The 60,948-nt window shown below is 37.9% G+C and overlaps 2 protein-coding genes across 2 annotated transcripts; both read left to right on the top strand.

Moving 5' to 3' along the window:
• Positions 1-8,714: 8,714 nt before the first annotated feature.
• Positions 8,715-60,327, top strand: LOC110384322 (limbic system-associated membrane protein). Its single transcript, XM_064038990.1, has 10 exons — positions 8,715-8,909; positions 9,487-9,800; positions 17,110-17,237; positions 29,414-29,621; positions 45,050-45,223; positions 52,739-52,867; positions 55,818-55,956; positions 57,386-57,534; positions 57,829-57,885; positions 60,126-60,327. Exons 2-10 carry the CDS (start codon positions 9,728-9,730, stop codon positions 60,224-60,226), a joined length of 1,158 nt encoding a protein of 385 aa, XP_063895060.1. The 5' UTR covers positions 8,715-8,909; positions 9,487-9,727; the 3' UTR covers positions 60,227-60,327.
• On the top strand, positions 24,104-24,961 carry LOC135118060 (uncharacterized). The gene has a single exon (XM_064039009.1). It carries the CDS (start codon positions 24,168-24,170, stop codon positions 24,915-24,917), a length of 750 nt encoding a protein of 249 aa, XP_063895079.1. The 5' UTR covers positions 24,104-24,167; the 3' UTR covers positions 24,918-24,961.
• Positions 60,328-60,948: the final 621 nt, after the last annotated feature.

Here is a 60,948-nt window from a genome sequence, read left to right on the forward strand (position 1 = left end):
GGGCAAGGGGGGCACATTCCCCGGGCGGCAGCTTTTAGGGGGCGGCAAAATTTACCCAATAAAAAAAAATGTTCGCAACTAGTATCTGCGCCGCTACAAAAAACTGTCTAACAATAACAAAACATTAAACAAGTTGAAACTTTTTAAACTTAAAACACACGTGACACTACATTTAACGTAATTTTGGTTTGAGTCTTAAATAAAAAATAATTAAAATTTCGCGCTCGCTTCGCTCGCGTATTCAGAAACTGTATGCGCTTGGTTTTGCATTTGTCAACAAACAAAAAGTTAAGTACGTTTGGGCTAAATTTTACATAATATTTGGTTTAACTCCCATAAAAATTTCGCGCTCGCTTCGCTCGCGTATTCAGAAACTATATTATGGCCCTTATTTTTGCATTTGTCAACAAACAAAATGTTACGTACGTTTGGGCTAAATTTTACGTAATTTTTGTTTTAAGGCCGATAAAAATTTCCCGCTCGCTTCGCTCGCGTATTTGGAATTTTAAAACCTTCCAGAAATCAAGTAACAAAGATATAAAAGAAAAATCTACTTGAGAACCTCCCCCTTCTGCCGGGGCTGCGGGTTGTTCGAAAGAGTTACCATAAAACATAAAAGGCCTTCGACAGAACACGACGGTTTTTTATCAGTAAGAGTCTGACACTCCCTCACTGCTGCTAACCCACAGCGGGAAGGGTCATTTGATGATTTTTAACGTCGATACAAAAAAAAAACCTTTTTTTGAAGTCGGTTAAAAATGACAAACGGCCAGTAACACTTGTTAAAAAAAAATACACGGGAAGGGGCGGCAAAATCGACAACTGCCCCGGGCGGCAGATACCCACGCTACGCCACTGTATCCATAACATTTATGCTAAGCCATTTTCTAATTCATCAAATAAATTGAACTCAAAAATTGAATATAGGTAGAGAATATCAAGTCCCTTTTTAAGGCTTAAAAAATTTTCTTAGGTACGTAGGAATTAAGGCAAAACACATTTCTTACCTGTCCACTGAATAACGGCACTATACATGACAGTCATTTACACAAACGCGGCTTATAATGAAATGCGTAGTCTTTATTTCAAACTATTAATTCAGTAGCATAAAAACTCTATTTATAAAAAATCCAAAAAAAGAAACAAAAAATACTCCCAGAAACAAGCATAAAAATAATGTCAACACCTATACATGTAAAACCAGTCTTAACAAAGATTAATTTGCAAGCAACCTCCAAAAAAAAAAAACCTCCTTATATAAAACCGAGATAAGTCTCCGATCCTCTTGTACTTCATACCGACAGATATCTCATCAAAGAGCGTGTACAAATGAGATCGTTTCCCTACAAAATTCTTCCCCCCGATCCATCAATTGGTAGCAACAAAAATTGATCAAATAAAAAACTGGGGAAGTGCAATACAGACTTGGTTACGAAGGGTTCCGTACTTATCTAAAAGGTGAAAGAATGGGAGCGCCTTAATCTATAGAACGATCAAAAATATTACGTTTGTGTATACCAGCAACCCGCACGACTGCGCACGGGTGCAATGGTGATACATAATTATTCCATTATTTTATGGATGTTTTTTACATATAAACCTTCCTCTTCAATTACTCTATCTATTAAAAACCGCATCAAAATCCGTTGAGTAGTTTTAAAGATACAAGCATACAGATATAGGGACAGAGAAAGCTACGTTTTTTTATACTATGTAGTCGTGTGTCTATAATATTTATTTTATTCTAGTTTTTAGTATTTTTGTTATAGCATTTTAAATACATAATCTATGAAAATTTCAACAGTCTAACTATCACGGTTCGTAAGATACAGTCGTCACAGACCACAGACTAACAGTCAGAAAGACGGACAAGGAATTCTTAGTAACAGGGTACCGTTTTATCCTTTCCTATATGGAACCCTAAAAATATGAATATTTTTTGGCAGTTCCCTTTGAATATTTTCTCTTTGTTTCAGAATTTTGGTGTAAATAAGGTTATAGTCAATCAGCGGTTGAATGTTGAAGGTTTGATGGTAACGATTGATGCTGTAGGTTTTTGGATCAACGATGAATTTTATAATCTTTGGAATTGACTACCGTCAATTTGATGGTAGATTCCGGGTAATTTTGGAATCATATTTCTGCCATGCCAAAAATCCTGTGAATTTACAAATCGACCTGAAAATTCATGTAAAGGCAAACGTTTTTATTATACCTATGTGGAAAAAATAAAAAAATAGTATATTAAATTATTTTATTTGAAAAATTGAAAAAATAAATTTTTTGACGTAAAGATCAAAAAGTGTATGTGTCAATTTTCTCTCATAAAAGTTATTGTTATTTGATGTTTGTCGAAATATTTTTGTAAATAATAGCCCACAAAATTTTACAATATATGTTACATTGCTACTTAGTTGACAAAGAAGGACCACAGGACCATATATGATACAAAAGGCTCCAATGAAACTTGTTTTGACATATAATAGCCGAAAGTTTGGTAGTTAGCACGCCTAGACATTTGTTGTGTGGTCCAAGTGATAAGCTTGTGTTTGTAAGAATAGCAGTTCATATTAAAGTAAGTCTAAGATTTTAATTTAATGTTGTGTTTATTACAGTATGATATTACGAATTTCAAAATCGATTTTCATTCTATTGTAATAATACTTTTGGAAGAATACAAAAAAGTAGATTCATTAATAATACGTTAACTTTTCAGACTTGATTCAAATATGTAAAATGTCGGGGAAAGGAGATTTTGGGTAATAAAAATGTAATTTTTACAGTGTCTATCTATCAGAATAGCACATAAAAAAACTTTAAACGACAATAAAAATCCCTACTTCCGATATAAGTCTTCTATAATTAACTAAGGTTTATGTAGTTATGTCTTCGTTACATCGAATAAAATATTTTCATATTTAAAAATGTAGAATTTGTTGTCTCTGCTTCCTAAAATCTTCACACTTAAACCGCTTTTAACTTACCCCCCACCTTACGGTCCCACCTGCCCACTGTATGTAGATATAACAGTCTCAAAGCACTTACACCGGCCTTGTTCTAATGACCAAAGTTTTCAGCGGCAACTTAATATATACAAAATTACCATACCTACCTATAACATTGTGGTGTAATGGCCCTCGGATAAAACGACATTAGTATCAAATTGGCTTTCGAGATTATTGCGTTGTTTGTGCAGGTTTTAGGTTATCGGTAATGGTTTATCTGTTTTGGAGATGTTAATTTTGTGATTTAAGATGTAATGGAGCGATTCCACCATGTGGCTTAAGTAAACCTGTGAGGAACGATTGATCATAAGGTTAAGCAACGCTTGGCGCGCTCGGTCCATGAATGGGTGACCGTCTTGTCATAACGAGTTTTTCCGTTTTTTGGATGGCACAATAGGTACTGTATGTCCCGAATGTGATTTGAACATCTTTCGCAGTCGTTATGGGTAGTCAGAAGCTAGTAAGTCTGACAACCAGCTTTACCTAGGCGTATTAGGATGCCCGGGAAACTGGGTTGGGGAGGTTAGATAGGCAGTCGCTCCTTGTAAAGCTCTCATTGATCTCAGATGCATCCGGTAAGTCGAACCCAACACAGTTGGGAAAAGTTTACAAACCATTCCACAAAAATTGGTTACACACATTTGTTTGAGAATAAAATTTGTGTTCGGTGCGAGTCCACTGGCAGCATGTTCGCGCATAGAGGTTGCAACCGCTGACATTCGAGAAATGTTCGCACGCAGTTTTTTATTGTTTGCTAGAGCAGTAGACTAAAATAAACATTTGTGTTCGCCGCACACTGATGGAATCCCGCCTTAAGACTTTGTAGGTGTGAAATCGTGGAAATTTTCCAACTTTGTTAATACGTGTTTAATGTCACGAATTTATACTTCCAAAGATTACATTTAGAAGCGATTGCTTTAGAATTAAAGGTTATTTATATACAAGGGAATATATTCTTATGGAAATCAAAATCATTTATAGCTAATCATCTTTGCAAAAATAAATATCAAGGGCTGATAAAGAGAATTTGACCACCGAAGACCAATTTATTACATTATTATTTGTACTTCACGTCTCAAAGCTTATTGCGATACCTTATCTGTAATTTTAAAAATGCAACAATATATATTCAAACATCACCGTTATTATGATTAACTCCTGTACGTCAATTGTATATTTTACTTAAGTGAGTTAGGCTATCAACAAAGTAAAATAATTCATACCTATTACTCACGAGCTATTTATATTAATTGAGAGCAATAATAAACTAGACTTAGCTTACAAAATAATAGTAGTCAAACACGTACAGTAATTTTTTGCCGCGAGAATTGCTCGAGCAACTATTTTCGGTTTCAGACCATGACCGTGAATTTTGTGTAGTTTTGTTAATATGAAAATGTGAAAATGTGAATGAAATAAATATCGTAGGCAATTTTATGAATAAAGAACTTAAATTAACATAATAAGATTTCTAAGTGATTAGTCCAAAGCGGATGAAATATTCGGTGTGAGACAGATTTTTTTTGCAGCTTTGCCTGTGTAACTTAAATGCTTTTTACATTTTACCTAAACCAGGAACCTTATTCTAAACGAATTCTTCTAACTTAAAACAGACATACAGAAAGTATTTGATATGAATTGCCATGCATACGTCTGTAGACGTAACAACTTTGTAGCAATCAGTATTTTGCCCGTCACAGACACCTTAATTATGGTATCTTCACCTAAAAATAATCCTCAATCCTATGGGTTGACAAAGGCCTCTTTCAAATTGCAGGTTAATGAAACTTTTTATGGAATTCGACCCATCCAGTTGAGTCTATAATAATACTATTTATTTATTCACAGGGCACACCACCTTATTAACAAATTCGTATACAGATGCACATTCAGAATTATCCTGTGTAAATAAATCAGTTACAGTCATGCACACACTCATAGAGTGAAGTGTGTGTCATGTAAATGGTTTTTGAAATTAAATATTGATTGCATTAAATTACACTATAATCTAAGGTAATCCCACCATGCATCAGAAACCACACTAGCCTTCCACATTCAATCAAAATGACATCATACCGTTCTTAAGGCTTGATACACACAAGCGTCTTCGACTATAACTCAAACGCACCGCAACGCCAGCAAATCCTGCTCATTAGTTGTGTCGACCCCCTAATGTGTACTCGTCCTAAGTGATGGCTTACTAGCGTAGTGTACGATTTTGTTCTGAGCTTAATCTTATGTTAAGGACTTGATTAATTGATAAATTTATTGTTACAGAATTTAGAAAACTGGTTTGCTGAAAAGTATTTGGAGTGACCACAGGCACATATGTAGATGTTACATATAGACTTAAAATGCCATTGGGTATTCTTTTAAGACCAGTTTTCTTAATATATTACCATTTGACAATCTTGAAGTTGCAAATATTCTCTAAAAACTAACTTGCTGTGCCCGACAGGGTCCATAATTGTTCCTCTTTAATTTTACTGACCAGTTTGTAAATATTATGGGACGCATCATTTGTACCTTTACTGTATACATTTTTAGGGTATTTTCTGAGATAGAAATAAAACACTTAAAAGAAGAAAAAGACTGAAAGAAAGAAGAGATTTTTTTATTTAATACATCTCAGATCTAAAAGTACATCATAAGGCTCAGAACACAACTTATACCAGGAAAACATAACCTCTAAGAAATACAGCATACATTCAAACACAAAAAAATATTTACCCAGTAATTTATACACGGACATAAACTATGACGTCACATAGGTAATATTGCGTACAAAATAAATATTTTCCAAGGTAGCAAACATTTCCATCCATCATTGTATTGGCCCAAATCTTCGGGTGAGTTTTCCTCGACATATCTATAAATGATAACCGGGTTCACATTTTAGTGTACAGACAGCATTTTTATATATTTCTATGTTTTTCCTCGTTATTTGTGTGGTATGTTGAAATTCGGTATCTTACAGTTTTTTGATGGTATTTGATTTACCTGCTGTATTTTGGACGAATAAGAATGGTAAAAAATATCCTATAGAGGTATAATATGTTTCGCAAAATACCTCTACAAAGCCTGATACAATTTTTTTCACTATTTTACTGTGAATACTAGATAATAATTGACGAGGACCGTTACAGAATAGAGCTTGTGAGCTTTCTTTTTGTATGCGGCCGATCATAGTATCATTTAACTGGTCTTACCTAAGGGTAATAGGTAGCCTGGGTAACAGGTTGAGGAGGTCAGATATGCAGTCGCTCCTTGTAAAACACTGGTACTCAGCTTCATCCCGTTAGACTGTAAGCCGACCCCAAGATAGTTGTGAAAAAGGCTAATCAGAAGTGGTTTTCGTAAACTTCATTTCCTATTTACAGATGAATACATGTATGTATGTAACCAATAGGTGTCGTGCATATTTTCTAGCTTATAACATTGATTATAAATTAAACCACGTCTTTATATTTGACATTTTACTTTGACATTCAAAAAAGGAGGAAAATTGATAATAATTACTCAGTTCCACGTGTACCGTTTTCTTAGATTCTTAGTTATTAATAATTGTTTCTTTATTGACTTATTTACTGTTTCAATAAGCAGTAGCCTCTTCAACTTTGTGGCTTTTGACTACCTCTACTAACTGGTTAAAACGTCAGAATTGTTTGGCTGTCAGAACATCACAACAGCCAGGACCTATCTTCCTATGTGATTTTCGAGTCATAAAGACACTTGCATGACATTAAGTAGATGGTGACCCATCCTTAGCTACACGTTAGCTTGACCTTCAATTGATAGGCTAGTGATCTACGAGTATTAAAAATAATTATTTGTTACTCTGTCAGACTGTTTTTGACGAAAAAAAGTTGATCAGCTTCTTATAAAATTGGTACAGCCAATGGTCAAACCACTTAGGAAGTACTTTTTTACGTTTAATACCAAGATGATCATCACGTTTTTGCCACTAATCGCTATTTCATGATAATGTGGTCGCAGATAGAGCACGGTTACCTAGGAAAAACCAATTCATTCTTGACTTAAAAACTCCTAGGTACAACCACAAACACAGACTATCAAATAAAATATTTCCCTGCTTATAGTTGAGGAATAGATTAAGACAAAACCAACCGCAAATAAGCTTGTTTAACAACACTATTACTATTGCCACACAACTGTGGCAAGTCACAGATCATTAGTGCGTGCTCTCAGAGCTTTGTGACGCAACTGTGACGCCAGTTCGTCAAGTGTGATTGCAGTTGTGTTCGCGGAGACTAGAGGAAGTCTTCTCAGAGGGGCTTTGTATATTTATGTTTAGAAATTAACTTAAGAACACAGTTTCACCCGCGTATCGAGGAAGCTATATTAAATACATAGGGTAAAAAGTAGCGTTTTTGTTGTTCTTATGTATTTATAAGTTATATTACTGCTGAGTTTCATTAAAAACTATTCATGCAATTAAAAATATCTATGCATCCATCCATATACACAAACTTTCGTGCTTTTGCATTTACCTCTATAATATTTCTTTTTGACAATTATACTTCTTTTCTAAACTAAAATAAATACTATGTTTTCAAGATCTAAAAAAATATAAAAATCTCATTTTATTACGAAAAGAAAACAGAAATACGACCAATTTTTTAAACTCAGTATTTTAGATTTTGACAAATAAATTTACAAGTCAAGCAATTTTAACAGATTTTGCTAACATCAAAATTTATTTCTTTACACAGTCCACAGTAACGCTTAGAATATGAAATCAGTATGAAAAGTTTCACGTACATGCTTCAACTGTTTTTGAACTTCGGACCTTTGCTTCAAAACCTTTGACCCTAACAAAATATAGGGTATGTTTGAGTTCTTATCAAAGATTCATAGCAATACGCACAACAAGTACTTTTATAGGCGATAAAATATGGGTACTTACTGAACTAATCGACTTTTGTCACAAGCAATTTTCAACCTTATTCCTTTTAGCTAAAGTTCAATTTTTGTCGTTGCGAAATTTTAAGACCTACTTCAATATACTGAAATATTTGTCGCTGTATTATCAAAATGTCAGGATAGCATACATTCTGTTCGTGTTTGACTTTGTTGATTATTCTAAATATCAAGTTGTAATGTTTCTAAGAAACTGTTGTGTCGTTTTAATTGGGGTGTAGGTTGTATGTGTGTTATTCTTCAACATGAAAATCTTTCTTGTACGTAAAACTTTCCCTGCTATAGGTACTTCAACATGACCAACTTTAAAACATTGATTAGCAGGTAACGATTACATTTATTTAAAATGCATAATTGGCTAATAATCATGTCTCCATTAATCATTTCCAAGGCATTAAAAAAATTAAAATATGATCCGCTCTTTCCTCAAATAAGTCCTATTACAATTTATCACCCTGCTTAACGTTAACAACTCCCACTTACCACAACATATTCCCCACCTACTTATTACAACCTTACAAAGATAAGTCTTTAAAACTTCAACGACTGCCATAACACAACAAAATTGCAGAACCTTATTCGTCATTCCTTTGTACGTAGATACTTTTACTGCATCCCATTCAAATCCACGCAAGAAATCTAAACATACTTTGAGTGAAACGAAACAGACATGACACATTCCCATTCCTATTGAGGCAAAAGGCGCAATGTATAAGGGCTTGAACGATAACCTTTTCATGACGTAGACTACGCCGTAGCTGTGTGCTACGCGCTACGCTCCAGTTTGCTACGAGATCCGGAGCGGGTCGGTCGCGTTTGGGTTCGTTTTCGTAGCTCGATGCGAAGTCCGTGGGAATAAGTTGTGCCGGATTTTTTGATCGAATATTTTTGTTCGTTGCAACTGTTTTGTTTTTTGAGTGTCGAGTGAACAGTGGATTTTTTATTTTTATTTGTAACGTTAGTGTGAGTAATAGTTAAAAAAATTCGTGTTTTTTTTTTAAATCTTGTGTGATTTTCTCGCTAACAAAGATGTAAAGTTCATTGCTTTAGTGGAACATCTGCTACATCTACAGTCGGGGACCGGTCTTATTTTCAGATTAAGTTACTTGTGGGTTCAAACGCAATCTAACTTTTTGGGGTACTGTGGGATTCATTGTTAGTAGTTCTGACTTAGTCTAGAGTTTGTCTTTAAGCTCGATAAGGGTTGAACAATATTGTTAAATAAATATTTGAATAGTTTTCCTGGTAATATATTCAAAGGTTTTCTGAGAAATGCCCTAAATTATGATACAATAGATTTATTGTTCTAAGCTTACTAATTGAGGAAAACTCCTATCCTCTGAGTAAACAACCTTCGTTCTAGAAATGGGTTATTATATTGTCTAAATAAAAGTCCATTGTTTTATTCATCAATTGAAATATTTCTATATTGTTACTGGTACTTGTAAGGCAATAAAACATTTAGAAAATAATTGAAGTTTCTGTCCTATAGAACACTTAACTACAATAAAACAGTTGATGATTTATTGTGCCCATAAAGGTTAATCTTTGCACACTCACAATACTGAAATAAAATCATCAGATTTAAAAGCGAAAAAAGAAACTAAACACACGAGCATCACACATGTCAACGTATTCTCAAAAACTAAATGAACAACGACCAGATTTAAATGAACCGTGACTCGAATTAAATGAACATTTAAATGAAGAACAAACAAGTGACTGCTAGTGTAAAATGTACTGTTTTGGATGATATCTCGTGAATTGTTTATGAAAACGGAATGAAGAACGAGAAGACATATTTTTGGTCGATGCTGCACGCACTGGCGCTTTTACCGACTATGGCTTTAAAAGGTAAGGACTTGAATTAATTATTGCTTTATGAGGAATACGGAAATTAAATATCATTGAAGAAGTACGAAAAATTACGGTTATTAATAAAAGTAATTTTGGGCTAATGATGTAAAATATACTTATTTTTAAACGTCTGTTATATTTCCATGTATGTAACCGTTATATTATTAAGTTCAATTTGTTCTTAACAGCCTTACAATCACGTGTCTATGTCAAAGTTATACATATCATACACTATTTTCTTAGTACAATCATTGTCTACACCTGATTACGAAATATGAGTTCGTGAATCGTTACCAATAAATAAACGAACAAACTCACGTACTTATCATTATAGATAGGAATCTAAATAATATATCGTACACTATCTCAAAAATAGTAAAATACCTACCACTTCCATTACACAATGCTTGCAAAACTAAAGCAAGACGTTGGTTCCATACTATATTTTAACTAAGAAATACCATTTCCTCTTACCTAAACAGTAACATACTCGCAGCCAAGTAATATAGCCGGCATATCCCCGAGCAAAACCGCGGCTTAAAGCCGGGTTTTCACTATGGGATATAATATTATACATATTGCATCCAGAGATATAATATTTTATGAACACTGTGCATATTACATCCCAAACTATAAATATTTTTTCAAAATGTGTGACGAGCGATAAATTATTATATCTCAGGATGTAATAATATATTAAGCTTCTGCCAGCGGTTTCACCCGCATCCCGTGGGAACTACTTCCCGTACCGGGATAAAAAGCCTATAGCCTTCCTCGATAAATGGGCTATTTAACACTGAAAGAAATTTTCAAATCGGACCAGTAGTTCCTGAGATTAGCGCGTTCAAACAAACAAAGAAACTCTTCAGCTTTATAATATTAGTATAGATGTGTGTATTATATCCCATAGTGAAAATCGCGGCTTAAGCCAATGTAACGTAAACTAAACTTATTCATTACCGCTAAGCTTTTGGGCAGGCAGTTAAAATTCATATCTTATTAACTTAGCTAAGCACCACTTACCAACTTACTTATAACTTAGTGAATCTTAATTAGTAGATAAACCGCAAGCGTTATAAGTACCGTATAAATTCCTTGATTTTATGAAAATGGTTATGATTATTAGGGCAATGGATAGTCAGTTAATATTAGTAAAGTGTCTTATAAAAATTCATTCTTATAGCGTACTTTTATTTGAGTACTGAATGAAGTCCTCGTAAAGTTTCAAAACGTTTTTAAGAGCAAAATTCTTTCTCAAATGACAATCGTTTGAATGTTGGTTCGATTTCAGATTAAGTTAAGAGCATACTAAGTTTAATGTCCATTCTACTCTTTGGGCCAAAAACTGCGGCTATCTATAAAGTATCAGGACATTTTAAAACGCAAAACATTCGCAACCGCACACTACAAAACAAGAAATATATAAACAAAACAGACACCAAGATTTTCAAATATTTACCCATTTACGGGGGAGCGTACAAAAAAATATTATTCCACTTCAGCCAGTGTTTACCCAATAAATGTAAGCGTGGGTACCTATCAACAATGCACGCTGGTACTCGCAGTTAGGCGGTAAAACGCCTGACGGAATCGAACGAGCAAATAGTACGCCGGAATAAATCGCGCTAACCATTGCGAAATGTAACTGTAGTTGGGAAACGTTTAGATTGACCGAGCTTTTGAATTTGTTGTTAATTTTAGGGAAAACAACTGGGAAGTTTGTGTTGCATTTAATTTTCTTGTTTTCACTGACTATATATTACGACGAATCCTTATTATATTCTATCGTTCAATGTGAGTAACATATGCGTCACCGGAAAATAACAAGACTAGTAAGTTGTTCAATTTTCTAGGTCAACTCTCGGAAAATAATAAACGGCATTTAAAATTTACTATTTAACGCATTGAACTTTAGCTAATTGGTCAACTTACGGTACCAAGCTTATGCATCAGATCACCTACGAGTTTTGTCCACGTTGTAGATATTTCAGATATTATATTTTCATATGTATCTGAACTTGTTACTTGGCGTACAGTGATAAAACTCCAAGATCCTTAAAACAAATGCCATCTTAATTGGTTAGCCTTTTAAAAAGAATGTACTCAATACGTATTACCCTTATTAACAAACATAGAGTAAAGGTATTCCAAGTTTAAAACCTATAGAAATGTATGGTTATTCTTTTGTTTTTCCTAGTGTTTAATCCGTGTTTATTAATAAGGCCCCTACAAGTATTTTCTTTCGTCATTCATTTGTTTGTACTCAAAAGAACAAACAACATTACAAAATTGCTTTAACGAAACAGCAAAGCAATACTTTAAGGCACGCATCGACTGCCACACAAAGGCAACGTTTAGCATTGCTTAAACACAATTACTGGTTCCGCAGGAATTTGTTCAAAGCACACCGAAATCTGTTGTTTACCGTACCAATGGATGCGCACCTTTTACTGCAGATGTGAAGATCAATGAACGGTAACTAACGGAACTTAGGACTTATTAACTGTACTGAAAACGTACTATACTAATATGTTGTGATAGTAGTCAATTTAAATGATAGAAATTCACTAGAACCCTGGTAGGTATTCATACCTAAATCTGGTCATTCCTTATACACACGAAAAGTTTTAATCAAATAAGCTGAAGGAAAGTCACCATAGCCAGAGTTCGGTGTCTATCTGTGTCCTCTCAATCCTACTTATAGCTTTCTTACATTCATTAGCTTAAGTTTTATGCTGGATGTTTGTATGTAACTTTGTTTCTCTTTCCCGTAAAAACTACTGGATGGATTTTGATAAAACTTGTCAGTAATACAGCCTATATATCAGTTTATAATACAGGCTACTTTTTATCTCTGTGCGCAAAGCAATTCTCTTGAGACACGGGTGAAATCGCAGGCGGAAGCTAGTACCGAAGCTAGTAATAGTGCAAGTGACAAGCAATGATACTTATTGCTTTATCAGAACGTGAAAGCCTTATAAATGTGTGCTTCTACGTGTTTTCCTTAATCGTTTTATTGTGCTAGCTACCTTTGTTAACATGTGTGCAGGTCCTTAGAAATTAATGTTGGTGGTTTGGGTGAAATGTGTGTGGTTTTCGGGTTCTATAGGCATAAATATGTTATGTAAATATTTGAATGTTGGAAGGCCTTAAAATTATGCTCAATATTGTCGAAGATGTGACTCTTCATCGTGTATTTAATAGGTTTTAGTAAGCATTTAAAATTATTCATCTTATATCTTATAAGGTATGTCATCATTTCATTAAAGTTATGATACTCTTCATGATCATTTAATGTGATTGAGACTCGATCGCAACTGGTAGTAAGATTTTCTCACTGTTGCATAACTTTTGACTTTGCCTTAATTTTACGCAGAAATACTCCTTTGAATTGACATACATAGTTACAGGATGATGGTGAAATGGGAGAGATGAGCGTTGACAACGTACAAACAACCTTAGTCACAACAGCACCTAACCAAAATTTTCACCTATTTTCGAACCTACCATCTCCCTAAAAAGAAAGCAAGGCGTTTTTGTGTGAAACCCCATGCATTAGCATTTGGTGACAGGTGCGAACTGCCGCGAAGCCGTCACAACGGCCTTGCCCATTTTACGTACTTTTATATACGGCGTTTTATTGTTCTTTTTAGAGCTTTTTTCTATATCGGTCACATTTATAAACGCCTATGTTCGAGTATCGTAAATTGTACTATCATTTGGTTATGTGTGTCAACTATTTTTGGTTTTAGAAAGTTTTTTTTTGTTTGTTTGTGTTTTTTGGTTGTAAAAAGTTTTGTGATAAAATAGTGATTTATTGGAATAACTTTTTGAGTGTGAGGGTATTTGGCTTGATACTGATAAAATTGATAATTGTTTTGACGTTTAAACTATGATAGAAAAATTAAGATGTATTTGTAGGAACAGCTTGAATTTACTGGGCACTCCTCATAAGTGGTATAGTAGTATCTTATAACTAGGAAGTATATACATAGGTAGTCTCCATGTGTACAATAATTTATACCATGTATACCGTCCATAACAGATTTAACTTTGTAACGCCAAAAAAATAAACAAACCGACAACATATCATAAACCTGCACGTCACCATAAACTCCTAATCTTTAAACTGTAAACGTTTCCCTGTTTTTCCAGCAAAAATCGTCCATTATCGTCGTTTTTAAAGCTAAGCCCCTAATCTGACTGTAAAGGGTTGACCAAGGGTCTATGTTAAACAAAATGGACGCGATACCCAAGAGAATAATAAACTAAGGAAAGAACACCGTTATTATTTATTTATCTGAACACAATTGCGGAATGTTTTGTGCCTGAATTTTTTACTAGGTGAAAAAAAGAGGTAAAATATAAATGTATCTGGATGTCTGATTGTGGTGAAGTAATTTTCAGAGGGAACTGTTGTATGATGTGGGTAAATAATTGTATGATTGGTATGGTTTTTAGAAAAAATATGAAATTCCGTTTTTAAAGTGCCCGCACACTGCAAACTTTTTAGTCGGCCTACAAATGATGGGGCGCTTGATAAGTACAGGAGATGTAGGTATGTAGGTATAGGATTGCGCACATAACAGTGATCAGTTACCTAGCCGGGTATCAAATCAACTGAAATTTTGATTAGAATCAACATATTCTTAGGTAAAATGACTACCATCGGGCCAACTGTCAGCCGACTTTTATTTAATTTGCATTATGCGAATACTCTTACGTTTCAAATGTTACGAGTTGTTTAAAATAATACATCAATATCAATAATACATCGCAACTGTTACTGCCATGTCCTAACACAGCTAGAAAAACTGAACGAACAGTCATTAGAAATGTTCTAAATTCCATTTCATTTCCAGTCATTGGATTACAAAAAAACCAACAAAAACAGACCGTTCATTTGCTAACTACCTGTGAATAATATCGAACTTTCAAAACTAGGTTAGCAATAACAAAGAGAGTTTTGGTACTAAGTCGCTTCATCAAAGATAGGTTATTGATAACCGAATTCCAACTCTATCGTCAAATCTATAAGGTTGAATATTGATTGAAGGGGTTACGGAGTTAATTATTGAATATTTCGATGCTTCACAGGTTGACAATGATATTGACTGCGAAGAAACTTAAAAGTAAATGACAAAAGCTTTTAAGAAATTAGTTTTAAAGTTATTTTGAGTGAAAACTTTGATTTGGTCTATTTTGAGAAACTTACACTATCGATTGAAATGGTGACAAAGCATTATTCGCATCCACTATTCGTGCAATAAAATGAAGCCTTGATATCACTTGTTTTATATCAAAGATAAACCACCATATAAATTGCAAGTCATACTGCGTTCATTTCTTCAATAAATCGATAAAAAAGCTTGACCAAGTAAGTTAACCTTCCACATTATCAATTTAATGTATCGCATAATAAATCAGGAATATAAATATGTATGTATACCTGTATAACAAAATGTTCAAACCCATCCAAAAACTGGCCTTGGTAAACATAGCTTAACCTCACAGACTTATACTATCCACGTGCTCTACTAAGTTCCAAGTACTCATAAGAACTAAACGGAACTCAGTACATACAGACTCAAACTTTACAGTGATCTATGTAAATGAGAGTACTCTGAGAGGCTGTCAAAATACTGAACTGTTAACCGGCTGTATTTGTGGAATTGTAATGAGGCTGGAAGTGGTAGAATTGTGTACAGGATGATTCATTCATAACTGTAAGTTAGAGTTAGAATTTTGGAAAGTGCGTGCTGGGAACCGAATTTGAGATGGTCCTATATTTTATACCATTATCAGTTGTTAGACGCTCGTAGCTGATTTACCAGACAACCAGGCTTAACAATGGGTATTGGGTAGCCCAGGTAACTGGGTTAAGGCAGTCAAGATGGGCAGTACTTCCATGTAAATCACTGGTACTTAGTTGCATCCGATTAGACGGGAAGCCGACTTCAACATAGTTGGGAAAAAGGCCAGACAGATGATGATCACTTGCATGTCATATTAGATACCACGATGTATATACCAACACGAATAATTTCACTATGGAAAAACCAGATGAGAATGCAAGAAAAAGCCGATCAGCTGGATTCTGAAAAGTAATGTGTTTTTGGGACAAATTTAAAATTGGTGCTTAATAATTCCGTTATTTTATCTTCACTGTTGACTAAATTATCTTTGCACGTTTTTTGCTGTTCTGACGGCACAACTCAAAAATCTCACGTTGCTAAAATAAAAACGTGTTGCAAACAGCCTTTGGTACAATTTACACCTTCTCGATCGAATGACGTCCGCTCTGTGTTGGAACTTTGAAAAAGAATAAAAAATTCACGTTGATTGGGTCTCGGAGACCTGATAGCGAGTTTTGAAGTGTTAACTAGTTTTTTTTTTGTTGGCAACTTTATTAGTTCAGTGTTTAATGGCCTGTTGCTTCCGATGATAGGAAAAAGGAAAATAAGATTATGTGTTACGTGCTCTCAAAGTGGGAAGTGGAAAGTGGTCGTGTTTGAAGGAAAGTCCGAAAAAAATGCTGATGTTGAAATACCACTTTATCTTGTTTTCTTTTTAAGGTTTCTATTATCGTATGAGTTGACAGGTTTTTTTAGAAATAAAAATTATTTTAATAAGAAATGGACCAGAAGCGTTATGCAGAAGAGAAATGAGAAATAAGAAAATGCTTTAAAGTTTAGTAATGGAATTAGAAGCTTATGGAAACTCAACTAAATAAAATCATCAAAAATCTTAATGTATGTTTTTTAACTGGTGGATAACAATACGTAATAATAATATCCTACTTAACACAATATTCATATAAGAACAGTAAATTTACATTGAAAGCATGAAACTAACGTGGAATGGAAACACCTGGTTGAACTAATTATGTTATAATCGTTTGCGTGAGACGAATGAATATATCAATCGTTGCATTTTGCCTTTATAATTACTGCTGGCTGATACGTACATAGGTGCCCATTATATTTATGTAATACTTTTAAGGGAACGAAAGGTTTTTCATGTAGTTATTTTTAGTGCTAAATAATTGTAAAATTATTGAAGCTTGTTACTGAAAGCTTTGCACGAAGGAAAACAAAAGTTTTTCTTCTTAATATATAGTTTTTTTTTTCATTGTAGCTTTTAACGTATATACCTATTGACAACTAATGTATTTACTGAAGTCATAAAACATAACGAACATTGAACATTCAAAAACTACACGGGGCTTGAAAAATCAGGCTTCCCACCCGACTTCACGTAAAGTACATTATGTTTTTTTTTTAACCACGTTGCTCTTTTGTTTCAGATTCCCAAATGACAACAAAAAAGTTTTCAGAAGAGCCCGAGTTTGAGCGTCCTATTGGCAACCACACCTTCTTCTTGGGGAGAGAAGCAGTACTAGGATGTGCCGTCACAAACCTTGCCAAACATAAAGTAAGTTTTCATAATGAGGTAGATAACAGTTGCACCTTAGTATATAAATGATAGCACCGTAAACTACAAAATAATAAGAGTGGGTGTGGATTCTTTGGTTTAATTGTGGCTCCTTTTGTCTTTAATTTTGGTATTTGAGTTCAAAGGTATAAAAAGCATTCACTCACCAAAAAGAAGTAAGAGCTTTCTGCAACATTACCTGCAACGCAAGAAACATTTTTATATGATTTTCTAAAAATATGAATTTAAAAAGTTATTTATACACATAATTATGTATCACGGATGTAAACAGTAACTTACATTCTAAAAGCAACATAGTACAACTAACTTCATTTCCCATCAAGGCCACAAACTATAAATTAGCTACTTCAAACCAAACCCGTTACCGTTAACCCTAAAATTGAAAACCATAAGTTCTATAACCATACACCTTAATGATTAAAGTTAGATGGTATTCAAAACACGTTACGTTAACGCGGGCACATCACGATATACGCCATTAAGTTAACTGAAACTGTAATCTTTGTACTTAATGGATTTTAATTTTAAAATTATTGTTTGTATGTGCGTGAGGTATTATGACACGTGGATATCATATGTGCTAAATGCTAATATAACAAATAGAAAATATGTTGGTTGTCTGTACCCTGATGGCTCCGAAACTACTGAACCGAAAAATTATTTCACTGTTGAAAATCTACACTATTCCCGAGTAACTTACCTACTGGCTATATTTTATCCGGGTACAGGAAGAAATTTCCCCGGGAAGCGGGTGAAACCGCGGGAAAACAGTTGGCTATTGATAAATGGTGATAGATATGATCAAATAGAATTTCAAAGGGTATTGTAATTTAAAAGGCTATGTATTCGATTTTATAAAAGGAGTTCATGGTCATATTAGATCGAGGAATGATGTATTTGAATCAATATAGAAGTAACAGGTTATAATATAGCATAGATTAATAATCGTGAGTTTTCACAATTCGTTTACACGAATTAAGTAACTTTGGGTGCCTTAAGTACCCAATCTGGTTTTAATATCAATACAATTAGTGTTGACAACTCATTTCCTTGAAGAAACATGACAAATAACGTATCAAAATATCGTTGTGTTGGTGATCCGTAGGTTTGGTTTGTAGGTTGTTCTTTTTAGAAAATATTATGTTATATTAAGAACTTCATTCAAGTGATCTACTTCTATACTCCTATGGTGCTCAGATAAAATGTCTGATAAAGATCTGGTAAAGATACTCCATATATGTATGTATAATATGTACGACCACGCGAGTTTAGCACGGTTTGAAGGATATAACATAACTAATGACCTTTAGTATTATGCAATGTTTTTCTTCACGAATCCAAACACCTGTATGTAACTGTTACGACCACAAAACATAATAACTTGAACATCAAAGAATTAAAAAGTCGCTGAACATTTTTGCATTTTAGTGCATTTTGTAATTTGAATAAACAGTTCTATTTTCAAAGGTTTTTATTACAAGTCAAAAATTAGAGAGCTGGTCACATGGAGAAAGAAAAATCTGTTCATTATTGTAATGGAATTTACTTGTTGACACTACCTTAAACCTACATATACCAACATACTACCCGTTGCATTGTATCTCATATCGCTGTATCCCATCTGTGGGCTATTTATCTATATCGGAACAAAAACAATAGGTGCTATATCGGGAGAGTAACCTTGATAATGCCTTTGTGTCATATCTCGGTCGGGGCTGTGGGTTGACTTGAGACTGTGTTATGGTTCATTTTGTATGTGGGGTGTTTTGGTAAAAATCTTGCCTACACAAATGATATAGAATAAACATGGAACGGAGAAATTAATAGTAATGATGATTGTGTATAGTTTAATTTACAATTTGAAGTGAGGTTTAATGGATTTCGAAGAATTATTTTTCAGATAAATATGTACATAGCATACATCGAACGAAGTCGCTACATAGTGCAACCAACCCTATGCAACAGAAAATGCACGTCATCCTTCATACACAAATAACGTGAAGGTCCACGAACAAGCAAAACTAAGCCACCTAGTAAATTACTCGTTCCTAAAAAGCCACAGCTGAGACATGCACATAACTGCAGTAACTTTGAACACTTCCCTCATATAATTTAGTCTATTTAGTAACACACAACTTGTTACTGTAACAAGCCAACATGGCCGCGAGTAACACCTAGCAGATATGCTTTAAGCCACTTGTAAGCCAGTTGGTAACATGCTCCCAACTTTCGCACTTAGGTTGATATATCGCCAATAACGAGGACAAGCTAACTTGTACAGACTATAAAATTAACATCAATCCATATTTAACCTGTTAATATACGCTTTTTTCGCCAAACTTTAAATGGTATTTTTCTAAGAAACTTTTGCCAGCTTTAAGACTATAAATTTTGCGTGGAAGTTTCTAGAACAATTACTGAGTTGTATCGCAATGAAGTGAGGAATTCTTTGGATATTTTTCCATAGTTTAAATAGCTTGAATAATGTATGTTTATATAAACATAGTTTTAAAGATTAATGAATACATTGAGTGCTCCGTGATGATAGTATAAAGAGTTAATGAATAAATTAATTACGATGAAAAAGGTCGAAAATTGCTCTTTATTAAATTGTGCATGACACTGAAAACGGAGATTCACGCTCTATAAACCTTTTTGCTGGTGGAAATGATTTTATTTTTAATACCGAATGAACTGTTCTGAAATATAAAAAATGATAATTTAAATTTGAATCTTACAAGTATGGCAAACATTGAAACAATAACCCATTGAGTGCCAACAAATCTTAGCTCAAACTATTTCTAACAAAAACACAAATACCAATTTCAAAATGGCCGCGAGTGCAGAAAAAACGGGCACACTAGCAACAAAGTCTTACAACCATTGTCTGTGGCAATTAGAGCCAAAAATTTACCGATTATCCTTCATTAAGAGTTGTTTCTGGTTAGATGCCTAGAATAACAATGGCGGAATAGTGCTGCACCTTTTCACGTCGTGAATTTTAATATCGGTACACACGGTGGCTGAATGCTGTAGCATTCTTTGTTGCCTTTGCCTGTTTGCTTTCTTTTAGAATTCGTCGTGATTTTTATTCTATTGTTTTGTGTGTCTTGTATTTTTTGTCTGGAAGTGTAAATGTTTTCTTAAGAACAATATTTAGATCAGAATAAAAAAATGACGACTGGATTGGATTGGTAATATTTCAGCCCTCGTAATGAATTCAGAATATGTTATTTATTATGAAATTATGTCAAACATCAGATACAAAATTGATGAAATAAATTATTATTTGTCCATAATAAATAAAGATCAAAAGTTCAGTCAGTTACCGTTTATATTTTGTAATCATGAGTGAGTTCTGTTTATATTTAAGACAAACATACCGTGACTGAGATTCCTAATTATTATGATGTTTTGACTATCAAAATGGAGATAAAAGCCAAAGTCATCTCGTCCATGCTTACATTATGAAACTGAGTTATTTTTTTTGCTAAACGCGAAACTAAAAGTTCGATATGAATAATTTTTCTAATTATATTTATTAAATAGCCCACATATCGCAAGAAGTACTTAGTTCAGACGAGATACGACCTTTACGGGAAAAACTAGTAGGAATTATACTACAAACGTCATTATTTTATCTACTGTATGATACATTTCAACATTTAAAAACCCATCAAAAACCCGACTAGCAAACAACACCCTCGCAAAGATTACCCATGATTCAAGGGCGTAAATACAATATTTACGATATCCAACCTCTTTAGTGATCCGCCGGAAGATTTTGACAGGCCAGAAAAGTATCGGAATGAAAGATAAGGGCCGAACACAAAGGGATACGAAGGGTCGAAGACTTAACTGGGTCCCTGACCTAGAAAGAAAATCCTCATCAGCGATATGGAATCTTTGAACAGATTTTTTGAATGGTATTGTTTTAGTTTTTTGGTTGAATTTTAGTTTTTTGGTTGTTTGATTGTATTGCTACATGTAATGTGCGTTGTAAGTATCTTTTATATGTGTGTGAACCTTTATTGAACAGTCGGGACCAATTAACTAGACTAAAATCATTATGTTTCACCTGGGATTTACTTATTTATGTATTGATCATGAATTTATTAATCAATTTTACTGATGTATTGCTACCTGTCTACAATTGAAGTATTTTTGACGAATCGAGATCTTTTATTTTAAAATTGCATAGGTTATCTACTCAATGGATTTAGATTGAAAAATTAACAAACATTACAAGAATTTCATACATTCTTCTCGACACTCTAAATTCTAAATCAAAAAGTTACCAGGTAAAGGTACCTAACTTTTTCATTACATAAAATAGAAGAATGACCAACATATCTACTAGTAATTGGGGATATTTCACGACCATTACTCGAGAACAATTTGTTAGATAAAGTACCTTCTAGAATTACTTGGCACCTGCAGGTTTGTGATAAGCACACGCTCGTTAAATGACTGCAGACAATAGCCAAGTAATACTTTTCTAGAAAATTCTGAGAAAATCTTAAGAGAATGCGATTTGGAATTCAATCTGGTGAAAGTAAAAATCTTTTAGAATTGAATTGCTTTAGGTTAATGTTGGTTACTTAATTGAGTGTAGATGAAGGTGTGATTAATTATGAGAAAGGTTTGAGATAACCTGATAATATATTGTGGTGTTTAAGTTAAGATTCTGATATAAAAACGTAGGTAATAAACAATTAAATAAATATTGTTCGCCTCTTAACTTTAAAAAAATCTCTAACATAACCTCTTTTCAATCGGGGATCGGTTGCGATGACTACAATATCTCCGAGCAAACACAATTTAATACCTCATAGGTTCTCATGTAATATGCTATGGCTAAAATATTAACGTTAAAGTAATTTCCATTAAAAAAATAAGAAAAAATAGTTCACGAATTTCCTAAAATAAATACATACATTGAACTATTAATACACGTCACTCTTTCAAGTTATTTTTGAACACTAAAGTATATTTTGGTCACTAAAACCATTTGGTGACGTAGGCTTAGTAGTGTTATTTTGGTTACATACGTCAATCCTAAATACATATGAATGGAGCAATACTACTAATATCATTAAGAATTTAAGGTATTGGTTCATCCCCACCGAGGGGGTCCCCACGTTGTCGTCGTGGTGGGGCTTGTGTGCCTCAATGATCCTGAAGCTCTGCCGGTAGAGATACTCATGCCGGAAAGGTTCAGGGGAGAGGCCAGACAAAGAGGGACCCAGGGAGGGGCCGCTCCTGACCAGTCCACGCTAGTGGACATGGCAAGGATGCGGCCATACCCGCGGAGGTGCAGGCGCACTAAAGCGGTGGTCGTTTGCTCTTCGTACAACGAAGAGCAAACCTTTCGGCGGGTTTGCTGAGCCGGGTTGGCCGGACAGCAGACGGAGGCATGTATAATGCCGCCGAGGGGGCTTAATCGCCCGGCCCAGAGGAAGGACACCTCTTGATAAAAAACCACCCAATCCTAAGTTTCGGGAGCGCGGCGAGGGGATGAATGGCCGTGGGGGACACGGTCGTTAGCGCTCCCCCCTGTTGGGGCCAGCCGCCCCCAACAGTATGTAGGCTTGCCCCGGTATGAGGCCACTGCCGGGGTGGACGAACAATTGCTCTCATGATCGTGGGAACTATATGGATTCTAACACAAATACAAAAAACAACAACGAAGAACTAAGGGAGTGGGATGAGGACTCGGAATCCGAGTCCGTGTCCAGCGAGGGGGATGCGGGGGGTTTTAAGCTCCCCCGCAACAAGAAGGACCACCGGGTCGACGCCTTCCTCAAGAGGAGGAGGGAAGACCCCGGGTCCTCCTCTGGTGGTCGCGGGGCCTCGGCCAAAAAGGTCGCCAGGAGGCCCGTCAGCGAAGGGTCCGCTAGGGCTTCTGGGGGTGACGGAGGAGCGGCTCATCGGAGCTCCTCCTCCGAGGAGGAGTCGGCCATCGGCTCCGACCGGGAGCGCAGGGCGGACTTCGAGAAGACGGTGGAGTCCGCCATCAGGCAGGTGGCCTTAAAGAGAAAAAAGGCCAGCAAAGACGGCGCCATTGAGGCCGCCACCGCCTCCATCACCGCCGCAGCGGTGAGCAACTTTGGCCGGGCTCCCGTGAGCGAGCTGGCCAAACTGCAGCAGGAGGTGGGTCGTCTAACGGCCGCCCTGGAGTCTCTTGTGGAGGAGAACAGGAGTCTCCGGGCGGAGCTCGCTAAGATGCGCGAGCAGGGGGCGGAGCGCGGTGGGGCCAGGCAACAGGCGCAGACTGCGCCGGCTGAGAGCCAGATCCTGGCCCTAGTCCGTCAGGAGATGGCGGCCTTCCAGGCTCGCTTCTCAGTCCTGGAGGGCAGGGTCCTGCGCCCCCTCGCGGCGTCGAAGCCCCAGCGGCCCAAAGGGCCTCCTATGCGGCCGCGGTTGCAGCGGCACCCCACCCAGAAGGGGACCGCCGAGCAAGCCCCTGTCGCGGCGCCGAACGGACCGACCAGGAGGGCGCCCGCCAAAGCCCAAGACCGCAAGGGCGGTCCAGGCGCAGGCCCCCGGTGCCACCGTCAGCACCGGCTCCGTCGTCGGCACCTGTGGCGAAACGCCCTCAAAGCCGACACCGTCTGCGGCCCCTACCTCTTCTGCCACTGAGTCTGAGTGGCAGGTGGTGGGGAAAAGAAAGAGGCGGAGGGCGGCCAAAGCGGCCAAAGAAGGCCCAGAAACAGCGGCGCGGGGCGAGCCGCCGCGGCGAAACTCCGCGCCCCAAAACCGCGGCTGTAGTAGTCACACTACAGCCGGACGCGGTCAAAGGGGCGTGTCGTACCGCGACGTGCTCGCCAAGCAAAGGAGGCGGTGAACCTGCAGGAGCTGGGTATCGCCTCCGGCCTCCGGCTCAGGGTGACCGCAACGGGCGCCCGTATGCTGGAGGTCCCAGGAGCGGCCAGTGGGCCCGCCGCAGACGCTCTAGCCGAGAGGCTTAGGGCGTCCATAAGTGCGGACGATGCCCGAGTCTCCAGGCCCCACAAGTGTGCGGATCTGCGCATCATGGGCCTGGACGACTCAGTTACTGCGGAGGAGGTGGTGGCCGCCGTCGCTAGGACGGGTGGGTGCTCTGCCGACGAAGTGAAGGCGGGCACCATACGTCCCGACTTCAGGGGCACGTGCACCATCACGGTGAGCTGCCCCGTGACGGCGGCCAAGCGCATCGTAGACGGCCGAAGATTGCTGGTTGGCTGGGTGTCGGCGCAGGTCAAGCTGCTTGACCCCCGACCGCTGAGGTGCTTCCGATGCCACGTCGGGCATCATGTGGGTGTTCGTTGCACCTCGGAGGTCGACCGCAGCGCCCTCTGCTTCCGCTGCGGTCAGCCCGGACACAAGGCCGTGGCTTGTAGCGCCGCGCCGCACTGCACTGCGTGCGCGGCGGCTGGCAAGCCGGCCGAACACCGGGCGGGGAGCAAGTCCTGTGCCCCACCCGCCAAGACCAAGAGTAAGGGCAAGGGCCGGCCGTCCGTCGCCGCCACCACCACCACCTCCGCAGTGGCCACAACCGCAGCTCCTGCGGCCGCCGCCGCCCCCAACGCTGCCGCCGCTGTCAACGCCGTCGCCACTGCTGCTGTCGCGGCGCCCGTGTCTGCGTCTCAAGAGGAGGAAGACGTGATGGAGTGCTAGTCTGGCTCCATTGCGCTTCCTCCAGGCGAACATCAACCACTGCGCCCGTGCCCAGGATCTGCTGCTCCAAAGCATGGCGCAGTGGTCGATCAACATCGCCGTGGTCGCTGAGCCGTACTTTGTCCTTCCCAGGGATGACTGGGTTAAGGACCTTAGCGGCTCAGTGACCATCATATCGTCGGCCGCCGCTGGTACTCCTTCCCTCGAAGGGGTGAAGAGTGGAAGGGTTGCGTCGCAGCACGGTTCGGGGAGATAGTCGTCGTGGGGTGTACTTCTCCCCGAGCCGAACTCTCGCCGAGTTCCACAACTCCCTCCTGGAGTTGTCCGTCGTCGTCGGAAGTTATTCCCTCCCGTGATAGTGTTAGGGGACTTCAACGCCAAGAACTTGGCCTGGGGTTCCCGACGCACAGATGCACGGGTAGGATGGTGGAGGACTGGGCGCTGGAAGCAGGCCTGGTCGTCCTCAATCGGGGTTCTGTCCCCACGTGTGTACGGATGCGGGGCGAGTCAGTGGTGGACATCTCGTTCGCCAGCCCGCTCTGCTACCGCGTGTCTTTGACTGGCGCGTGGAGGAGGGGGTGGAGACCTACTCCGATCACCGGTACATCCGGTTTGACGTCTCCGCCCAGAACCCTAGCGCGCCGGTCCTGCAGACCCCGAGTGGTCCACGTTGGGCGCTGAGGCACCTTGACCGGGAGCTTCTCCTGGAAGCCTCAGTCGTGCAGGCCTGGGTGTCATCACCGGACAGGCCCGCCGACATCAACGACGAGGCGGGTGGTTCCGGGAGACCATGTCCGAGATTTGCGACGTGGCCATGCCCCGAGTCCCGCCAGGACGCGCCCGACGCCAGGTGTACTGGTGGTCTCGCGAGATCGCCGCCCTTCGAGAGGCGTGCGTCGCTGCGAGGCACCTGTACACCAGACACCGCAGGCTGCGCATCCGCCCTCCGGATGCAGAAGCCAGGAAGCAGAGCTGTACGAGGGTTACAGAGCTGCGAAGACCGCCCTCCAATTGGCCATCGTCCAGGCCAAGGAGGTGGCCAATGCGGAGCTGCTGGGGTCTCTGGACAGGGACCCGTGGGGGCGCCCGTACAAAATGGTGCGGGGCAAGCTCCGCCCATGGGCCCCCCCGCTGACCCAGAGTCTTCGGCCTCAGCTGGTGGAGGAGGTGGTGAGCGCTCTGTTCCCTTCGCGCGGGAACACTCTCCCCGCCCATGTCTCTGCAACCCGCGGTGTCAAGTACGGACCACACTTCCGACGACGACGATGTCCCCGAGGTGACTGGGGTGGACCTGAGAGTGGCGGTGGCTAGGCTGAAAGCCAAAAACACCGCCCCAGGGCCCGATGGCCTGCCTGGCAAGGCCTGGGTCCTGGCCCTTGAGGCTCTCGGGCCTCGACTTAGGGGGCTTCTCAGCGCATGTTTGGAGAGGGGCCAGTTCCCACTTCGTTGGAAGACAGGGAAACTGGTCCTCATACGGAAGCCGGGGCGCCCTGCGGACTCTCCGTCCGCATACCGGCCTATCGTGTTGCTCGACGAGGTGGGCAAGCTCTTTGAGCGAGTTGTCGCACACCGCCTCGTCGCGCACCTTGGGGGGATAGGGCCGGACCTTGCGGACCACCAGTTTGGTTTCCGCAAGGGCGCTCAACGGTGGACGCCATCATGCGCGTGAGAGCTCTCACGACGGGGGATGCTGTGTCCCGGGGGTCGTCTTGGCGGTGTCTCTTGACATCGCCAACGCCTTCAACACCCTTCCCTGGAGTTGCATCAGGGAGGCACTCCGGTATCACCGGGTGCCGACCTACCTTCGTCGCGTGGTCGAGGCCTATCTGTCGGATAGGTCCATCATTTACCCTGGTCACAACGGGGAATGGAACCGGCGAGAGATGTCGTGCGGTGTTCCGCAGGGGTCGGTACTGGGGCCGCTCTTGTGGAACATCGGCTACGACTGGGTGCTGCGCGCCGACCTCCTAGCGGCGTCAGCGTGGTCTGCTACGCTGACGACACGCTGGTTCTGGCACAAGGGAGGTCGCACCAGGAGGCGGCCGACATAATGACGCGCGGGGTTGCGATAGTCATCGAGAGGATCCAGCTGCTGGGACTGGAGGTGGCCTTGCACAAATCCGAGGCCATGTGCTTTCATGGGCTTCGGAACGCGCCACCTTCAGGCTCCCAAGTCACGGTGGGGGCTACCATCGGCGTCGAGAGGGCGATGAAGTACCTGGGACTCGTCCTCGACGGCCGGTGGAGCTTCGTCGAGCACTTCCGACGTTTGGGCCCCAAACTGGAGAAGGCAGGTGCTGCATTCAAGCGGCTCCTGCCCAACCTGGGAGGCCCAAACGCCCCCTGCCGTAAACTCTACGCGGGGGTCATGCGGTCCATGGCCCTTTACGGGGCCCCGGTATGGGCACGTTCGGCACGGCCGCGGGCTGTGCACTACCTGAACGTGCCCCAAAGGGTGATAGCCATTAGGCTAATCCGGGGTACCGCACGATCTCCCGCGAAGCAGCTGGCCTACTCGCTGGACTGCCACCGTGGGATCTGGAGGCGAGGGTCTTCTTGCGCCTGTACGACTGGCGCGAGGAGGCTCAGCGCCGGGGAGAAACCCCGATGCCGCGGCAAGTTGTCGCGCAGCGGGCGGAGCTCCGGCGCGATCTCATGGTGGCCTGGAGGGAGCGACTGTCGCAACCCAGTGCAGGGCACGCCACCATCGTGGCGGTAAGTCCCCTCTTTGAGGAGTGGCTCGGGAGGAGTCACGGCGCCCTCACGTACCGCATGACGCAGGTCCTCACCGGACACGGTTGTTTCGGGAGGTACCTGCACCGCATCGGTCGTGAGGAGGCGCCGGGTGTCACCATTGTGCGGACAGCCCCGAGGACACGGTGGACCACACAGTCCAGGTGTGCCCCGCATGGGAGGGACACCGCCGGGTCCTCGTCGAGGCTTTGGGCGGCGGCGACCTCTCGCGTCCGGCCCTGGTTCAGGCCATGGTCCGGGGCGAGGGAATGGGATGCCGTCGCCTCCTTCTGCGAAGCGGTCATGCTCGAGAAGGAGGAGGCGGAACGCCAGAGAGTCCGCACCTCTCATCCCGGCCGCCGCGCTGGACCAGGTAGACACCATGGGCGCCGGGTGTCGCGAGATGACTCCCGGCCACCGTAGGCGTGGGTCTGTGGGCGGTGAGTTCGGGTGGCTCATCGTCCCTCTGTCTTCCTAGACGACAGACCCGTGTCGACGGCGCGCGTTGTTCCACGCGCTCCTCAAAGAGACGTCAGCAACCCCAGCGGGGCCCAGCAGGGCCAAGGCCTGCCGGGGCTGCGGGTTGTTCGAAAGAGATACCGCGGCCCTGGTACATAAAAGGCCTATGACGGAACACGACGATTTTAGTCAGTAAAAGTCTGACACTCCCTCACCGCTGCTAACCCACAGCGGGAGGGGTCATTTGATGATTTTACGTCGATAAAAAAAGGTATTGGTTCATACGTAGTGTTATTTAAGAAAAATACACCTGAACTTATTTGTGACAATATACACGCCCTATCAACGAAAACTTCGGTTTTTTTGTGATGTCGATAAAACATATTTAAACTAATATTACGAGAATGCTTCTTAAAATCAATTCAGTTATTTTAGTACGAAAGGGTCATGCTAAAAGAACTTGATGAAACTTGCCAATATTCAGTAATATGGTTTTAGATCAATACACAATCATACTTTTTATCTATATGAGCGGAAAGTAGTCTCCTCAAGGCGAAAAAGAATGAAAAAGAGTCTGGACCCCCAACTTAAACTATTTATATACAATGTGTCCCGGGGATAAGTGACCGCCCGAAATTTTTTGAATATTTGTACAAAATTAAGGATAATTTCATTTATATTTTTGAAAAAAATCATTAAAAAAATTTTATTGTCAGGCCTGTTAATAACAGGCTTTGCTCTTTTTTTTCAAATTTCAACTGACTGTATTTTTGCATTCGTTTGAAATAGCAGCAAACATTGTTGTGAGCTATTGTAGGAAATATCATGTAGTTTATTAATAAATTAAAAGAAAGTGATATTATCGGGGCATTTATTGGACTTATTTTGAAAAAACTGAAAAAAAGGCGTTATTTTCTTTGAATTTTTATTTTCTTTTTTTTCTAATAAATGTTTTATTACATTTTTGTTATGTTTGATAATTTTAATTGATAAACTATGATGTCGGCTAGTCAATAAAGAAAAAAGAATTTAAAAAGATGTAAAAACTTAGGAAATATCTTAAAAAAACTGCAGCGCGTCACAGTATTTACTAAAAATCATTAAAAAAAAACCAAAGGCGGTAAGTCCCAAATATAAAGGAAATTATCCTTAATTTTGAACAAATATTCAAAAAATTTCGGGCGGTCACTTATCCCCGGGACACATTGTATAGAATTCTAAATTCGAACTCTAAAAGAAAAAATACCTACATATCTGTTCTAAATTCAATTCAAAACGTTCTAACCATATTCCCTCTCCCTCAGGTAGGCTGGCTTCGAGCAGAAGACCAGACAGTCCTCACAATGCACGACCGAGCAGTCCTAAGCGCGAGGTACTCCGTCCACATGGACGCGCCCAGGACTTGGCAGTTGAGGATCAGACCACTGAGGGCTGAGGACCGCGGCTGCTACATGTGTCAGATCAACACCCAGCCTAGTATGAAGTGGCAGATTGGGTGTATCGATGTTTATGGTAAGTACATAGACTATCGACTTTAAGGGTCCGTCTATACGGTGCATGTAGCTGGAGCAAGTTAACATGCGCAAGTGACAAGTGACAAAAGCACGCGGGTTTGTATTTTGCTTTGGTACATGCGCGAGTCGCTGGACTCGCACCCTTTTAGTGTCTAAACACACTATACGTCCGAACGTACGTGACCGAAGTTCCGCGGCTGATTTTACGTTCCAACGTAATCGCCTGATATGACACACCGTAAGTGCCGAACTTACGCGGCAGAAGTTCAGTTGCGCAATTTACGCGGGGCGCAGGCGGGGGCATGCTTGCCTCCCGCTGCCCGCCGCTCCCGATCTCCGTCGACAGTCGAACCGAACTTCGGTCGCGTATAATGTGTTTTCTACAGAATACGTTGCCGCCGAATTTCCGCTGAACTTACGCCCGACTGAAGTTCGGCTGTACGCTATAACGCAACGTAATTTCGGCATAATGTGTCGCTAGTAATTCAAATAGCATTGCAGACGTAATCATGCCGAACTTCCGTCGCGTATCCTCGGCATAGTGTGTTTAGATACTTAAAATGCATGTAACCAGAATGTGCCTTAAGACGTGCAAGCTACTTGCACCGTGTAGATGCACTTTAAGTAGATATAGGAAGGAACTATAGAAATAAAATGCGTTTTATTACGTGATTAGAGACGCATACATTCGTATATATAGTAAATAACAAGAAAAAGGATATGGATGGCACTTGTATTGAAGTTTAACGTTCGTAAAATGTCTTTATGTATCAAAACAACTGATAATTACGTAGTTCAGAAACAACACGAGTTATATATTACTATACGTCTGTAACTTATCTACGACTCTGGTCCACTTGTATAAATAAGTGTAATATTGATATAAATGTGTAAACAATAAACAGTAAAATTATATGCAGTCCTCCGAAACTAAAAACTAAAAGAAACTACAAAAGTAAAACTAAAAAATCTACCGTAGACCGAGATAAATGTTCGTTCTACAATCGGTTGACCGCCGAGTCGAACGGTTGCTGACAACCTATCCGTCAGATGTCAATGTTCAACTGTGACTCGTGAGCTCGACCAACTTTGTTTTTATTGTGCTTGATATTTAGTTTCAGAAATCCTATGGGTATGATAGTTTTGTATTTATGAAGACCTAGAAGTTTTGAATTAATAATTTTGAACTTTAATTTTGACAATTCCATTACGTGCCGAAATATTGGGCCACCTTTAAGTTCTGTAACTTAATAATATTAAAAAAATAGACTACTCAAATCTTATAATCAATTTGAGATGGAATCATGAATAGCATACAATGTTGATAAGGTTAATCTTAGCTGACGTCACAATACACACAATACAGGGAATGCTACAGTGGGGTTCTAGCGCCTCAATCATTGTTAAAAAATTGACAGTTAACAAATATTATTTTAATTTTTTCTCTCATTCATGTTATGACAGCTTATAAAGTTTTTAAAGTTAATATATAACTAATTTTTGTAAGGCTTTCGACACATTTTTTGGATGGATAAATTGTATCAGGACATGGGTTAAATCGAAAAGTAGCCAACATCCCTACATTTTACCAATTCAATGCTCAAAATCATTTGTTAACCATGTCCTAGAAACCTAAAAACGAAAACCTCGTTTTGGCAAAGCACTAATGTATGGCATTCATTATAAAGTTTTATTTTCGGAAGCCAAAAACTGTACTTTTATGCAAGGATTTTCAAGTGAATTTTGGAATAAGTTTATGTGTATTTTTTGTTACTTTGCTGCTTTTTTATTTAAGTTACCAATCAAGTTTTGAAAAGAATAATTATCTATAAATCCAAGTAGGTATAAAAGTAACAAATTAACTGCATTCTTTTAGAAAATATAAATTACTAAGCTTACAGTTAATTATTGGAAAATTGACCAAACTTTGATTTAACCAAAATACTTATTACCAAAAATCTATTTCCAACCTTTTACTTTGTAAGCGATACCCAGTATACTAAATAGAGGTAGATACATTTCTTTCAAGTCACCACACCCATTTTATACCATTTCTGTTACTACGACATGTAAGCCAGGGTGATCGATCGCCCGCCGTACCACACGGGTTGATTCCGATTTCCGCACTCTATTATAATTTTAATGTGGGCCCACTATAATATGTTGACCTAATGTCATGTCTTGAAAAAGGTCGGACGGTCCGATGGTCGGATGTCGGATGTTCGGTTCGTCGGATGTAATATTTTTGGTTTTGAATGAAAGTGCTAAATTGGACTGAATTATGTATGAAATATGAGGGTGTTTATATTTTTTTTATGATCTTATACAAATAGGTATTACTTTATATTATTGTTACAGCGTTTTTATCGTCCCACTGCTGGGCACAGGCCTCCTCTCGCACTGAGAAGGATTGAGCATTAATCACCACGCTTGCTCAATGCGGGTTGGTGATTTCAGACTTTATAGTCCAGGTTTCCTCAAGATGTTTTCCTTCACCTTTTTATCAGCCATTAGCGTCTAAGATAGACTAAGAAAGTACATACAAACTTAGAAAAGTTGCATACTTTAAATTAGAAGTGCATAAAATATGTTTTTGTCAAATCTCAAAAATATAAAACAACAATTTTAAAATACAATTATACTTTAATTTTATTTCTTTTATATATAAAAAAACTACATTGAGATATGAAGCACATTTTCAAATAATTGAAAAAAAAAAGAAATAATTACTTATTCCCTATTTTTTTTTTTAAATACCCGTTAACCAGTTTCCATATTACCCACACATTGTACCAATTTTACGTAAAAAACCGGCCAAGTGCGAGTCGGACTCGTGCACGAAGGGTTCCGTAAATTACAGTTAAATCAACCTATCTCAAAAACTATAAGAGATACTTTGATCAAACCAAAAATCGTTGAAAGAGTTAATTAGCATGCATCACCTCTATTTTTTTTAGAATTTTATACCCCGTAGTTATAAAAATAGAGGGGGGGGGACATACTTTTTACGACTTTGAGAGCTGATATCTCAAAAACCGTTCACTTTAAGAAAAATGTTTTTTAGAAAACTTTATATCATTTTAAAAGACCTTTCCATTGATACCCCACACGGGTATGTACATCGAAAAAAAAAATTTCATCCCTCAGTTACATGTATGGGGGGCCCCACCCCCAATTCTTTTTTTTACTATTTAGTGTCATATTTTTGTAGCGGTTCATACAACACATATTCCCATCAAATTTCATCACTGTAGTACTTATAGTTTCCGAGTAAATCGGCTGTGACAGACGGACAGACGGACAGACGGACAGACGGACATGACGAAACTATAAGGGTTCCGTTTTTGCCATTTTGGCTACGGAACCCTAAAAAAGCACCCCGTACGAAACTGCAACACCATCTATCCACGAAGCCGCACCCATCACTTTAACTGAGTGACCCATATCTTGAAGACGTTTCTAATCTATTCTTAGTCGGATTACCTTAGCTAAGCCAGCCCTATACGGCTTGTTGGCGATAAGCCGACTATCTGTCACTTAGATTGGATAAAAAGACGTTTAAACTAACCTTGGGTTAATTGGTTGATCTGTTTCTGGGTGATTTGTATTGGGGTTAAGTAGAGGGTAATCTACTGCGAGTAACTAAATTTTCACATGTAATTTACCTAAAATCGAAGTAGTTAACTATAAGGTAAATTATGGGTAAGTATTATATAGTTATTATAATACTTACCCATAATTTCCCACTAAAACTGAAGTAGATTCTAATAGATTAAAAATTCGATCTCATATTTGCAAAAATTACATAATTTGTCTGTCCAATTATGATAAAATTTTGAGATTTAAGAGAGATTTATAAGATTTGAGTAGTCTATTCTTTTAAACTTAATCAAAGCTTCATAAACTCATCCACTCCTACAAGAACACCTTATTGGACTCATATTTCACTACTCTAAGGTTCTTTTAGTTTATAGCAAAACTAGCCGTTTTCCCGCGGTTTCACCCGCGTCCCGTGGTAACTACTGCCCGTACCGGGATAAAATATAGCCTATATTACTCGTAGGTAATGTAGCTTTCGAATGGCGAAAGAATTTTTAAAAACTGTCCAGTAGTTTTTGAACCTATTCATTACAACCAAACAAACAAACAAAGTTTTCCTCTTTATATTATTAGTATAAATTTCCAAAGAAGAACTGGTCAGAGTTTAGCAATTTTGTTCCCTGTGTTCCCGATATTTGCATTCTAGGAGATTTCTTTTTCAATTTCGTAGTTGTTCGGGAGTTTATTGGAGGCCGGTGTCACTTGGGTCGACAAGGCGGTAACGAATGGTAAACGCCTGATTTCTTTGGTACGAGATTAAATTTTGGTTTTTCTGGTGACTTTTGTTTTAGTTAGTGTTATGGTAAGTGTCTTATCAGGATAGGTGTTTGTCATCATCATCAGTATTTTTATCATCCCACTTCTGGGCACAGGCCTCTTCTCACACGAAGGAGGAGCGTAAATCATCACAATTGCTCAATTCGGGTTGGTGATTTCAGACTTTATATTTCATCAAAGTTCGTTGCTTTTTTAATTTTAATACATCCACTCACAATTATACCAACGTAAGAACTTTGTATATAACAACTGGCTGTATATAAAATTCAAAATCCTACACATAAAAATAAATTAGTAGCCTTACTAATGTTGTTTAGAACATTTTTAATGAAAAAAATTTCTTGGTGCACTCTGACACTTTCTCTAGTTCACCGTATAACGATACCTTGTTAGCAGCGCACTGCTACTAGTTAGAATTTAATATCATACGGTAGGGCTGACACATTCAAATAAAAGATAAAAAACAAATAATATGTATAATTTATCTATTCCAAAAGTTGGATAAAATGGGGCAAGTAATTCCATGTATAGCTCGATTTACTTTTATTACACAAAATTCAATACCGTTTATATGTAAGTGTAAGTAAATGATTAACATTGACTTTCTACTTTGGGTACGTTGTCATTTGCTGTCATTTGAACATCTTTGTCAGTCTTTGCTATCTACATATCTATCCAGTCAAAAACTCTGACGACCAATCCAATTTAACACCCTTCCGTAATACGGACGAACTCATCATGACAAGATGGTCACCAATCCGGGAACCAACTGGTCCAAGCTTTGGTTATCATGATTGAACAACCAATGCCGCTGTTACCTTCCTACAACATAAAATAATACTTACTTAATGATAAAACTGACCTCCCAAAGGTACTCCCTAACTTACTAACTTCGACAACCCTAAAACAAATGTTTTGCAAATCGTTTTTTACTGTCTTTGAGTCACTCGAGACTCCTTGCTTAGTTTTTGCTTGAATGTGTCTCCTTTGCAAGGAAATAGTGATTACTGGGTTCACTAATGAATGTCCTTGTGTTTAATGGTTATTATGGAGTTTAGATATAAAATGATAGAGTATTTGGTAAAAGATTTTTGTTTGACTTTTCAGTTATAAGCATAAAATAATTGTAGTTCGATGAAAAACACAAACTTATGACCTGTACTATTTTCCTTAATTCTCAGTCTTATTTTTTCGTATATAGATTATTGTATTTATTAGAGAAATTAATTTTTGTCTGCATATAGGTAAGTAAGATCAAGATTTGTTTTTGGTTTAAAAAATTCTTAAGCACTGTAATAACATGTCAAAAATACCATTAAAATCCTTTATACAAGCCAATTTATCGAAAGCAATGTATAAGTTTTTGAAACTTCAGAAAAACTTATTGCACGAACAAAAATCTTTGAACTTAAAACGTCGCATTGCCGATCTTGGACTCAAAGAAAACAAGACGGTATAGTCAATATTGAGAACGGATATTATTCTAGTAGGACGAAAGGATGGATATCCGACTGAGTCTGGATGAAAATATAAATAAATAGAAATCCTTCCCGGGGAACTTGCGTTGTTTGGAAAAAGCTCGCTTTTTATGTCAACTTAATTTTGAAGTAGATATGATCAATCTTGCTACAAGTTTGAAGCAAAACATGTTTAAAGCTGTTACAAATAAGACTTCAGCATTTACGAGATGAAGAGTGCAGTAAAGTAATATGTAGAAATTGGAATTCACAAAATGCGGGTCGTAACTACCTCTTTTGATACAGAAAGTTTGAAGTGTCCAATTTCCTTTACAATTGTAATCATTCGCTAAGTGCATCAATTTTGGCCCATGTTGTATTCTTTTAACTGAAGTTTCAAGTTAAGACAAAAATAAAGAGATATTTACTATTAGAGTAATAGGAATCTCAAGATTTGAGCTACCTACAACCAAACTTTACTAAGCCTTTCCATTCTCAATTCAAGCTACAAGACATCTCCAAGTAAACTATGCCTGACATCATAATATCTTAGCGCCAAGGGGACACCGTTGGCTTGAATATGTCTCAGCCACTCTGAAAGCATTGTCTCCGAGACGGTTGTAAACCTGCACTATCTCAGCTTATTGTTAGGGTGTCCTGTGTGTGCGGTTGTGATGGACATCTTATATCTTGATGGACTAATCTGCCATTCTGCCATAGGTATATAGGTAGCTAGTATGTCTCCTTGAAGTCAATTGCAGTCTCTGTATGGTGTATCTATACTAATATTATAAAGAGGAAAACTTTGTTTGTTTGTTTGGTTGTAATGGATAAACTCAAAAACTACTGGACCGATTTTAAATATTCTTCCACTATTAGAAAGCTATATTATCTGCGAGTAACATAGGCTATATTTAATTCCGGTGCAGGCAGTAGCTCCCACGGGACGCGCGTGAAACCGCGGGAAACGGCTAGTGGTGTATAAGGTAGATAAAGGATATGGTGGATAAGGGGGCTGCAGTATGTCTTTAAAAAAAATGGAATAGCAATCACCAAAGCGAAGATTAAGCATAATATAGAACGGTGTAACACTGGTATTCCATTTAAGACAGTTCTTATAAAAATGCTTTTCTTCGCAGTTCCTTTGGCATCCCAAAGGACTCGTTAAAGAGTGACGGTTATAAAGTTTTAATCCAAATAATTTCTTTCGTTTAATCATGGAAGCGTTGGAGCCAAATGAAAAGACTGTCTAAGTTCCTTTTGCATTCAAAACTTCATGGCCCTTAAGTCATATACTACCCACGGGTGTATTGCATATGTAATTGATTACTGCATATATACTTCGTCATAAACAGTGAAAGTGGTTCTTTCACTTGGTTATACCAGGTTTGAAATAAGCAAAATTTTAGGGGCTTTCACCTACTCGAGACTTAAACAGTTCCACAACACCCTAAGCTCCATTCATGAATTTCACAGAAAACATCAAACGCCATAGGTACCTACATAGTTACACTAAATGGCACATCAAACAGCACATATTGCATTTTAAAATGAAAAATTCTTAAGTAAAACGCGGTCTCAAAGGGGAAGGAATAAAAATTCAACATTAAACATTTCCCGAGGAGCCGGGATATAAATAAAGTTTGTACGGAACTCCATCTGTGAGGTCTCAAGTGGCGACACAGACGTAACTCAGATATATATAAACTTAGAAACATAATAGTGTGAAAACTTTAAGATTGCTTTCTATCTGAACTCGTATTGGATGAAAATCGAATGTTTTCTTTTGCGTAAACTTGGTTGGTGTTAGATAAAGAGGAGTTTTGTAAAGCCCGGTTTTGCGATTGTTTAGTTTTGTTGAGGTGGAAGGGAGCAATTTTGCACCCGATTTGATGGGCTATTCATTGGGTTGGGATCAATGGTTACGTTTTAGTGTAGTTTTCCTCATGTGTAAAGTGGGCCTTTTTTTGTAGATATTTTAAGGTAGCACATTTATGTGTCTATTTTTTTCTTCATTTCATGTTATGCTTTTCACTTATGAGAATAACTTGAAACGCAATGTTCATTTGGTTAATATGCCATGTATATCTCTTTCTGAGTAAACCACTAAAAATATCTAAGAAAATCTATAAATAGTTCGAAAAACTCAGACAGTACAAATATGACTACCTGGCAGGTTAACACGTTTACACAAAGGGAAAGTTTCTTTGATGTGCCTAGTGATGGGACATCAATTTGTTACGCTCGACTAGCCGGCTCACTGGACAACTTATCTCAACTTTCGATAAAGGGTGAATTAAGGTATTTACTTTATATTGGGCTGTTTTATTTTTGTTTTTCCCTTTTTTATCTTTTGTTGACGGAAGATGGACTTTTTTTACTTTATAGGTATTTTTTTTTGTACAGTAAAATCTACGCCTATGTATATTATGCTGTAGAATATATTTTAAAAATGCAAATGGTTACTATGGATTCATATAGTCACAGCATGTTAAATTAACTAAACTTTAATACAAGAATAATGGTCTACAATTAATAATCCCACCTAATATAATTAAATAATCGAATGAATGTGACTCGAGAAATAAAATCGAACGTAAAAACGGAATCACCTGTACATTTTCCCAGCACTATTAAATGTGTCTGCTGCAGTGTACTTAAAGTAAAGCAATCTTCTTTTATTTCTTTTGTAATTGACAGAATGGAAACTTGAGAAATATTAAATTAGAGACTTATTTTTGTCTATTAAGTTTTGTTAAAATAATTTACAAACATAAAATCTTACCGCGAAGCTTTATCTTTTTCTTGTTAGTGATGAAATGATGACGCTAGGTATGTCTCTAAATATTAACAAGACGATTAAAATTAAATAGCTAACTGCATCTTGTATCTATTTGAATAGTGTGTTCTAACTAGTTCAGAAGTCTTAACAGAAAAATACAAACCAAGTACAAACTCAATAGGTACCACATATAAGTATTAGTAAGTCAAAAGAAACGTTTATGTTTAAAAAGAATAATTTTGTATCAAATAATGCTATACTTAAAAACATTTTTTGGCAGTCGTTACCTGTAGTCAGAAGAAAGTAAGTCTGAAAACCAGTCTTACCAAGGGGTGGCCCGAGTAACTGGATTGAGGAGGTCAAGTAGGCAGTCACTCCTTGTAAAACTCTGGTACTGATCCGCATTCGGTTAGACTGGAAGCTGACCTCAACATAGTTGGAAAAAGACCCGGGAGATGATGATTCATCACAAAATATGATGCAAAACACTATTACAAAAAAAATGTAGGTAGGTATTAAAATGCTTGTACAAAATTTTTCAAGTACCAATTTTACCGGTCCGACACGGCCACTATTCCCAACACTGCTCGTACCAGCACACTTAAAGTTTACCAATTTACTTTTATTCGCACCTCCGTTTTGCATGACTCAAGAGGGAAGTCGCCACTATTTCCAATTTCCAACTAGTTTCATATTGAAGCCACTTCGGCGTTCGATTAGTTTGCCCCCTTTTTATTTGTTAGCCCCTTAGTTTTGTAGCTGTCTGAGTTGTTTCTTAAGTTATTTATGTCATGCTTTTTTTGGTTTTTGTGGGGGTAGCATTGCTTTATATCATTTACACTATGTATTTTTAAAAGAACTATATTATTATATAGTCATTCGTCAAAAGAAAATATATTAATTTGTCCTAAAAGATCACTTAATCCTTTTCTGATGTGTCCTAGAAAGACCAATAAGTTCTTGTACTTAATATACTTTTGAAATAAACATGTTTGCATTAAATTGTAATTTATAGAATTAAAAATTCACATTCATTTTTAATTCTTACTGGTCTCCGATATAAATATCTTCTTATGACAGCGAATAATAATTGAGCATCGGAATCAGTGACATGCAGACACAGAGGCTTAAATCTATAAAAAGTCAAAGTCCACTATATTCACTTGTTTTTGCATCAAACAAAACTCAATTGACATTTTGGACCATTTCCATTAAATCCGATCCGAATAAAGCCATTCAATACTCCAAATAATAATTCAAACGAATTTTATTTTAATATTTAAAATACATCTTTTTTTATTATGATTTTATAAACCACTTTCAGCATGTTGTGGAACCAATATGGAAAATGACTGGCTAAAATTCAGAGCCTAGCTGAAATAGATGGAATTTTTAAATAAATTATAGTTAAAAGATTGTGCCATCCGGCCTGTCGAATGTCAATGAAGGTTTAATTCCGCGCTCTGTACAGTTAAATCCGTAATGATTGATCGACCAGTTTTTGCACTCAGGGATACAAATTTTGAAGGCGGCGAGAGTAGGGTTTCCATATTAGGGTTTGGTGTATTTTTTTTTTGCAGATTAGACTTCAATAGTAGTGTTTATATTAAATACTTTTTGCAAGTATACTTTTTAGTGCCGTAAAATCCATGATTACGATGTAATCGTTTGCTCTGCATAGAATAACATTCAAATACCAAAACACACATAGGTATTATAGATATTAACACATAGGTATTAACAAAAACCGTTGAACATTATTTCCGCCATTTAACCACATTTCAATCATTGTAAACCAGTTAATTTCAACGCAAACTAATTAGATAAATATTTCAGTACAAGCTATTCAAATAAATGTTGTTAGTTTAGTTATTTTGAAATTGGCTGCATATACCATGATGTGGTGGTACGGAGCAAGGAAAATCATAAACGATATAGGAAGGGGATGACCAGAGAAACAGCGGATAGTCAAAGATGGTGGCACATAGAAGAGTAAAGAAGAAGCCAGCATGTTCCGATATCAATAAAATCGGAATAAGGGAAGGAAAATGATGATGACTAGTTTGGTCTAGCATCTCGTATAAAACGACTTTTTGGCAAATTTTGTAATTAATCACTCTAGTTTTTTTTAGATTTAATTCTCATCGAGTATATTGAGTGAGGTTAGCTTCTAGTCGGACTGTATGCAGCTGAGCATCGGTGTTATAAAGAAGCAACCTATGTATCTGAGCTTCTTTTCCCAGTGACCTGAGCAAGCCGATTCTCCTTCCAAGGGCTGGTTCTGAGAGTTGTGAAACTTATTTTCTAAATATAATATTAAAAAATATTATTTTTACAATATCCCTCAAAAGATTTAAACAGTCCCACATGTAACACCAATTTATTGTCACCCTAACACAAAATAAAATTTTAAACCACGGATCATTGATCAAACGTTGATCGGCCCTGTCTGAATTTTGATCGGCGGTTGCAGTTTACGTGTGTGCCTGTATTGGCTGACAACGCTAATATTCTGGACAAGGTTTTAGCAGCCTTTTATTTAGGCAATTTTTCAGTGTCAAAGTTTATTGGAACTAATTGAGATTTACTGCTTTGAAAACATGATATGTCTTTCGATATTGTTACTAGCCTATTATGGCCCATTGCTGGGCATAGGCCTCCCCATCTCGCTTCTAAACTTCTCGATCCTTGGGCCGAGTAAACCTGTCCCGATGGTAGGCGTCTATATCGTCATGCTGGGAGAAATGTCTTTCGATAACTAGTACATAAATAAAACGAAAGAAAGGAGAGAGATTTCTTAAGTAATAAATAGTCTCTTTGTACTTAATTATCAACTGCGAACATATCGATCGTCAATTCATGATGATATATTTAAGGCTTATTAACAAAAAGGTATACGGCAAATAAGTTGCAAATTACCTCTGACTAATTTCAGGCAGAAATCAAAGTGTCACACTTTTTCATATTATAATCATCCTCCGAGTCTTTTTCCCAACTATGTTGGGGTCGGCTTCCAGCCTAACCGGATTCAGATGAGTACCAGTGCTTTACAAAAAGCGACTGCCTATCTTTTCATATATAATGTTTGTTCAAAATTTGTTTTCTGAGCTGTAAACAAACTAGCTAATCAAAAACGAATACACGAGTAACAACAGCAAATACGTATCTTTAAATAATTAATAGACCTCGTGAAAAGTTAGTACAACCTTGAAGGATGGCCTACATACATAATGGCTGCGGAAGTAAATAAACACCCGGGGTTGTAAATTTAGAACGTTCGTACAAACACAATCATTTATATATTATGGTTTATTCGATATTATTTGAAGGGTCACGTGTCACTGTCCCATATTTGAAAATAATTTGGTCCTTCGATTTGGTTAAATAATAAGTTAATTGTTAAGTTTTTAATAATGTATTTGTAAGTTAAGATGTGTATTCTGTTTATAATTGTTATCAAAATAGGTTATTTACTGTTCCAGGTTATTGACCTATATGTAGACTTTTCCATTTTGGGCGGACCACGGAAGAACACATACCAATATTACGAAATAATTACTAATTCAATAAGAAATTATCACCAATTTCGTGCTTAAAAATGCAAACTCACTCATAAAATAATATTTTTTTAATACAATTCTCCTTTCCATATCTTTGTTTCAAATAACTATTTCTAACACATTCAAGTACGAACTGTAAAGTGAATGTAACTGTATGAGCTAAAATACACTGGCTTTATCCACCTTTAAATAATTTAACATCAACATATACCGCCGCTTTTAGACTTAAAATCTAATAAAGGAAGTACCCAAGAAGCTGCCAGCCTCTTGGGTACACTGCCGGTGGGCAGCGATGAGGAGGAGTTTTTTGATGCAATTTTTTAAATATTTTTATTTATAGTAAGTGTATATATTAGGTAATAAGTTAGTTGTATGTTGTATATATATTTTTTTATTGTAAATATGTTATTATCTTTGTAAATAAATTCAATAGTTTACAAAAAAAAAATAAAGGAAGTTCCATATAACTTATTGGTTCATAAGAGCTCGTGTTCATGTCGCTTGAAGCCCTTACAATATTCATGCGATGGTTTAAAAATAGTGCTGCACTCACGGAGTAATGAAAGATGAGCGGAGACGCCATAATACAGGTAGGTCAGGCGCCTTCTAGGTCAAATTGGTACAGTGGGCATGACATAATAATAATAATAAATCGTTTATTTTCATTAAACATGGTATACAAAGGTGTTCAATAATAATAAATTAGGTACAAGCATCTTTAGCTAAGATGAACATAGCACGCAAAAATTTTAGGAAACAGGACATAATCGATCAGTTACGAGTGAACTAACGAGACGTTCGGGTTCTTTAAGACATTTATAGGTGCGCAGAAGTAATTTGGCCTAATGATTGGCCCGCAGTGCATCGCGTCATAGCCGTTTCTCGGGATTGGTACTTTGCTAATAAATCATTTCTGCGCAGATGTAGGTCAGAGCTCAAGATTCGGGCTTCCAGTCTAACCGGATTCAGCCGAGTACCAGTGCTTTACAAGAAGCGACTGCCTATCTGACCTCCTCAACCCAGTTACCCAGGCAACCCGATACCCCTTGGTTAGACTGGTGTCAGACTTACTGGCTTCTGACTACCCGTAACGACTGCCAAGGATGTTCAATGACAGCCGGGACCTACAGTTTAACGTGCCATCCGAAACACAGTCATTGGTGTCTAAGATATACTTAGAAAGTACATACAAACTTAGAAAAGTTGCATTGGTACTTGCCTGACCTGGAATCGAACCCGCGCCCTCTTACTCGAGTGGTTGGTTCTTTGCCCACTAGGCCACCACGAGCGCCGATAACTATATCAAGGATTTTTGGTATTGCAAAAAATGGTCGGGTCCAAGGCGTATAAGGGCGAAAACAGTAACGTTCCTCGTTCCCCGCCCACCCGCATTTTGGCGCGCTACTTTCTTAGGAGATTTTCCGTTATGGCACCTCCGCTAGTCATTTTGTTCTCTGTGTGCTGCACACACATATATTAGTGAAGTATCGAGTCTACTCGCGACATACATGATATCGATTTGTACTTCCTTAAATAGAGTCCTAGATTTTATAGGAAAGTTTAAAGTGATAATTGTAACTTTGGAAATACAAATGTTGAGATGAAAACGATTTTAACTTATAACATATTTAAAGGTTCTATTGTATTGTTATATGAGTAGCTTAAAGTTATTTTTCATACAGTTAATTTGACTATATTGTCGATAATAAGTATCGATATAACAACTGTCTCGTCTACAACCTACGAATTTCTTTTTGATCAATTTTAGAAGAAAATTTAAAATCTCGTTATATTTTTTTACATATTTATGTAGATATCTTCCTAATTTTCTTTTTATAAGTCATAATAATTCAAAGTAATTTGAGAAAAAGTAACTGTTAGCATTTTGCGTTCTAAGAAAATAGAAGTGGCACTTACTCGACCCAATAAAAAAGTAATATAAACGTAATAAATTCAAACCAAAGATAAAGAATAATTCATAGCCTTCGTTAATTAGTTCCTTAAAAACCGCTTCTTATTTTTAATTAAAGGAAAGGAAAGAAACTTCAACCAATATATTTTTCATTAATCAATCTGACCCATTTTTTGGTAGCGTGACTAAATCTCGACATTTTGCACGTTTTAGTAATTTATATGCCAGTTACTAATTAACGTTATATATCAAAAATTTAAAAAGGTAGGCAGACTTCACTTTGATAAATGCATCAAGGAGAAAGTCTGATTTACGTAGAACATTTTAATATTTGAAGGTACATTTTTCGCTGGCAACATTTTGCTCTGAGTGTCCTAATTTAGGTTCTGCGCGAAGCTTTGTGCTACTTAATTATTCCTGAGTCATTTGATAGGTATTAATTCTTACTCTGGAAAAGAACATTTAGGTATTTTATAGCATAAGCAATGATTCAAGTATCCTTGAATTCATCGATCCAGCAAAACCGCAACACTTAGATACACCGAACAACATTTCAACAAAAAAATACAATAAAAACACTTACAAAAATTTATTCAATCCCGCAACAACGGTTAACAAAGGAATTCACAACATTAACAAAGATTCAGAATCGTAAATAAAGCAAAACTTAGTAAAATTTTAAGTCTCTGTTGAATGCAAATCGTCGGGCGTCGAACGAAAACGGTTAAAGTACCAAAAAGTTCGTAGAACGCGCTCGCTACGATAAATCACAACAATATTGTGAAAATTCACCTTTTTTCACCCCTCTTCACCTTTGCAACCCCTCCGTGGTTTCACCCTCGGCTGGCAGTGGTAGAAAAAGTTTTCGCGTTAAAAATTGCCAAGCCCTTGCGGTGAGTCGTGCGTACGGGTTTTATCGTCCGGTTTTTGTTTTTAGGTTATGACGTACATTTTGTATGCGAGTTTAAGGCCGGCAATACACGGACTGCTTTTAAGCAGTCAGGGGCAAGCTTCGAGCTGCCGACCGCCCGGATCAGTTGCAACTGCTCGAGCGATTCGTGTATGTGCGTCCAAAGAACTCTGCAGTTCACTGTGCAGTCGACAGCTTGAAATTGTCGCCTCTGACTGCTTCAAGCGGTCCGTGTATTACCGGCCTAAGTCTGGGTTACGGAGCCGTTGTTATAAATGCTTAACTTAGTTGCCGTGTTAGGTGAGGGAATTCTACCGCCGGACCGTGCCCCTAAGTGCCTTTAGTATGGTAATGTGCTGCCGTTTCTTAAAAAACCGTGTCTTATTTGCAAAGTTGGCTGTACTGAGTTTTTGTTTATTTGTCCTCAGTGCCGCCCGATATTATGAGTGACGAGACTTCGGGAGATGTGTCAGTTCAAGAGTTGGAGAATGCGACGCTGACCTGCAAGGCCACAGGTCATCCTCCTCCAAAGATCACGTGGAGGAGAGAAGACCACGAACCTGTGTTGCTGAAAAAGCCACAATCTAGGGAGTTTGATAAAGGTGAGTCTAGACTTGGCATGAAACATAATATGTAGACGAATTATGCTATATTGCAATCGATAACATAAACCATTTTAAAAGATTCGTCTGTTAGAAAAAGATACCATTATTATATGCAGTGATCATGTAAAAGTTCAACAGTTTATAGTAAACATACATTTTCAAAAATCGATATTCGCTTTTATGTCTAGCATTTATTCATTCATTGTTACTTACAGAAAACTTTTATTATCTTCCAAATGAGTCATCAAAACTTGCACACTAAGTCACACTGTAACACTCCTCATTTAATTTTATAACCACTTGCACAACTCAAATAAAACTCAGCAATTCAACAGAACATTCGTACACATGACTTTGTTTACATCTTAAAGTTTAATCTTAAGATTAAGCTCGACATGTATGGGATAACTGGGCACAGGTGCCGGAACAAATTGGTAGCTAAGGGGAACCGTGTTGCCTCCATTACCCGGGCCGTTGCCTTTCTAAAATACTAGATAGGAACTCTGCAAAATCTGGTCCTTCCTGTCTGGTCCTTTTTCGGTCTTTTTGCGGTGATTTCGTTTTGATGCTGGCTAAGCATTTTTTTTAAACAAGCTTTTCGGGTTTCGTTCAGGTGAAGCGAAATGTTTGGACCTTTTTCGTTTTGTAAGAGGTTTTATTTAAGTTGTTTTTGTTGTTTGGGTTCAGACGTCTTGAAATATTTTCGTGCAATAAAATTTAGAAGTTTTTTGTTTATTTGAATAGGCAAAACATTTGCATATCTAAGAGTTGTGACAATATTATATTTTACAAGATCGTAAAAATAAGTTTTAATCTTATTGTATTAATGATGATGAATTTACCTCTCATAAAATACATACTCTCGACCTATCTACAAAATCTTAGAGACACAAAGGACAAGTCTCAAGATTGTCTACTTCAAGACATTCCTAGCTCTGTGTACTTAATTCAAAGTGGGAAATGAGCAGAGGCGGCCGAACCAGACATATTTATAATGTCTCGTTACATATGTACGGTACATATGTATGTATGTATGTATATGTACGTTTGCTTAATAAGCTGGCTTCATGCCTCGGTTTCGGCTCGCTTGTTTTGATAATTTTGCTGAAAATACGGAAGATATATTTCATTTCTAAACATAAGTTGGTAAATAGGATACAATGTTTGAGTAATCTAAATACTACCTTCTTCCTTTATATACCCCTTTTCCCAGTTTAACTGAGGTCTATAAACCAGTTCCTTTTGCACCAAATACTTAGTTCTATTCCGGTTAAATTTATCTGGCCCATAGATATAAGGCTAGAATACAGCTGATTGAAGCGCAACTAATTAACATTCTACTGATTTGGTTCATACATCGAGCATTAGCTATACAACCGAGACCCTTCTCCAGAATTTTAAAAAAGAAACGAATACTATTTATCTGTCTTTAGTTGAGTTTTTCAAGGCTTAAACTACATTTATCGTCCAAATATCAAAATTAACCTCAAAAAAAACAAAAACGCATCAGTAATTCAAACGAAACTCTTCATAAGTCCGAAACTTACAACACACATTGCAAAGTCAATTACATTCAATAAACAGCGCCAAACTTTCAATGTACAAGCTTGTTAACAGGTAGTTAGTAATGCACAAACTGATACGGGGATTCTGAAATGTTACATTATTGAAACCACATTGCTTGGATATCTATACTACACTAATTTATAAAGAGGAAAACTTTGTTTGTTTGTTTGGTTGTAATGGATAAACCCAAAAACTACTGGATTGATTTTAATTATTCTTTCACCATTAGAAAGCTATATTATCTGCGAGTAACATAGGCTATATTTTACCCCGGTGTGGGCAGTAGTTGCCACGGGACGCGGGTGAAACCGCGGGAAAACGGCTAGTATTTAATAAACGTATATATAGGGTATTTTACTAGCATAGTTTTTAATTAAAATGTAAATAAATACGTAAAGTTTCACTTTCCTTATCCACCCATTTTCCTAGTTTAAAAGGGATCGGTTTACCTCGTACATTTGTACTGGATAGCCTCAAAATAAAAGGGCTAAAATTATAGCTGACGCGATCGCATCCAGTTACATTTTCAAATCAGGCAAAAAGCTTTATGTAATTTAGCTCTTTCAATTTCAAAAAGATGAACGTTGGAGAAATTATTGTCCTCTGGTCATGGTCTAATTGCATTAACATTCCAAATAGAATCATCGGCACGAATCTTGAGCGCTGACCTTCACCTGCGCAGAAGTGATAATAAACAGCGCCAAACTTTCAATGTTCAAGCTTGTTAACAGGTAGTTAGTAATGCACAAACTGATACAGGGATTCTGCAATGTTACATTATTGAAACCACATTGCTGCGATATATTTAATGAACGTACATATTGAACTCGTGTTATGCGGATCAAAAGTTTCACTTTGATGCTGTGGAATAACTAGCTGTGAATAGATTTTACTAACTAAAAGTAGTAAGTACTAAATCGTAATAGAAGTTTAAAAAAGTATATACTTCATATTTAGGCATTGGGTACAAAAGTACATTTTAACCATCTCTGAAGTTCTGTATGACTATTTATTTATTTATTTACAAGGCACACCAACAACTTATTTACAATTGCTTATGCATATACATATAAGTTTACAATTGTTAGTCCTGTGTAAATAAGTCAGTTACAGGTACAGGTATGCACAACGCTCACAGAGAATAGCGTGGTCGGCTGTAAAAAAACTTAAATACTTATTGAAGTCAATAAGTATATAACGTTATCTACGGCACAAATGTGTTTATTCATTTTTCCTTTAAGAAACTATGAGGACTAAAAATGTAACGTTAGTGTTACTGTATTCTATTTTTTAAGGCCACAAGGAGCAAGTTTAGTGCACATCCATGAACAAATTTGTTTGAACTTAGTGACCATTTAATATATTTTGAGCGACGAAATAATAAATTTAATAAGCTTCGTGGTTACTTAGAATAGCTACGCACAAACCACGCTTAGAGCTCACTCCAAACTATTAGTCTTCCGACAGTTTGTACGCATATTACAGCGATCAGGTATCTAGCTGGTATCAGACTGAAAAAAATAAATATTGGACTAACCATCGGGTCAACTGTTAAGTCTACAGTGGGTGGGTACATTTACATTAAATTGGTGATGTTTTTTTGTAAAATAAAAACCAAATGAAGAAAATGGCTGAATAAATTTTGTGGGCGAAAACACGAATTTGCAATAACGAGTTTCATAAAATAAAAATATACAAAATAAATTGCGTGGGTGCTAAAATGGGATTTGTTGATACCAATGCTTGATAAAGGATTCGAAATAGACTGAGACTATTTTTAGAAAAGATACAAAGATAAAACATGTTTCATTATTTGTGTTTACTTCAATTCGCGTGGGAGATCCCACGCGAATTGAAGTAAGCATTTATTTTGGTTTACGTTTACTAGCTGTTGCACGCGCGGGTTCACTTTTCTCCCGGGGGGAACTTTTTTCCGTACTAAGATAAAACATAGCCCATATTCAGCATAGATAGTGTAGCTTCCTAAAAGTGAAAGAATTATTAAAATTGATGGTTAGGGAGCATATTCGATTCAAGCAACAAACAATCAAATCTTTCTTCTTTATATTTTAGTATAATACTTGGAAAAGTGCTAAGTTGTTTCTTTTCCACATAGGTTTAAATCCATATCATGTGTGATAGGGTATTTGATTAAAATAGTTTTTGACGATTTAACGCACTTCCCAAATTAACGATTTGTACCTGAGTAACCAAAACCTCAAATTAAAAAATAAAAATCATCTCAAAGCTGAAGAAAAATCCGTATAAAGGGTCGAATTAAATCTAGTATTTATGGTCCTCAGAGACGATAAAAAAGTGTTAAGGCGTTGGGTAGCAGATTATGTCAAACTACAGACTTAGGAGCTATCTTGAAACCCTTAACTTCCCAAAGGAATTAACGGTTCTTTTTATCACTGTTATACTGATACCAATCTTTATTTATTTTCGATTTTTGTAAAGGCTTTTTGAAGGCATTTAAATATTTCTAACATACTGTTTAAAAACATTTACATATATGTCACTAATCTTCGTTATGCTTTCATAGAAAAATAACAAAAAATATTCAAATATTAGGCATCCCATGGAAGCTGCTTTACGTGGTACATAATAGGTTAAATACTAGCCTGTAGCCTCTGCAAGTAAGCTATCTAAAAATTCCAGTAGATCCTGAGATTTCCGCAATTAAGCAAATGAATAAACTCTACATAATATTTTTAAGTAAAGATTCCAACTCAAATATTGTTTTCATCCACATGAAATCCCATCAAAGTACAGTACAAAAGCGGAAAATGCATATTACTTTGTTGACCCTGAACTGTATAATAAGCCACTAATTCGTATTTGGCAGGCCACTTTTTCTGGTCCTTTCGGTACAAATATTAATAATTCAATTGCAACATTAAAGCTTACTAATGGTTGTATTCGATACGGTACGGTATATTTTGGAAGTTATGTGTTACGGTCACGCAAAGCTAACAGCATATTAAGTCATTTCCTCGGCTTTACTTTGGCTAAGTCTAAAGTAAACGCCATATTTTATCACGGCTTGTTTTGAATACTAAAATGTTTGTTACATTTCGTGAGTGGGGTGTGGAAATGTAGTGGATTATGTGGAATTATTGCTTCTAGAAATTGTATGATTAAGAGTACTTGTATACCTATTTCAAATTTTTAACTGCCTGATAGTTTGTTTGAGCTCATCAGAACCAAGATGAATGGTAGCACGCACATAACGTAGATCAGGTCTTCAGTCATCAAACCGACTGAAGACATTGACTGGAATCATAATTTCCTTAAAAAATGGCCAACTATAGGGTCAACTATCGGCTCATTGTTTAGTCTACTTATTTAACCAACTCATTAAATAAATCGCTTATATTCTGAACTCATTTGGGTAACTTCTGATATTAATTCCTCAACTTTATTCCATCGAGTAAAAAAGCCATCAACGTTATTGATAAAAACGCCATTATAGTTAGATTATCACATCTAAAATCGATTACATATACTGTAGATAGATGTATTAATGACCGTGTGTTCAATGCCCGCTTTATTTATGTATGAAGAGGCGTTCATAGGGAACAATAAGGTTTAGGCTACAGTAGGTAGCGATTCGCGAGCTAAACATGCTAAGGTTACAGTATAAGCGAAAATACGTATCTGAAGTCTTCTAGTACACATGCTACATAACGAAGCAGATACGAAACAAACTGGCGGGCAGTCGCCAATAAATAAATAAATAGAAAACCTTTATTAAGTACACATAAACAAAAATGAATGTATAAAACGACTCAATTGGCACAGGAATAAAGATAAATAAATTCGAAAAATTACAATTGTAAAAGTTAACTAAATCTAGACTAACACATAATTTAAGACAAATGTATACCCGAGAAAACCTAACTATTATGTCCTTCTAGCCTAAGGGTCGCAATATTTATAATATGCAATCTGTCGCATCGCCCGGCCATATCGCTCGCTCATCCCATGTTTTGTGACCGCACCCTAACTGATAGATATTATAATGATTGAACGACGTATGGCACATCGTATTGTCGCATTGACAGTTATCATTCATTTAATTTCAATACCCTTGGTAAGCCGTTGACTGGCGCTCAAGTATGGGCGAACTATTGTGATGGACTCATAGAATTTACGTATTTGAGGCTGGTGAAGTCGCAAATATGAATGAATATTAAATCTAGATGATATCTATTGAATTTTGAATGCTCAAATTCAAACGTAGATTACCATAGATCCATCCATTATAAGACTTCGAACCATTTTTCATGCAATGAAAGTCATCACTGAATTTAAAAGTCGACATATTTTCACAATATCTTTAAGTCAACCTAATTTTTTTTATTTCTTATTCTCACAAAAACCCGGTCTTTAAATTAATTAAAATAATTTTCCACAAAAAGAATGGCCAGAATAAAAAATCCTAACTGCAAACATATTTCATCACCAAGAAAAATAAACCATTACTTTATGAAATCACAAACAAGAACTACGACATTACTGTGGTCAGTAAATTTTTCTACGACTGTAAAGTAAGAGTATCTGCAAACTGCAAACTAAAATGTCGGCCGACAGTTGACCCGATGGCTAACAAAGACTTTTTAAAGGAAATTTTGATTCCAATCAAAGTATAAAGTTGGTCTGATACCAGCTGTATACCTGATTTTGTAATGTGCGTACTACCATTCATCTCCATACTGATTTATAAGCCCAAACAAACTATGGGCTGCGGGATTGTTCGAAAGACTTGCCACGGCCTTGGTACATAAGGCCTACGAAGGAAGACGATGGATTTTTAGTCCGTAAAAGTCTGACACTTCCTCACCTCTGCTAACCAACAGCGGGAGGGGTTATTTGATGATTTTTGCCATCGCGGAAAAAAAAAGTTAGATACCAGCTGTATACCTGATTTTTGAGATGTACTACTTACTTATGTGCCCAAATAAACTATCGGTCAACTAAAAGTTTCCAGTGTGTAGAAGCTCTAAAGTAAAACTTGAAAGCTAGAATAAATTTCTTCTTTTATAATATTTTTTGCAGTTTTTTCATTGCATTCATGAGCTTTCAGAACCGCCATACGTTCGCGTGTAACCTACTTAAGTTATTAGTATAACTAACGGTGTCGTGGTGATAATTAGTATAATATTGATCATCGAGGAACGCTTTTAGTTTTAATAGCTGACATGTTGTACCGAGCAGGTTTTGAATGAATGTTTTGGTTCGATGTTTAAAGGACCAGGTTTATTAATCGCACTTTAAATAATACAATGCAGACCATTTTGTAGTCAACGCTTAAGCTTATAAAATAAAATACGAAAAGAAAACTTCCTAATTTTTTTACACGATTTTCTCACGTTAAAACAATATCAAATATATTTTTTTTTGTCCTACGAGTCACACGTCTTGCCAAAAGCACCACCTACAAGCAAACCGGTCCTTCTACCACTAAAGTAAAAAATCTAATCATCTCTGGATACTAAAACAGACAGCAATAGGCTCGTCTAGATAGTCAGAGATTTACTAACGCGTTCATAACCACAGTTATTTCCCCTAGTTAGCGGTTACGACTTCCTCGCGGTTATAAACCGTAAGCCTCCATTACGGAATATACGGAATATAGGTCTTTCCTGTGGCCTATTATGATGAACGACTATGTAGGGGTTATTCCGTAATCTGATATCTAATCGTGAATAGCGAGCGAAGGTAGATTCTTGGATTGGATTAACATTTAATAGGGGCATCTGTCTACCTAGCTGTCTATTCAGGACTCCTAATTGGAGTTTCATGCGATCTTCATCAATAGATGGATTTATGAGGTGGTTTATGGTATATAGCTATATATTCCGGTTGCAGTTGAGACACGCTAGTTTAACACTGAAGTACTTCATAGGTTAATTGTTTATTTTTTTATTTCCTTTTGTTTAGTGGAAAGCTACGTGGGCAGCTCGCTGCCGCTGTGGCGCGTGGACCGGCGGCAGATGGGCGCGTTCCTGTGCATCGCCGCCAACGACGTGCCGCCTGCCGTCAGCAAGCGCATCATACTTAATGTTAACTGTGAGTATATTGTTGTGTAGTGGAGAGCTACGTGGCCAGTGAGCTGCCGCTGTGGCGCGTGGACCGGCGGCAGATGGGCGCGTTCCTGTGCATCGCCGCCAACGACGTGCCGCCTGCCGTCAGCAAGCGCATCATACTTAATGTTAACTGTGAGTATATTGTTGTGTAGTGGAGAGCTACGTGGCCAGTGAGCTGCCGCTGTGGCGCGTGGACCGGCGGCAGATGGGCGCGTTCCTGTGCATCGCCGCCAACGACGTGCCGCCTGCCGTCAGCAAGCGCATCATACTTAATGTTAACTGTGAGTATATTGTTGTGTAGTGGAGAGCTACGTGGCCAGTGAGCTGCCGCTGTGGCGCGTGGACCGGCGGCAGATGGGTGCGTTCCTGTGCATCGCCGCCAACGACGTGCCGCCTGCCGTCAGCAAGCGCATCATACTTAATGTTAACTGTGAGTATATTGTTGTGTAGTGGAGAGCTACGTGGCCAGTGAGCTGTCGCTGTGGCGCGTGGACCGGCGGCAGATGGGCGCGTTCCTGTGCATCGCCGCCAACGACGTGCCGCCTGCCGTCAGCAAGCGCATCATACTTAATGTTAACTGTGAGTATATTGTTGTGTAGTGGAGAGCTACGTGGCCAGTGAGCTGCCGCTGTGGCGCGTGGACCGGCGGCAGATGGGCGCGTTCCTGTGCATCGCCGCCAACGACGTGCCGCCTGCCGTCAGCAAGCGCATCATACTTAATGTTAACTGTGAGTATATTGTTGTGTAGTGGAGAGCTACGTGGCCAGTGAGCTGCCGCTGTGGCGCGTGGACCGGCGGCAGATGGGCGCGTTCCTGTGCATCGCCGCCAACGACGTGCCGCCTGCCGTCAGCAAGCGCATCATACTTAATGTTAACTGTGAGTATATTGTTGTGTAGTGGAGAGCTACGTGGCCAGTGAGCTGCCGCTGTGGCGCGTGGACCGGCGGCAGATGGGCGCGTTCCTGTGCATCGCCGCCAACGACGTGCCGCCTGCCGTCAGCAAGCGCATCATACTTAATGTTAACTGTGAGTATATTGTTGTGTAGTGGAGAGCTACGTGGCCAGTGAGCTGCCGCTGTGGCGCGTGGACCGGCGGCAGATGAGAGAGGGAGTACCTATACACAGGGTTTCCCTCAAAATATACATGATGCATGCATGAGCAAGGTCATTTCCGAACTGGGTCACTGTGTTACGGGAATAATAAGTGTAACCGGTAAGATTCTATTTATTTATTTATTTATATTCTAAGATCTTCAGACCAGAATCTGTTGCGTATTTGCAATTACAGTAAAAAAACGAAAAAATAATTTTGGAGGACATTTTTCACATACGTGGACTATTTCTTGCAAAATAATAGTCGAATCATTGTCGATACCATACTCATAGTAGAATATACAAAATCTATCAACACTATCCCCCAAAAAAACAATACATAAAATTCCCCTATCGGTTTGTTTGTCACTTTGAATAATCTAATCCGTTCGGAGCAGGTCCCGTCACGAATTTGGATGCTATCCAAAATGATACAAGTTCCTCTATACCAGTAACCAGGATACGTGACTTTTCAACGAACAACACTACTGGAATATATGCAAGATCTATCTTTGTTTCCAGTTTTCGTAGCTATTGATTTTCAACTTTGTGTAGATGAGAACAGGACTTATTCTTCTTTGAACTTGGGCTAGTATGGTGGTCAAAAACAATAATAAAATTTATTAAAGTTGGAGGTGATTGATTTTCAACTTTATTTTGACGAGAATAAGACTCATTGTTCTGTAAAGTTTGTTAGGGATTTACTAAAAGTTTTTTTGCTATAATTTAAATCCTGAAAAACGTAGGTATTTACAATCAAAGTGTAAAGTAAAAAGAAGTTTTGACGGCTTAAGATTAACTGCAGTCAACAACGGCTTAGTAAAGTTGTATTAAAATTTCAAACAAGTATAAAACTAGAGATTTTATCATATTCTATGAATTTTAATGAGTTATAATGAAAAGTGAGGGGAGAATTATCTTCTAGTTGCAGACTTTCCACAGTTTTGTATTATTTTGTTTGGGTGGGATGTGGAAGTTAGAAAAGTATCAATTCATAGCTGGAAATAATGTCCTGTGGTTATTTCTAAAATAACATTTAGATATTGACATGGACCTTATATTCCGAAACACAGACAAGACTATGAAAAACATAATTAAAAGTAGAAATCCAGATTGCTTTGGTAGTAATCGTGTCATAAAAGGAAAAAATACACTGTCTTCAAATAAACAAGAAATTAAAACCACATTTGGAACTTATCATCTTTTCTGAACTCGGATAAAACGCACTTAAAACGTACGATATATCACGTCGCGTACCAGGAAATCATAACATAGAAGATCGTCTCTCAATATATCTCTGGACTTCTAAGTCCTTTGGCACAAATGTCTTGATGCGAGCAGATGTTACGCCAATAAAGTGCTCGTTCTTCGCTCATAAGAAAGATCTGATTGTCAAAACGTGTCTCCTTGGTCGCTCTCATTGTCTATAAGAAAATGAAACGTTTTTGTTCCATTTTGTCTAGTAAATGGAATATTAAGTTTTAGTTAATGTTCTTGGAGAATTATTTTGTATAAGTATAAGAACTTTGGGACAGGTTATTGACCTATTTAGTATCCCCAAGTTGTTCGTATATCATAGCAAGAAAGTTGCAATAATGGGATGGTTACCAATTTGGAGTAAACATCACCTTTTTGGTTCTCTTTCTGGCAGGTAAGTTCGTACCAAAGGAAACTAAAAATATAATATGGAAACGAAATAGTGACTTTGGGGCGATAGGATTTAAAGCGAGATGGGTAATCCTTACTTGAGAAGCAAGTCCTAAATCGGAGATCACCTCAATGGTTTTATTTAGTATGTCTATTTCAAAATTCTATATCATAATCATCACCTTTGTCCACAGTTGCACCTACAGTAAAAGTACCCAACCAGTTGTTGGGAGCGCCGCTGGGCACCGACGTTAAGCTAAAATGTTACGTGGAGGCCCATCCCAACACCATCAACTATTGGATCAAGAATAGAGGAGAGATGTTGCTTGATGGGTAAGAATACCTCCTAAGATATTTAAGGGTGCTTTAAAACCAAAGCAGCCAATGCGTTTCGTCATCTGCCTAGCCTTTTCCCAACTATGTTGGGGTCAGCCTCCAGTTAACCGTATGCAGCTGAGTTACATTGCTTTACGATTGTGACTGACTATCTAGCCAAAAAGAATTTTCATTTGAAAATCAAAGAATTTTCTATGACCGAAAAAATTTTTATGCTAGCCTAAAAACTACGTAACAGTATGTACTGTGTACATTGTTTCTATATTCTAAAACATGCACGCATATTTCTCACTTTATTTACCTACACATGTACCAATACATTTCACATTATTTATTTATTCCTACATTGTATTTGCTTTCAATCAATACATAGGAATCACAAACATTTATTCAATTATTTGCTTCGATTGGTAACGGGAAGCGTTTTATTGGTTCGAACCGTGGTTCGAATATATTGTAAACCAAATTATACAATGTTCTGTCTTTGTCATACCTCATACGATTGATAGAGATACAATGATTTTTAAATTGTGTTTACCGGTAATTGCATTCAGTGAGAAATGGTGCAAGCCGGCCTTAACTTTATAAAAGTGGCTATGAATAAACGTGAACATTATTTATAAGAGAGTTTGTTGTAAAACATAAAATTGTTCATACCTACCGATTATGTTAGTTGCAATTATATATTTTTTTGAAATCGTTCTTTTAGTAGATAGTTAAATAAATGAAGGAAACGAAACAGTGGACCAAGTATTTTAACTTAATTTAAAAAAAAATACTTACTACAAAGATAAAAATAGACCTAAAATAACGTTCTTACCAAATAATGAATCCACATCTCATAAGTAAATCGCTTTGAAGTTGTTAATATTTGATTGTTATTTCTCTTTGATAAATTCACCCGAGGGAATGTTAACATAACCCACAAACATAGGAATACATTTATTGTACATACATCAATATTCATAATGTTTCAGTACAATATACATATATAGCATAGCAATATTGTACAATGTACAGCTGAAGTTTGTTTGAACAGGAAACTCAGGAACTTCTGGACTTATTTGAAAAATTATATCAGTATTACATAGCCCAGTTATACCGTTACCCGCTTGTCGGCCACGGTGACTGTTCTCATATAAGAAGGTCAGTCAGCTGCACAGGACATATGATAGTGCACATATATTTGCGCAGACACGAATGCACTCCTAATATAATTTCTTCAGTCTCATATCCTTATGGGTGGGAAAATGAAGACACAGCAGCGTTAGGAGACGAACTAGACAACATCCTATTTATGTGAGCTATGGGCTACTTTTTATCCCTGTGCGCGGAATCGTTCTGCGTATATAACTGCAGACAGTTTAACATGGGTACATAAGATTTACAAAAGTAAGGGTGAGTACATACAATTTCTTTGTTACAGGCCAAAATACACAATAACAGAAGAAAAGGTCTCCTATCAGGTGACGATGTGGCTGACCATCAGACAGTTCTCTAGAAGTGACATCGGTACTTACAACTGTGTGAGCACCAACTCGCTCGGCAAGAGTGAGGGCACGCTCAGGCTTTATGGTAAGTTTATCTATGCTTCTGTGTATCTGTACCCATATTGTAAGTTCAACCATCCTTCTATTTATGAATCTGTTCCGATTACACGGGAAACTACTGAAATAATTAAAAAGGAGTTTGGTTCGTGAAAGAACTAGACTACTTTTTTATTCGGCTCCAAAATCGAGGGTGCCAACCAACGTAACAAAAAATGATGTTATTAATAGACCCTAAATATTAGATTGAAATTGAGCATACGTACCTCATTTTAATTTCTAGGTTTTGGTATCGATATTAAAATAATTATTTTGTTCGCAGAAATAAAACTGAATTCATATTCAGAAGATTTTGGAAATCAGATCAGCGTTGCTGGTGGTAAGTTATTTAAAAAACAATAATTATTACACTTGCTGCCAAAAAAAACATCACTTATATTAAGTACAGTCAGCAATAAAACTAGATACATACAATGATGATGATGTCCTCCTAGCCGATTATCGGCTACGGCGACTGTTCTCATTTAAGGAGATCAGCCAATTGCGCAGGACATATTATAGTGCACAAGCATTTGCGCAGATACAGGTGCACTCCCTATTCCTTCACTCTCATAACCCGATGGGACGGCAAATCCGACACGACCGGAGAGAGATCAGGCGCAGGACCGACATTTACGTGCTCTCCGATGCACGGGTGTATCAATCACCAAATTCCAGGCTCCGGGCTGCTTTGTGAAAGTCTTCTAAAACCCACAAAGCGATTTCGGCCCGACTCGGGAATCGAACCCGAGACCTCGTGCTCAGCAGCCGCACTTGCGACAGCTAGACCAACGAGGCATACAATAACAAATTACAAAATACCTGAAACTAAAATCTCAAATGCAAAAGCCTTGTTCAGCCATTTTCTAGTTCTCTTTTGGCCAAGTTATTTTATTCCGTGGTCGTGACAGTTACTTAATGGAAGATTAGATTATAGTATTCTGCTGCGATTTTATTGTGTTCATAGACTTTTGTTGCTGAGCGTACCTAAAAAACGTGGTTTCACACTCTCAAGAACATCCCCACATTTTTCCAACAATCTCCTTAAGAAACGAAAATTGCAATAAAACACCTAAGCGTCCATACCCAGCATAAAACATCTCGAACAAATTTTGAAGCCGCTTTTAAAATTTTCCAATGAAAAAGTTTCGATATTGAAAAGCGGACTATTCACAGTGCTTTGAATAGAAGTTATTCATCTTTGAAACATCGTTTTTAAGGAGTATTCGTGAAATAAATTGCGACACTAATGTTGGCGCCTAATTTTCGTCTTATTTACACTTGAAGAGACACAGCGCCCTCTGGCGTCTTTTGAAAGTTCTTTGAGACTGTGTTTATAGTTTATGGAGCTGATTTTGTTTGTTTACTTGATGGCAGTTTCAATGTTTTTTTCTTTTATATCAATTTTAAGTTGTAAATTGCATTAAGTGTATGAAATTTTCAAAAAGTTTCGTCTTTTCATGAATGTTATTTAGCGTGATAATTTTTATGCAACTAAGTGTAAAGAAGGTCATAGTCTCTGAAACCGTGTAAATATTTATACTTAACAACCTGCAACACCATTAAAATTAAAATAAAACATCACCGTCCCAAAATTTTGTCCGAAATTCCATTTTCTATGAATGTCAAACAAAATTCGTGTCTACATTGAAAATAATATTTTCGTACCAAACAACTCCATGGAAATGTTACAACCTATGTCATTCTGTAAACATTTTTGTTTCCTTTACTTTAGAGCTCCCTCACACTTCAAACTTTTAGTCGGCCGATAGTTTGTAAAACAGTATGAAGATAAATGGTAGTACGCATATTACAAAGATCATTTATTGAACCGGTATTAGAACGACTGAAAACATTAACTGAATACAAGTCTCTTAAAAAAAAATTGCCCAATAGCGCGTCAACTGTCGGTCAACTATTTAGTCTGTAGTATGTCTATCTCTTAATATTCCATGACATGCAACACAAATAAAACAGTGTAGAATCCAAAAGTGAATTTGATATCATGTTTTTGCGGAATAGAAACGCTGGCTCGGATTACATGACAGACAGTGTATTGTCACATGACAAGTTGAAATGAAAGCCGATCTTTGCGAGTTTATTTGAATACATGACGAATGATAGTTAAATAAATATGTTTTTTTTTGTGTGGTATGGAAAATTTTGTTAAATAAAAGGTTTTCATTGTTAGGGGCTGCAAATTGAGAATGCGTTGCTTTGTTATTAAATCCTACGTAAAAACATACCATCTATCAATTACAGAAAACTACCTATTAATAGAGTATTTATGTTTGGTATCTTTGAAAAGAGTAACCATGGAGTTTCTTGCCCATTCTTCTCCATGATAAGCTACTTTTGGAATGGGCAACTAGAATCAAACCTATGTATAATTTTTGACGTTCATAAGTGCTTCTAAAGGCCTAAATGAAATAAATGATTTGACTTTGACTTTGATCAGGTGTAAAATACTGCGTACTGTTTTTCATCCTTATGTCTATTTGTCAGTCAATTTCTCAACAACTAAATCCTTTATTAATGTTTTTAATAACTTCTTTTAAAACTATTACTTTATCACCACAGGTCTGACAGAAGCAGCAAAAGGTGGTTGCCAACCAGTCCACCAGAGGGCAGTGCTATCGCTAATACTATGTTACGTTACCCTGCTATACTTGTTTACGTAGTTATAATTATTCTGTACATAATTGTTAGGAGGTGTGTGGTGTGACGTAAATTGTGACATACATTATTTAATTTAAAAACGATATGATATTTTAGTATGTTTTTTGTTAAGTTATTTACCATGTAAAGTATATAGAGTGCCAACAAATAATACATTTTAAATATTTTTTGCTTTCCAGGTCATGTACGTTTATATAATATTATCGTCTCGCATCTACTTGTCACAGAAATAACATATTTTTTCTCGTTTTCTTGTTATTTCTACTAGTGTTGGAGTGTGTGTTTTTTCAATAAAGGTTTTCTGAAACATCGAAAAAACTGAAATTTTCCATGAACAAATCAAAACAGAAATAAAGAAATATAACCGTTTCGTGGTTTTTCCAGGTATTCCATAACTGAACAATTTTTATTGTGAGTAAACTACTGGGAATAACAATCACTGTAACCCTTTTATCTTCAGCTATTTTTTTCATACTATTTGTCAGAAATAAAAATGGTGTTTTTCAACAGAATTCAAAATGTTGGCTTCAGTTACGTAGAAATACCTTTTTTTTCTTTTTGCTCCCACTCATATATTAACACATTGCAAATCTTTAGTCGGCCGATAGTTTGTTTGGGCTCATAAATTAATATGAAGATGAATATTAATAGTAATAGTAAGTACATAACAACCATCAGCTACTTGGCCGGAATCAAACCGACTAAAAACTTCTTTCTTTACAAA

The sequence above is a fragment of the Helicoverpa armigera genome, chromosome 17, assembly GCF_030705265.1.
Source record: "Helicoverpa armigera isolate CAAS_96S chromosome 17, ASM3070526v1, whole genome shotgun sequence".
NCBI classification, from domain to species: Eukaryota; Metazoa; Arthropoda; class Insecta; order Lepidoptera; family Noctuidae; genus Helicoverpa; species Helicoverpa armigera.

Coding starts and splice junctions, on each gene's coding strand:
- LOC110384322 (XM_064038990.1), top strand. CDS start 9,728: ATGAAGAACGAGAAGACATATTTTTGGTCGATGCTGCACGCACTGGCG. Junction 17,238..29,413: donor CAAACCTTGCCAAACATAAA/GTAAGTTTTCAT, acceptor CCTCTCCCTCAG/GTAGGCTGGCTTCGAGCAGA. Junction 29,622..45,049: donor TGGGTGTATCGATGTTTATG/GTAAGTACATAG, acceptor ATTTGTCCTCAG/TGCCGCCCGATATTATGAGT.
- LOC135118060 (XM_064039009.1), top strand. CDS start 24,168: ATGCTGGAGGTCCCAGGAGCGGCCAGTGGGCCCGCCGCAGACGCTCTA.